Here is a 72,089-nt window from a genome sequence, read left to right as displayed (position 1 = left end):
GCTTCAAGGTAAAGAACTGATTGCAACAGGGAAGCTACTAACTAGACTGCATCTCAGCCCTGGTTACCATACGGTTCTAAAGCCTTTTGCTCATGGCTCAATTTCATGATTGTCCAATTTTGAAAGTTGAGATTTTCCTAGAACAAAGTTTGCCTTGACCTTTAGATTTTCTTTTCCTTTTCTACACAATATAAATTATGACTAGGTTTTATTTTTTTTTCCTGTGCTCAAATTAGATTATGTAATTAAACTAAAATCAGAATAATGAAGTAGGTGGTAGGACAATGCTGTCTGCCCATTTTATATAAACTCTTTTTTAGCAAGATGACTAATACATTAATAAATCCAGCAACCTTGGCTACTGTCACCATGACCTGGGCCCTCCTAGTCCACATCCTGCAGCAGGATCTCACACATCATCCAGAGTGGAACTTGTGACATGTTAGTGGAAAAATGTAAACCACAGTTTGATACGCACTTCTGGGGAGGAGACTGTTCTGCCAAAAACAATTTACTTTACAATATTTCATTTCGATTATCTGCAGCATGACAACTAAAATGTTTCTCTTCTCTTATTCTGATTTGCAGAGGAAGCACAGATCAGTCTACATGGGCACCTGAGCACAGTTGCCAAGACTTTTCCTTATAAAGAGGATTATTTCTACACAATAGGGAAAGCAAGCACATTTCCTGCCTCTGCCAAATTCTGTCTCTCTACTTTGGGGTGGGGAAACACCCCACTCAACGTTCCCAAATTAGATAACATTACATTATTAGAGAGGAGAAAATGATATTTTTAAATAAAACGCATTATAAGAAAACTATTTAAAATTTACCCCAGTAGTAATGTTCATTTTTATCCAAAGTTAAGTTAAAAAAAAATACTATACATTGTATCTTCTACCTACCTATTTATCTTGATAACTATGTTTCTGTTTAAGTGTTTAGGAAACCAATTAACTTATTTATACCATTTATAATAATTAAATATGCTTAACTTCTTAAAATTTTTAAGGAAAAAAGAAAACCTAGAAACATTTGGATCAATTAGATTAGCTAATTTTGTGTAAGGTCTTCTTTTGCAAAATAAAATAATACAATAATGACTTACATAAAATATATATACTCATGCAGTAATATTTACCAAAATTCCAGTCTCTATGTGCTTATAAGACTTTTGATACTTAACTTAGGGAGATGTGGATAAAGACCATATTTGTTTGGGTTCAAAATTATAAAGATCAGCAATATTTTTTAAAAAGTTTATTGGTTTATTTGAAAGTCAGAGTTACAGAGAGGGAGGGAGGGAGAGAGAGAGATCGATCATCCCTCTTTCGGTTCACTCCCGAGATGACCATAATGGCCACTATTGGACTGGTCAAAAGCCAGCATCCAGGAGCTTCTTCCGAGTCCCCCAGGTGGTGGCATGGGCCCAGACACTTGGGCCATCTTCTGCTGCTTTTCCAAAGTTGTTATCAGGAGCTACATAGGGAGTAGAGCAGCCAGGCCAGGAACCAGCTGCCCTTATGGAATGCCAGTATCCCAGGTGGTGGCTTCACCCTTTATGCCACAATACCTGCCGCAGAAATGCTTTGTCAATAATATCTCTAATTTGCAATTTTTTTTTCTGAAAAAAAAAAAAGAAAAAGAGCAATCTGAAACTATATGTAATAATATCATAAGTTCATTCAACACATAATGATTAAATGCTAAATTTGTACCAAGCAAATTTGTTCAATGATGATGATACAGTGCTAAACAAGAAAGTTCGCATGGTCAGATAACTTAGGACAAGTGGATATAATGAAATGTAAGGTATTACTATGGGCAGGCATTGGCTTTCCTATACATTCAGTGTTTTCTAAAGTGATTAAAAGTAACGGTATTCCTTTCCCCTTATCTTCACCTACACATTAAGTTGATCTTTGAAAACTGAAAGCAAACACAGAATTATTTTTTAAGATAGTGGCTTTTCTCATTATGCAGGCAAAACAGATAATATGTAGGTGTCTATCCACAGAGTTCTTATTCTTTTCTTTTGATATGATGTACTTCAGATAATACATATACACTTCCCATATATACATACGTATACAATTTCCAGAACCCATGGGTAAATACATCTATCTATCTATCTATCTATCTATCTACAATTCCCAAACATACATATACAATTTCTATAACCCATGGGCAAGCCAGGAAACAAGATATGTATAAAAGAGTTCCTATTTCTGTATTAGCCTGTTATTTTCATATAATTCACCGAAGACAGCACCACACTTATATCTCTAGCATCAAGGGATCATCTTTATTTTGCAAACATGCACAGTTTACATATTTGCTGTCATTTGAGTGACTTGTCTGACAAGAATGAGAAAAAAAAATCACATCCTTAATCTATGGTTCATTTTCCTAGTTACTTTGATTAAAATTTTCCTGTAGGCAAATAGCATATCTTATTCATCCCATTATAATAAAGGAATGCAATAGAAAAAATCACTCTAGTTGTTAAGCAATTCATGTGTGTTCAATTATCTGTTGTTGACTATGTAACTAAAGTTTGGGGAGATGAAAACAGGATTGTACCTTAATTGTAATTAATGTATCAGAGTGAAGAGCTATGAGTTCCAAAATATGAAAGCAATACCCTTGAGATTTAGTCTGGACATTAAGTCCTCCACAAATCATTCTTTGGCCTTCCTTTCTTTTTAACATTTTATTTCAGAATAATTTTAAATTTACAAAACAAAAATTATGGGGGCATGCACTGTGGCACAGCAAGTTAAAACCCTGGCCTGAAGTGCCGGCATCCCATATGGGTGCAGGTTCTAGTCCTGGCTGATCCTCTTCTGATCCAGCTCTCTGCTATGGCCTGGGAAGGCAGTAGAAAATGGCCTAAATCCTTCGACCCCTGCACCTATGTGGGAGACCCAGAAGAAGCTCCTGTCTCCTGGCTTTGGATCGGCACAGCTCCAGCCATTGAGGCCATTTGGAGAGTGAACCAGCAGATGGAAGACCTCTCTATGTGTCTCTACCTCTCTCTGTAACTCTGTCTTTCAAATAAATAAAATAAATCTTTTAAAAAAATTGTGAAGTAATGATAGAAAGAGTTCCCATATACCTTTCACCCCACTTCCCCTATTATTAACATCTCACATTAGAGTATTTGTCACAATGATTGAGCCATGCCCAGCTTCTTCTATTTTTTCTCTAAACTCCTTTTATCCCTGCCACCCCTTTTAGCCTCTAGTAATCAGCATTCTGTATTTAGATTGAGTTTGTTGTTGTTTGTCATTGTTAGCTCCCACGTATAAGGGAGAACATATTGTATTTGTCTTTCATTGGCTTATTTCATACAACATGACATCCTCAGGTCCATCCAGTTTGCTGCAAATGACAGGATTTTATTCTTATTTATCTGGATAGTATTCCATTGTGTATATATACCGCGTTTTCTTTATTCGTTCATCTGAGGAGAGACACCTTGATTGATTTTATATTTTGGCTGTTGTGAACAGTGCTGCTATAAACATGGTAGAGCAGGTCTCTCTTTACACATGCATTCGTGTCTTTGGGGTACATACCAGCTAGTGAGACTGCTGGATCCTACGGCCATTTTGACACGGCTTAAGTGATTTTATTTTTTCTATTTTGATTTGTATTTCCCTGGTGGCTCATGATAGTGGACATTTACTCACATAATTGTTTTTTTTTTCCCCTGTCTTTTGGTAACTGCTCATTTAGGTCTATCGCCCATTTCCTAACTGGATTTTATTGTTCTTGTTGAAATTTTGAGGTGTTGATATATTCTGGATTAATTGTTGAACAGAAAGGTAGTTTGCAAAAATTTTCTCCCATTCTGTCAGGTATCTCTTCATTCTACTAATTGTCTCCTTTTCTGTACAGAAGATTTTGAGTTTGATATAATCCCATTTGTACAGTTTCACCAGGGTTGCATATGCTTTTAGAGTCTTATCCAAGAAATCATCACCTACATCAGTGTCTTGAAGCGTTTCCCCCATTTTCTTCTAGCAATTTCGTAGTTTCAGATCTTACATGTTAGGTCATTGATCCATCTTGAGTTGGTTTTTATATGGTGAGAGGTAGGGTTCTGATTTCATCCTTCTACATATATGTATATATATATATACATATATGTAGCATATATATATGTATATATATATACATACACACACATATATATTGTATTTATGTATATAAACATATATATATATATATAGCCAGTTTTGTCAGCCCCATTATTGAAAAGACTTTCCTTTCTCCAACATATGTTCTTGACAATGTTTGTCAAAAAACAGTTACCCATATGTATGTGGATTAATTCCTTTGCTCTCTTTTTCTGTTCCACTGATCCATGATATGCTGGTTTTTATGCCAGTACCATGCTGTTTTAATTTCTAAGCATTACAGTATGCTTTCAAATCAGGTATTGTGATGTTTTCAGCTTGATTTTTTTTTCTTTTTTGTTCAAGATCACTTTGGGTATTGTGGGTAATTTGTTGTTCCATATGAATTTTAAGTTTGTTTTTTCTAATTCTGTAAAGAATGTCATTGATAGGGCCAGCGTTGCAGTGAAGCCAATAAAGCTGCCTCCTGTGAAGCCAGCATTCCAAATAGGTGCTGATTTGTGTCTTGACTACTCCACTTCTGATACAGTTCCCTGGTAATGGCTTGGGAAAAGCAGCAGGCCACTGCCACCCACATGGGAGACCTGATTGATGTTCCTGGCTCTTGGCTTCTACTTGGCCTAGTGCTGGCTGTTATGGCCATCTGGGAAGTGATCCATCAGATGGAGGGGCTCTCTCTCTATGTCTCTGCTTCTCTCTGTATAACTCTGACTTTGAAAAAAAGTAAATAAATCTTCAAAAAATAAATAAAATAATGTCACTGGTATTTGATAGAGATTGTATTGAATCTGGAGATCACTTTAGCTAATATAGATATTTTATTATATTAATTCTTTGAATATATGAGCAAACAATATTTTTCCATTTTGTTTGTCTTTGATGATTTTCCATCATTGTTTTATAATTTTAATTGTAGACATCTTTCATTTCTTTGGCTGAAATTATTCCTAAATATTTGATTTCTTGGCAGCTATTGTGAATGGGATTTCTTTCCTGGTTTTTCTTTCAGCAAGCTCATTATTGGTATATAAAAATGTTACTACTTTTTTCTATATTGATTTTGCACCATCTGGCTTTACTGAATTGTTTTATCAGTTCTAACAACTTTTTAGTGGAGTGGTTTTTTCTTGCACAATTTCATGCCATCTACAGACATGGATATTTTGACTTCGTCCTTTTCAATTTCAATGTCCTTTATTTTTTCTCTTCCCTTATTGCTCTTGCTAATATTTCCAATACTATGTTGAATAAGAATGGTGAGAATGGATATCCTTGTCTCATTCCAGATCTAAGGAGGCATGGCTTAAATCTTCCCCAATTTGGTACCATACTGAGTGTTGATTTATCATATATAGACTTTATAGTTTGGAGATATGTTCCTTTTATGCCTAATTTATTTTTATCATCAAAGAATATTGAATCTTATCTAATATTTTCTCTTCATATATTGAGATGATCATATAGTTTTATTCTTCATTCTGTTAATGTGATTTGTGACACTTATTGATTTACAAATGTTGAGCCATTCTTGCATCCCAGGGATAAATCCTCCTTGATTGTGCTATAATGTTTGATTCGACTTTTGCTAATCTTTGTTAAGAAACTCTGTATCTATGCTCATCAAAAAGTAGCATGACTTTGATATCCACAGGTCTTTTTTCAGCTATAATCTAAAAAATAAAACAAAGACAACAAATTGCATTTAATTAGTTAATAATAAATATAAAATCTTTGCTACCAATGATAAATCACACTTAAAAGAGAAAAAAATCATACTTAAAAGAGAAAACATGGAAAATATCTCTTAAATAGATCACACTTGATGGTATGTTTCTTCAAAATATTATATAACACTGTTCTCACTTCAAGCTCTAGAATATAATTGTGAGAAAGCAATATATGACTATATTAATATTTAATGAATAGCATTTCATGCTATTATTTCAGGAAATAAAGGTGGAGGTTAAAATCACATGGTCAGAAATGTAAGGATGGGCATCGTGGCAGTTCTTCTGATCCAGCTTTCTGCTAATGTGCCTGCATCCACAAATGATCTTGTTCCTTCCTAATTGCCATAAATCCATCTGCAAGGTGTTTCCAGTGCAAAACAAATCTTCCCAGGAAGACAAATCAATCAATAAACAAGCTTTTATTGGGATTTCGCTCCCGGGTGAGGTTCTCCAGTCCCACAGAGCGGGGGTTGGGGGGGCTGGGGAAGTCACGTGTCAAGAGATTGGGAGGGCTCCTTTTATAGATACAGGGTGTGGGGGTTAAAGGTCGAGGCAGGTCTGATCCTCATTGGTTGACCTTTAGGCACCCGCAGGGACCTTGACAAGGACTTTTCTTCCCCGGAAGTACAGGTAGGGACTCTCTATTCCCAGAAGTATAGGCCTTCTCTCCTTGCGGATCCCAAAGCTACCACTGTCCACACACCAAACTAGTAGCTTTTCCAACAGTGCTATCATCACCCTCCTTTGACATCTGTCTGCTATTCATCCTTCAAATAATGGCTCAAGTAATAGTTTCACAGGGAAATTTCCACTGACCTTCTGTTAAACATTAATCCCTCACTGTAAAAGTTTTCTAGCACTGCATATCTTTTCAGGGTTTGTTTCAGTTGATAGTTCCCAATGGTTTGTGCATTTATTGGATTAATATCTGTTTCTTGGAGATGGCATTGTGACCGAGGTGGTTAAGCTGCTGCCTACAATGCCAGCCATCTCTCTAATAGCGTTCTGGTTTGAGTCCTGGCTGTTCCATGTCTGATTCAGCTCCTTGTTAATGCACCTGGGAAGGCCCCTGAGGATGGCCTGGATGCTTGGGCCCCTGCTACCCATATGGCAGACCAGCAAATGGAGCATTTCTTTTCTTCCGTGTCTCTCCTACTCTGTAACTCTGCCATTAAAATAATAAATAAATAGATAATTTTAAACATCTGTTTCTCTCAATAAAGGAGACCATAAGAATGCAGGGACAATGTTGGGTTTTGTAACTAGTATGGAGCTTGTCATATAGTGGACACTCAACCAATATTTGTTTAGTGAATATACGCTTTGTATAGAAAGGAGAGTTTAGTCTGAAATACCTGACAGGTGAAACGGAGATGTTCATTTACTTTTTGAGCACACAGGTGAAGTGATGGAGAAATAACATATTCCTCTCTATAAGATTGCAAAGTTGCCGGCGCAGCGGCTCACTAGGCTAGTCCTCCGCCTTGCGGCGCCGGCACACCAGGTTCTAGTCCTGGTCGGGGCACCGGATTCTGTCCCGGTTGCCCCTCTTCCAGGCCAGCTCTCTGCTGTGGCCAGGGAGTGCAGTGGAGGATGGCCCAAGTCCTTGGGCCCTGCACCCCATGGGAGACCAGGAGAAGCACCTGGCTCCTGCCATCGGATCAGCGCGGTGCACCGGTCGCAGCGCGCCAACCGCGGCGGCCATTGGAAGGTGAACCAACGGCAAAAGGAAGACCTTTCTCTCTGTCTCTCTCTCTCTCACTGTCCACTCTGCCTGTCAAAAAAAAAAAAAGATTGCAAAGTTACTTATAGAAGAAAAAACAGAAAAGTGAAGGTCACATTGAGCAAGTAGCAACAGGCACCTGCAGCTTTAAGAGAATAATAGCCATCTAGAAGGAGGCCCGTTACATACAACTTTTCCTTTCTAATGTGTTCATCAAAATGTGTCTATAGTAACTTCCATTAATCTTTTACAGGGCGACTGAGTCATGAGATTTTCCCCCCAAATCCATCCCCCAAAATTCAGTCTTAATATTTCCAGCAATCTTTGACAGCACTTCTCTACAATAGTGTCTCTGTGTGTCATGGTTACCATGGTTAGGAAATGTTTCCTGACAATGGTCTTTCGAAGCAGCTATCAAATTCAGGTAAACAGCTGTTTTAGAGTTGATAAGACTGTGAAAGAGACATTGTTGCTGATGACTTCAACAGTCTCAGGAGACCCTGAATATAAAATTTTCAGAAATACAATTAAACATTCTGAGCAGATCAATCTATCAGGCAGATGTTAGCAATCCTATCCATGACAGGAAGAAAAAGTACACCCTCCTCTGAAAGCAAAGACATTTAAAATTCTGTTTAGATGTAATAAAAGTTGTTGGTACTATCAATAGGAACACGGAAAGTTCAATGGATAAAGAGGAAGGAGATGGGAGGAATGGGAAAGACAGAGGAGATGAAACCAAAACTATGAGGGAACAATGAATCAAATGAAAGGGGAAATATTAATCTCATTAAGAGATTTCATCTTTTGTAAAATAAATATGATCATGTCCCATCAGTGAAAGAATAAAATTGTCAAGCACTATAATTATACCCTGATTAAATCATCTGTACCATTGTCTCAAGCGCAAAATCAATGGCAAATTTCCAGTTGCTAAAGGATCAAATGGTTAAAAGATTTTTAAGAACTTTCCTGAATATATAACTCAATACATTAACAATGTTCCACTTTTTAAAAAGCTTTAACAGTCAATCTTTTTACTTTGAAGTTTATAATCTTAATTCATATACACATTTATAAATCAAATAACTCATAATGGCATCTCTCTTAAATTGAAGTCGTAAGATATCCTTTACATCTCTATGTATCTGTATACTAATTAAATTCCTTACACACTGAGACAGGGACACATGGTCTAGTGCTTATGATGCCTACATCCCCTAATGCACACCCTGGGAGGCAGCATGTGGTGACTCAAGTAACACTACATGGGAGACCTTGATTGAGATCCTGGTTCTCAGCTTCAGCTCCTGTCTCAGCCCAGCTTCAGTCCTGGCTATTGTTGGCAACTGGGAGTAAACCAACAGATGAAGTTCTCTCTATCTCCCCCCCTCCTTTCAAGTAAATCATTGATTAGATAAAAACTTCACAATGCCTTACAGTCGAATATGTTTACAGTTCCAAGTTGCTGTGTTTTTGCCCTTAGATACCTAAGACTGAAAAATATTGAGTCTTTTTAAATTATATATACTGTTAAGTACTGAATCGTGTTTTCCTTAAAACCATATGTTGAAGCCCTAAAACCAACTGTGACTGTTTGGAGATAGGGTCTTTAAGATTTAGTTATCTGAGAGTCCGAGTTACAGAGAAAGGGACACACACACACACACACACCCCGATCTTTCATCCGCTGGTCCACTCCATATGTAGCCAAAACAGGCCATTATCTGCTGCCTCTCTCAGACTACTATCAGAGAGCTAGATCTGAAGTGGAGCAGCCAGGACGTGGGCCAGCAGCCATGTGAGTATCAGTATCACAGGTACCATCTACTATCTGTATAAATTAGACAAGTGAAGGTGAATTTGGGGCTAATAATTATGTTTTGGTCACTGGATTTTTTCAAGTATTAAATGTGATAATGAGTATATAACACCTAGAGTAATGCATAGCTAAAAGTAGGAATTCAGTGTGTTAATTCTTTCTTAAGATTTTATTTATTTATTTATTTGATAGGTAGAGCCACCATCAGTGAGAGGGAGAGACTCCCTAAATGGCTACAATGGACGGAGCTGAGCTGATCCAAAGCCAGGAGCCAGGATCTTCCTCTGGGTCTTTCATGGGGGTGCAGGAGTCCAAGCATTTGGGTCATCCTCTACTGCTTTCCCAGGCCAGAGCAGAGAGCTGGATCTAAAGTGGAGCGACTGGGACTCAAACCAATGCCCATATAGGATGCTGGTGCTGCAAGCATAGGATTAACCTCCTGTGCCAAAGCACCAGTATGTGGGCAATCTCTCTTCTGCACTTCACACAGTGGACTGGGTGCAAGTTCGTGGGTATTTTTGATTATTTCATTTCTCATTTGATGATATTATCAATATTCTTTTCAAATTGACATGGCAGGTATAATCCCTTAAAGTGTTTACTAATTTTACAAGTCTAATAAGTATGATTTCATGTTGTCTTTCTACTTTTGCCACTTGTAATCCCATAAAGTAAGATTTTAAAGAATTAGAATTTATAAAATTAGTGTTAGAAGACAAATTTTTCATTGGAATTCCCTTTGTTCATACCCAATTCTGTTTTTCATGCATTCATGGAACAAATACATTCAGTGATCTGGATATATTTTCTGGAGATATATAAATATAAATATATAATATATTTTATACATAAATATAAATAAAACAGGCAAAATAGCTTCCTTTGTGGAGTTTAAATAGAAAGCATGGGTACATATGCAACTGCATCAATCAAAAAAAATCTCAAAACTAAAGGATGATTAACATGATGAGAAGAAAATTGATATAATGAATGAACGACATTAGAAAAAATATCAATGCAATTTTTTATTGTTAATGAAAATTTTTCCGTATTTTTATGGCTCTTAGAAATAAATGTTTTGAATTTATGTAATGGGTATCCAAATTAAGAATATATTGTAGGGGCCAGCGCCAGCATCCCATATGAATGCTGGGTTCCAGTCTCAGTTGCTCCTTTTCCAGTCCAGCTCTCTGCTGTGGCCCGGGAGGACAGTGGAGGATGGCCCAAGTGCTTGGGCCCTGCACCTGCATGGGAGACCAGGAGAAGCACCTGGCTCCTGGCTTTGGATCGGCGCAGCACAACGGCCGTAGCGGCCACTTGGGGGGTGAACCAATGGAAGGAAGACCTTTCTCTCTCTCTCACTGTCTAACTCTGCCGGTCAATTTTTTTTTTTTAAAAAGAATATAGTGCATACACTTATCTCTATATAATTCAAGGGATATCACCACTTCCATTGCCTTTCTGAGTAGGATAATGAGTATTTAAGGAAATTGGTAGTGATTTGGTAATTTTAATCTGCATGTATTTTCAGTATATTGTTTCCTCTGGCCTTAAATGTTGAAATAACATTTTAATGATCAATGAATTTCATACAGATATACAACCAGGTTTATAAGTTGTTGAGTTTGCAGATTCTATTTTCTGTGTTTATTGAGTCCATAAGAGACTTGGGTTTGTTGTTGCTTAGAAACAGATGTTCATTTAAGTTACTCACCTCTTAAGAGAGAGAAATCAATTTTTATAGTTATATACAAATGCCATGAAGGCTCTGGAACAGTTCATTTTCAAAAATAGCAGACTGTAAGTAGAGTAAGTGGCTTTTATAGTTCCTGTATTGATGTCTTAAAATACCACGAGAGTAATCCTTGTAATAGTGATTTCAGTCAGGTTGTTTTCTGAAATGTGTGTATCCAGGAAGTTTTATTCACTCATTAAAAAAAAATTTGTGTTTTTAGTATGTCACTAACACAAAAGTCATGAACTTTACATGTGCTATGAAGGTTTCAAGGAAAACAAATAGATAAGTAGTATGCTTATCTTCAAAAACTCATGATCAACAAGAATTGATGAGAGATCTCCATAAATCTATGGTTAAAGATGAATAGGAAATAATAGAAATGAAAGAAACACACTTGAGTGGCATAATAAATTAGAAAAATGAACACATGCTAGTGGACTCAAAGGTGATGATATAATATCAGTGTCATTTACCTTGGGTTATGACAGATTCACTATCAACAGTCAGAGATTATGAAGTACATTAAGTAAAATCAGGAGAGAAAATGATCATGTTCAGGAAGGAAAATTTGAGGCAGAATAATTAGTTCCTTTAGAGTTGAAATATAAAGTGATTTTTAAGGGTTTTTTTAAATATTTGTATATACTATCATCATTTAGGGAAAATGAGGAAACACTGTTTTCAAAGCATACAAGATGGAGTTAAAAATAAACCTTTGAAAAGCAATAGTTAACAACAGGTCAGGTCATAGCCAGTTTGAAAGCCTCTGAACTCATTTTTCTGCTCTCCATTCTCATTTCCTCTGGTTAATCACATATGCTGTGACCTACGAGATCACATGTCCAGCGTTATCATATGGAAGAAATTGGACACTGGCCATTAGAATAAACAAGTAGACCTAGTTCCTGAATGTCTATTATTCTGTGAGTAAGTGAGTGACATAGGAAACTTGATATTTAGTAAGACTTTGTGTCTTACATCTCAGGGGGAAATATTTCTCTAATCTTATATGTCCAAAGAGAACAGAACCATACGATCTTGTATCAAGTCTGTCATACAAGTCTCCACCAGTGGTTTGCTCTAAATGAAGTGATGAAATGTTAAAAATAAGACCGTGTCTCCTCAACAACTGCTTCATACTCGTTCTGTAGCCCCTTAAATGTTCTCTCCTTTCAACTGATGATACTCCTAATCTTTTGTTATAAACACAGAAATCATCAAAGGAAATTACTTATTTTTCTATCAGCAAGCCTATACACTTAGCTGTACCTGAATCAATTTTCTCCACATGCCAAACTTTTATAAATATCACTGCTTATAGCAAATGGAAATACCTTCATTTGTGTCCTGTGCCTCTCTGTCTCCCACTTCTTTGAGGACTTTCAATGCCTCTTTCTTCTGCCTTTTCAAAAAAAGATTTATTTATTCAAAAGACAGAGTCTCTCTCTCTCTCTCTCTCTCTCTCTCTCTCTCTCTCTCTCTCTCTCTCTCTCCCACACACACGTACACACACAGAGAGATCTATCTGCTGGCCCTCTCCTAAAATCCTCACAATAGGCAGGGTTTGGCCATGCCAAAGCCAGGAACCAGCACCCCATTTGGGTCTCCCACATGTGTGTCAGAGATCCAAGTAATTGAGTCATCTGCTGCTGCTTTCCCAGGTGCATTATCTGGGAGCTGGATCAGAAGCAGAGCAGCCAGAACTCAAACCCAGCTCTGACACGGGATGCAGGTGTCACAGGCAGCAGCTTGGCTCATTACACCACAAGGTCAGCCCTTCCTGTTTAAATCAATTCTATCCATAGTACCCATCAACCAATCTCTAATATGTCCCATTAAAATAGTTTCTTTTGATTCCACAAATCTTTCCACATACTTTCCTTTTTTCCATTTTTTTTGTACTCGCAAACTTATTGGGAAAAAAAGTTTAAATATGGCAGATTATTTTCTTTATCCCTGTTCACACTTCAATCCTCCAGATCAACCTCAGAATTGGTTTCCATATTGTCAAAGTTAGTGAGCAGTTTCCTGTCATTAGCATTCATTACAGTAGGTCCCTCTTTTCTTCACCTTCTTTTCCATATGCCCATGATATGCAGCCTTCTTTCTACCCACTCACCCCAAACCATCATTATTTTTCCCCTCTGGTACACTTTCTTAAATTTCTTGGCCACCTCCTTTTGTTGTGACCTCTTTGCTCAAGTCATACAGACAGATGGACAATGCAGTTTTGCAATTATAATTGCTCTCATAATAAATATGGTGTTAAAGTCCCTAAAATGTTAATGGAAATACATGATCAAGCTGACTTCCCAATGTACGAAAAGCTATCATTCATATGACTTTGAAAAAGCCTGATAAGTCCTTTACTTACGTGGTACAATATCTCAAATTATGTTTTTTTAACTTTTTATTTTTAGTTTTTCATTCAGTAAATCTGACACAGTACCCATCATGTGTGAAGAATTGTTATGACTGCTAAGGGTCAAACAGTAAGCAACATAAGATTTCAAGGGTTCCTAAATTCATGGAACAAGAGTCAAGTCTGAGAAGGAGGATTGGGGACTTTACATAGACTTAAGAGCATCTTAACAATGGCTTTAATGCAATTTTTGTCAATGGAGTTTCTAGATGTAATGGGATAATATACCATCTTCACCTAGGAATATATACAAAGTCCTATCCCACGTCATTGTACTTCAAGAAATTCTTACAATTAAAAGCAGAAGGGAAATACCTGTTTAAGACCTTCTCTTTCAGTTAGACTTGATAAGAATAAGACCTTATGGTTGCAAATACGAACCATCAAAGAGATAATTGATTCCATTAAAAACCATTTGGAGGGGGTTAATATTTAGTCTAGTGGTTAAGATGTCTGGATCCCAAGCTGGAGTTCCTGGTTTCAATTCCTGGTTCTGCCTCCAGACTACAGCTTCCTGCCCAAGCAGGCCATGGAAGGCAACAATAAATAGCCCAAGTAATTTGGCTTCTGATACCCATCTAGGAGACCTAACTTGGATTCCCAGCTTCTAGCTCTGAACCCGGTCCAGTCTTGACCATTTTTGCCATCTGGGAAATGAACCAATGGATGGGAGTTTTTTTTTCTCGCTCTCTGTCTCTGTCTCTGTCTATCTCTTTCTCAAATAATAAATCAATTAAAAAATCTGGAGCATGAAAATATGGCTCAACCTCCAAGATCATTCTCCAACATATTCCCCACTAAAAATAGAGATGAGTATTCTGGTGATAAGAAATTTAGAAACAACTCCCTGGAAATAAATGCCAGAACTCCAAATGACAGAGTGTTTCAGTGATGCTACAAGGCTGTGTTAGGAATGTGGTTTTGCCTGGTCTCTCAATATTTTAGAGAATCCCATTCATTACTCAGGTGTTATGGCACAAGTATAAATGGTGTGAGTTGTCCTAAATTAAAGGATATCACCAATTTCAACAAACTAATGTATTAATCAGTGTAAAATGTAAGAAACTTTTCTTAGTATAGACCTGTCTAAATCTCTTAACCTTTCTTTGCCTCTTTTCATTTCATTGCTAAAATATAGCTAAAAATATCATTCTAACTCATTACAGTTATGTTAGATTTATGTGATAGGAGTTATGTTTAGGAATTCTTGGTAAATTATAAAATCTATTAAAATATGATCTATAACTATGATAATAATAATATATCTTCCAGATTAAAATGTTTTATTAAATTAAATATTAAAATTATTTATTAAAAACTTTTTAATTTATATTTTATTTTTGTTTATTTGCATACTTAGAAGCTGCCTTAAACTGTCTGTTTTAAAACAAATGCTGAAAACTGAAATGTATCTGAACAGCTAATTTTTTTAAAAAGATTTTATTTATTTTGTTGGAGAGGTAGAGTTATAGACGGTGAGAGGGAGAAAGAGAGAGATAGGTCTTCCTTCCATTGGTTCACTCCCCAAATGGCTGCAACGGCCAGAGCCACGCAGATCCAAATCCGGGAGCCAGGCACTTCTTCCCAGTCTCCCACCTGGGTGCAGGGGCCCAAGAACTTGTTCTGTCTTCTACTGATTTTCCAGGCCGCAGCAGAGAGAACAGCTAATTTAAACTTGCATATATTATGAAAAGAGAAAGTTTATTCAATAAGCTATTTGATTGAGTTTTTGAATAGAAACTGTCAAGATATTTCAGTTACCCTTGTCTAAATGATGCAAGAACTCTCTACAAGATGTTTTCGTGAATATGACAAATAGCGGTTAATAAACACAACACCAAGCGAGATAACCGCTCCAATTTCAGCCTGTCAGGAACTAACTAATGACTGAGAGGAAATACATGACAGGAAACATCTGTTCCCTTCTCACTCCTGTGGAGAGATGAGAAGGATACACCTTTTGACAATAAATAAATAATAAAAAAATTCTAAAATGCATATTATTTACTTTCCAAGGTTATCTTATTGAAAAAGAGTAGACATTCAATTTAACATGAAAAGGATGTTCTGCAATAGTTAAAACACAGTAAAAAAAAAAAAAACTTCTCCATGTTTTATGAAATAGAATTTATGAAATTTCTGATAATCTGACTTTAAAGGCAAAGAAGAGGGTGGGCATTTGGCGCATGGTTAAGACTACATTTGAGAGGTCTTCATTCCATATATGAGTGTCAGGGGTTCAAGTCCTGGTTTCACTTATGATCCCAGCCTTATTTATGATCCCAGCTTCCTGCTAATACTGATCCTGAGAGGCATCAGTTAATGGCTCAAGTACTTGGGTCCCTGCTACCGGTGTGGGAGACTGGGTCTCCCATGTAGGTGCATGGGCACAAGTACTAGGGCTATCCTCTGCTGCTTTCCCAGGCACATTAGCAGGGAGCTGGATCAGAAGTGGAGCAGCTGAGACAAAACCAGTGCCTGTATGGGAAACCGGTGCTGCAGGCTGGGGCTTTTACCCGCAGTGCCACAGCACCAGCCCCCTGGGTAAGAGACTTAAAAATCCACTGTAAGTGGAAAAAATTGAGTATAAACTCCTCTAATAAAAATGATAATAAAATATTTATACTTAAAATTCCAGTTTTGAACTTAACAAAGTGTTTTATCAATTGAATGTGGGAAAACACTGAATTCTAAAATCTTTATTGACCAAACATATGATTCAGTAATTTCTTGAACCAAGTTGTGAGAAATGTAAATTCACGTTTGTCTCATTGACTTTGCAGACAAACTTTAGTTCTAGTGAAATGAAAGCATATGTGACACACTTATAATTATTCACCAACGACTTTCACACCTTGTATGTACTAGAATAAAATACTGCAGTGATTTTTTTTTATCTCTAGAGAAGAATCAGCTACTTGGTACCAAATGGAACATATTCGCACACCTTAATTATTATTCATAGTGGCATTTATCATATGCCACCTCATTATCTCCACAAGCAAATTACTAAAGGTTATATAAGTTTGGAGTTTTTTTGTAAATAAATTATTCAGCAATTATTTATATTGAGCACTTGTGGTTGCATAGGCAGAGTTCATGAAAACTGACTGAAAAGTTATTAATTTTTGGAGTTTCTACCTTATTTGGCTCTTTTATCTGAAAGGTTTATCTGAGAACAGTAAAATCTATTCATGCAGAGCCTTCTGTAACGTCGGAGTCAGCCACTACCACTTGCATTTTGGCAGAGATTCAAAGGCAGGCAGAAGAGTGGGAAAGTTCCAGAGGAAGAAACAGAGGCTTTATGTATACCCTGACTGTGAGCAGTTGCCATGGGGGAGCTTCACACAGACAAATTAAAAGGACATCGTGGTTGGCTAGGGGTGCCTGTTTGGCTTTCTCTGGTTAGCATTAAATTGGGAGTAGGGACAAAATTTGGGAAAACGGTCAGTTATTAATCAAGTCGTATTTTAAGGCAATTGTTACAGGGATTATTGTTTGATTTCCTAGATTGTTACCGAGAGAGTGATCTGACTTAATATATAGCAGGCCAGCTTCCTGGCTGGTTAAGGTAAGAATGGGTTGCTTTTCTGGTCTTGTTGTGAAATAGAATTATATTTTTGTATATGACTTGTTACCATTTGCATATTAGTCTCTCAGTACCCATGAATAATAATGATTTACTATGAAATTTTATTAATCAACTACAAGTTTCTTAAACTAATAGTATTTTTTATTCTTAGCTTTGCATTTATGCTGCATTTGCTTTGCAGACTTTAGCCTGAGCTTGCGTAAAGAGTTCAGTCCTTCCCAGATTTTCCTTAGGAAAAGAGAGAACAAAATACCTGTTTAAGTGTAATCTTCTAAAACCATCAATCATAATCACATGCCTCTTTGAGTTTTATATGATTGTTTCAGAACAAGAAAGGAATTCAAAAACAGGAAAAATTGCTTCAATAGAAGTGCAATCAAAATGCTAGGTAAAAAAAAAAATGACAGAAAATGATTTTTCCAAAATTCACTTTCTTATTTTGCTTTTGTCACAGTTAGGGAATACTGTGATGACATCAAATTTTCATTCTTTAAAATCCAAACCAGGGGCCAGCACTGTGGCCCAGCAACGTAAGCTGCCACTCATTTGAATCCTAGCTGTTCAGCTTCCGATCCTGTTCCCTGCTAATGCGCCTGGGAAAGCAGTGGAAGATAAACCAGGTTCATGGGCCATTGCTCCCCATGTGGGAGATCCAGATGAAGCTCCTGTCTCCTGGCTTTCGCCTGACTCACCCTAGCTATTGCGGCCTTTTGGGAGTACTAAACCAGCAGACTGGACGAACTTGCTCTCTCTCCCCCTCTCTCTGTTCCTTTCTTTAAAACCATGTCTTTCAAATAAATAAATATTCTTTCAAAAAATCAAATCCAGATGATTTCTATGATGTAGTTTGTGAGGGTCAGTAAGTTAATATGAAGTTCTTGGAGTTTAATTAAAACATAGACTTCAATTTTTGTTAACTGAATGTGATTAGAAAGAGAGGAGAGAGCTGTACTTTGGAAATTTATATTCATTAAATAAAAGTTAAAAAAAAAAGAAAGAGAGGAGAACATCTATGAAGGAAATATATCCAGCAATTAAATTGGATATTTTATATCTTTCTGGACTATTTCAGTTGGCTAGAGATATTATTTAATTATATGCTATATTTGAACTTTTGAAGTTAATGAACACTAAGGTTTCATAGTATGACAATACAGAAGGGAATGTCAACAGAACAGTAACCAAGCTAGCATTTTATAGTACTCAATTAATTTTTAAAATATTTTATTTACATATTTGGAAGGCCGAGTTACAGAGGGAGGGGTCTTCCATTTGCTGCTTCACTCCCCAGATTTCCACAACAGCCAGGGGTGGGCCATGAATTCAGGAGATCCCTACTCAATCTGGATTTCCCCTACCAGTGGCAGGGACCCTAGTACTTGATTTGTCAAATGTTACCCCCAGAAATGCGCACTACCAAGAAACTGGATCAGAACTGGAGTAGTTGGCACTCAAACTAGGCACTCCAAATCTGATGCAGGCATTGCAAATGGTGTCTTAACTGCTGCACCAAGAATCTGCCCTAAATGAAGGTCTTCAATATTGATATGTAGAAGGATCAAAGCCCAACAAGTGATTCCCAATATGTGCATGACACTGTATATATAAGAACCTCAGTAAGTTGTAAACACATAGTTGAAGTATTCTCTCCAAACCTACATTTTCCTTTACATTTATGGAGCCTCAGTAAGTTGTGAAGAAGTAGTTATTAAAGATACTGTCTCCAAACCTGAGAAGAGAGTACCCCAGACAGGAGAGCAAAAAATGGGCTCCTGTAACTTTACTTGAACACAACTCATGAGGCATCTGGAAATCCACCAAGACCCCTGTAACTAAGTCATAAAAGTCAATACATTTTCTTTTTTTTCAACTTACCCATTTTAGGTCAGGCATTCTGTTGCTTGTAGCAGAGAAAGCTCTAAAATATCTAAAATGAAGATATTGCCTACAACTGAGTTCTGATAAAGATAAACAAACTTGAAGATACAATCACTTAGACATTTAACTACTTTAATGATCATAGTGATGGAAAAGCTTGATGAAAATGACCTTTTTTTAGTGGAACTTGATTAATATTTGAGATTTATTTTCCAATATATCCTAACCAGAGTATTTGTTACTAGATTTAGGGATGAGTCTCATAACCTGAATCTCTTTTTCCCAAATAGGAAAACTTCTATCTAAATAGTTTTGAATTCTAATAGACTGGACATGTGTTTGCACATACACACACATACACACATACACATGGTTATTTGAAACATTTTCGGAGAACAGAATTAAGATATGTGTATTTTGGCACAAAAAGTTTTCAAATTCATGTCTCTTCAATGAAATTTTCAAAGAACTCTCATAAATAATTTATAGACCAGGTATCTATTTATAGGGGGCTATCTGACAGCAATTTACAGCTCTTTCTTGTCGTATAAGAAAAGGAATATCCCCATGGTTGTAACTTAATACCACTTTTCCCATAAAATCTTTGTTAATTCCTCCTTTCTCCTTACTCTCAATAGACTTTAATTGTGCTGGAGAGTGATAATTATTTTCCACATTTTCTTCCAAGATTCCCTTTTTCCCAGAGTCATGGTTGTGTAGTAACATAAGGATCAGTTTTCAAATATACTGGGAGATTATATTAGCTTGCTAAGGCTGCAATAACAAAATCCCACACATGGTGGCTTAAACAAAAGAAATTGATTTCTCACAGTGCTAGAGACGAGAAATCCAAGATCATGTTCAACAAATTTCATTTCTTCAGAGGCCTCAGACCTTGGCTTACAGATGGCCATCTTGGTGTTTTCCACATGGTCATTCCTCTGTGTTGTCTGTATCGTCATCCCCCACCTTTAAAGAACCCTAGTCATATCGGATTGCCACACCTCAAGGATCTCATTTAATTTAATGACCTCTTTAGAGACTCTATTTCCAAACCACTCATATTTTGTGATACTGAGAATTAGTGCTTTAACATACGAACCTTGTGGGTATACAATTTAACTCAGCAGAGCTGTTAATTCATGTTTCTCCCCTTCATCCTCATATTTTCCTAACAAAGGGAAAGCTCTGGGAAAACTATCCTCAAACATCAATGTACACATTATTAAATAAATATTTTTGAGCTTCTCATAATATTTTTTTAAAAAGATTTATTTATTTACTTGAAAGAGTTACACAGAGAGAAGGAGAGGCAGAGAGAGAGAGAGAGAGAGGTCTTCCATCCACTGGTTTACTCCCCAATGGCTGAAATGGCCGTTGCTGCGCCAATCCGAAGCCAGGAGCCAGGAGCTTCCTCCGGGTCTCCCACATGGTGCAGGAGCTCAAGGACTTGGACCATCCTCTACCACTTTCCCAGGTCACAGCAGAGAGCTGGATGTTTGGAAGTGGAGCAGCCAGGCTGGGACTCAAACCGACACCTGCATGGGATGCCGACACCACAGGCGGCGGTCCTACTGGCTACACCACAGCGCCGACCCCTGAGCCTCTTATAATCTTAAGCATGTTACTTTCGAATTAGATAATCAAGTTATCATCAGTAATCATAGGAGAAATTGAAATTCCTGAATGGATATATCTTACAAACCACAGTCCATTACCCATTATCAAAATCTTTTGCTTAGACTGAATTATGAATGTGCACCCTCATATTTTCCCTGCAGAACAAGTTGTCATACTGATCAATCAAATGTCCCTATAGGGAATTTTCTCTTCTGATATACCTCCTCCTCAAAGTTTACGTGTGCATATTTTCCACGGTCTTGTGCTTTTGTCTTGTTCTGCTTTGTGTGCAACCAGGGCATTATGTCATCTGATGTTCCATTTAGTGTTATGACATTTTTCTTTGCAATATGGACATGAAACTCCCTTGAACTTCCCTTTTGGAATTCTTTGTGCTGACAACCTCTCTGCTGCCCTATAATTTCTACTCTTCTCCTCAAGGGAAGAAAAATGTCCTTGGGTAATCAGTGGGAATCAGTGGAAAATCCCTTATTGCCATTTCTGTCAGTGAGAAAATTTAGAAACTACTAGGGAACAATGACAACAAAGTATGGGAGCACTTAATGTCTCCCTGAAGCTGTGCACTAAGATAAATGGATTCATTTCATGCTTAACTCATGGCAGCCTATCATTTGCCTGACTGACATAGGTCAGGCTATATTGCTAGAATTCTCAGTGGCATTTATAGGACAACACGTATCCAACAACCAAGAGTCTTTTCTAAAATATCTTGATGCCTTGGAAAAGGATAGGGATAAAAGGTGGAGGATTAGTAGAGATAAAATTACTCCCATAAATTATTTTTCTCTGAAATCAAGATTGCAAAACTCACCTGTTAGTCCTTTTTGCTCTGCCACTTACTGCCTGAACAAGTTTTATACCTCAGTTTCCTCAAATGAGGCATTAACATTCCTTAAACTGTGTCGTATACTTAACCAATGATGATAATGATCTTGAGCATATGAAAGTCTATTATAAATCCTGTGTACATTCCACATACTAGTGAAAATAATAATTATATTCTCTATTAAAATTCCCATTGTAAAGAATCTCCAAAAGCGTTGCAGTTATTGCAGCCAGAAACCACTAGAATGAATTTCAGCCTAAGGAAAGATCAGTCATTTAAGACAGGAAAGAGGTTGAAACGTCTTCTTTGTAATTGTCAGTTTTGTCAGCTCTACAATTTGTTAACATATCTGTCTTTTTACAGTTCCCCAACTTTTTATATAATAGCATAAATTTAAATAGCCAGCACTTTATATAAAAAATACATAAAAATAGTTCACTGGATGAATTTTTTTTACATATGTAATGGATATTTACCTATTTCTCTACTTCTTTTTCTTTCAAATTCTCAGATGGTGAGGGGAGAAAACCAAGACCTTGAAAATAACACCTTCAGGTAAATTAGCATATTCACTACTAGAAAAATAAGCAGCCAAACATCTGTTTGCAGATTTTGTTTTCCTTCCTATGCTTTTTGGAATCATATCTTTCATACTCACAAAAATAAAATAAAAATATATTCTCCTAAGTGGTGTAGGGGAGAAAGAAATATTTAAAAAGACAAATAAGCAGGAGAATAGTATGCACATTTATTTAATATATAAGTTTCACATGACATGAGACCCTTCAGAAATGGAGATCCAAAGAAACAGGGAAGCTCAAGTATTTTTATGGCCAGTCATGCAGATGTAGAGTTACAGGACAAGAGGGCATGATCTTGAAGAAACTGCAGGAATCTACGACAGACCTGTTTGTTCAGATTCTTCTTGGTGTCTGTGGTTTCCAGGGTAGGGTGTTTCTTTCCCTAGGTTGCAGGGTGGGTACCTCTGGCGTGATGGTTTTATGGTCTGCTTCAGAAGGAATGACAATTCTTTTATGCCTGTTGTAGGGGTTAAGCCCATGGAGAAGATGAGAGTGGCCTTCCCGTTTGCAGTTTCCTGGAATGCCAGTGTGCCATATTGTAGGGTAGATGTCCTAAACCCCATCAGCTAGCAAAATTGCAAATCAAAGACAAGTTGCAATGTCATACTACTCAAAAGGTGATCTAGTTAGATTACAATTTACATATGCTTTCACTGGTATCTATAACCTGTCAGAGTAAAGTCCTGGTTCTGAAAACTGCCACTCATTCTCTAGGATAAGCAGCAGTAAATTTAATTATGTACACTCAATCTGATGTATTAATAAAATACTAAATATGATTGAGAAAGGCCATAGTGACATTGTGTATGTGAACATGACAAATTAAAAATGATGTAATTTTTTCTTACAGTATAAAATTATTTCATCATAATTCTAGTTTCAAGTTCTGAATAAAACTAGTTAGGACATGGATTTGGTGCAGTAGGTTAGGATACTACATGGGGCACCCTCATCCCATGAGGGGTGCCTGAGTCCTAGTCCAGGATCTGCTTACAATTCCAGTGTACTGCTAATGCTCACCGTGGGAAGCCACAGGTGATAGCTTAAGAACTTGAGTCCAAGTCAGCCTTGAGTGGGAGACCTGGACTGTGTTTCTGGTTTCTGGCTTCAGCCTGGTTGTTGTGGGTATTTGTGTGAACCGTAACATGCAAAATTCTCTCTCTCTCTCTTTTAAAAATAAGTACAAGTAAATAAAGAGAGAAACTTTTAGAAAAAACTACAGAGAACAGACGATCAGAAAATTCAATTTAAAAAAGAACTCAGGAATTTGGCAATTTTGGCATATTTCCATAGTCCATCCTCCTAGACTATGAAGTACCCCTTTTCTCTGACATTAAGCTTGAAATATTTCATCTTGCCTCTTTTTCTATGTTTATCTTGATTCCTTTTCCATGTAGAACATGGAAGGAATCAGAAGAATGCTTTTTCATAGAACATCTCCTGGCCGGCATCCATCTGTTTCTATATATTCTTTATTTCCTTGTAAGGAATGGAAGGAGAGGCCAGCACCCCTATCTAAGGACAGTCTCTCCCCTTGTTAATGTTCAGCATTTTCATCTGCTAAACGGTGTTATTCCAATCATTTCTCTCCCTCTCCCTTCCACCATCAAGTTTTCTAACTCTACTACTTCATTCCTATCAAAACACAAATATAAACATTCTGTAGTATATCCAAAATAACTTATTTTGATATGCTCTACTTTCCTCTTGAGCTCCTACCTCACTTCACTTATCCTTTCTCCAGCAAAGCTCCTTGGTTGTGTTGCTTCTTTGCTCTCTCCACTGCCATTCCATTAGTTGTCTCAATACTCTGTGATAAAGCTTGAATCCTCATCCCTCCATTGAAACACCTCTTTACACCATTTGGCATATTTATTCTTAACCATCCAGTCAGAATAAAATTTTGAGCAGCTACTATGTGCCACATGTGCCACTTTTCTACAAGGATTGTGAGTAGGAATCTCAGAACAACAGTATTTTTCTTTCTTTTTGTCCTGGGAGTAAAGTTTTAAACTCTTGGGAGGTGTACAGGTAGAAAAGTTTTGGTATATTTTCAGCAAAATTGCACAGCAAGCAAATCTTGTGCACCTTAACTTCCTGCTTACCAGAGGAAATAGGAAGTATGGTTGCTCTGAAATGGACCCACAGATTCAAGACCAGTGAGGATACTCAAATATGCAATACTTCCCTTGGCCCAGGAAGTCAGGTTTCCTGCCTCTAAAGAGAGTCACACATTCTGAATCTCTTTAAGTTACACAGACATCAAAGATACAACAAATCTTTGTCATTGCCCTAACCTCCAAGTTCACATATTTTAATGCTTAATGGCTTCTGGGTATTTAATGCTTTGTGTTATATTTGTATAACATTTCTTTTACCATTTCCCTTTATAGGCACCTTGTCTATATAGACTTCAGGAGATTCTCTGATTTTTTCTTTTTTTTTTTTTTTGCTTTCCTCCTTTTTAGTTATCTTTAATTATTTTTCTTGGAAATGCATTTTAATAGTTTTCAGTAACCAATTCAGATAAGGAAAGGGATTAAGCAGTTGACTTTGGGACCCGGGATGTTACCACTGAAATAGACTCATTTTATTTTTCAAAGACTTATTTTGTTAGAGTCTGTAAGATGAAATAAAAAGGGACAGTCTTTTCCCTTGTGATCATCAGAATAATAGCTTTTTCCTACATGCTAAATAACAAAACAAAACAAAACAAATTAGGACATTACCTTTCTAATTTTTGTTAACAAATGACTGAGTCCTAAATCGCAAATTAACCTTCTATATAGTAAAACACAGTGATAACTTTTGAACTCCAGTTTGCGGTTCCAGTGCTGGCAATATGATCAGCTATATTCACAATTCCTAACATAGACCTTCTCTTCCATTTTAGTCAAGTAGTGAAGTCAATTTAGCAATAATAGTCTGTCCATCTGAATACCTCAAAGCTTTGCCTGGAGAACATAATTTTTATTTTTACAACATTCCAAATAAAGACCATTTCATTAGGGCAACTACTTGTCTCTGCTCCCTGGGAAAGATTGTGAAGTGGAAGTTTCTCTGCAGAAAAAAATGACCCTAACACAAAACATAAAATAGGATAAGACATTGCATGAAATGATCAAGAAGTACTTTCACTAGAATTCCAAAAATTATTATTTTTTTATTTTTTAAATTTTTTGACAGGCAGAGTGGACAGTGAGAGAGAGACAGAAAGAAAGGTCTTCCTTTGCCGTTGGTTCACCCTCCAATGGCTGCTGTGGCTGGTGAGCTGCGGCCGGCGCAACGCGCTGATCTGAAGCCAGAAGCCAGGTGCTTCTCCTGGTCTCCCATGGGGTGCAGGGCCCAAGCACTTGGGCCATCCTCCACTGCCCTCACGGGCCATAGCAGAGAGCTGGCCTGGAAGAGGGGCAACTGGGACAGAATCCGGCGGCCCAACCGGACTAGAACCTAGTGTGCCGGAGCCGCTAGGTGGAGGATTAGCCTGTTGAGCCATGGCGCCGGCCCCAAAAAATTTTTTAAAACTTAAATAGAGCTCCTTCCATTGTACAGCTTAACTTTACAGAGTTACAGCAATGATAACAAAACTTCCAGTGATGAATTTTTCTATAGCTTTGATGACTTTTGGCAGGATTATCAATACTTTTCAAAGCTAGTCCTTTAAAAAATACTTCTTCAAATGGAAGTACGTTAAGCATTTAATATAAAGCAGACCTTAAGAATGTTTAAACAGGTTTTCTCCTCCACAGAGTAGTAACAGACCTGAATTTTCCTAATTTACTTCTAACAGTTTATTCTGGCAACAAGGAAATTTAAAACAGCAGATGGTTACTTGCATATCATAGATAAGTGGGGGAAAGCTAGTAGCACCAACTGGGATTGCAGTTCTGGGAAAACTTGCACATTTCGGCAAAGGCCATAGAGATGGAATGTTTATGAGCAATAGGCAGAGGGAAAGTGAACAGGAGGCAAAGGCCTTAATACAAAATAGGAAAGGTTAATGTGGCAGGGGGTGTGGGCCTGTTACTCTGCATTGGATAATGTTGTTGCTGTATAATGTGAATGACAGAAGAAGAGTGCCTTCTGGACACAAAGTTCCTAACAGAGCTGGTAGAGACTCCTCGCTTGTGCACCACTGAGAACACTGCATTCACAAGACGGCTCCCCTCTGCATACACAATCAAGCTCTTCCTCAGTCTAACTTGCCTTTCTTCTCTGTTCATCTTAGTGGATTTCTTTTCCTATCTTCTCATGAATCTACAGCAATGATGCACACTTCTTAATAAATAAATCGCCACTATAATGGATGGCCTATTGTGCTAATTTGCCCAGAGCTCACTGAGTGACCTAATGTACAATAAGTTTTGGGGAAAAAAAAAGTTTAGAGAAGCTGGAAAGTCCATTCTATTTCATTGCAATCCAGAGTAACCTATAGCTTGTTTGATTCTCGGTGCCCATTTTGTTATTTAATCTCCATGTTTTCTCAGCTCCAAATGGGAATCATAATAGTATCTGACTCAGAGATTTGTTGTGTGGATTGAATGAGTCAACATAAAACACTGAACAGCAAACCCTCTGTTGATGGCTCAGTGCTATTTTTATTTATTAACAATGGGCTCAAATTATCTACAGTGCAAAGAACACAGAGCAGTTGCTGCAGATCCTCCTCTCATGTAAAAAGCTCCAATTTTCTCCTATCCTCCTTGTGAAGTAGATGACTTTTAAAATAATAAAGTATACATAGCTGACATTTAGAGTTCACCACGTTCCAGACACCATCCTAAGTGCTGTACATGTGTTAACACATTTAATTCTCACAATGATCAAATGATGAAGATATTAATGTTATCCATGTCTACCATGTGCAAGAACAGAAACACAGAGAAGTGAAAACTGTTGCATGCCAGCAACATAGCTTACAGCTGTAGGAATCCCGCTTTGCACCAAGGCTGACTGGTTCCAGGGCCCTTTCCCACTTCTCTGCAGGACCAGGTATGTTTGTTCTCATGTTATCTGGTCTCAAAGCCTCAGGATTTTCATCCCAGTCCTTGATTCAACTGACCTTCTCACCTGTGCTTTGACTGGATTACTTCCCATGACCTCTTGCCCTGTGATTCTTTCTTTCTTTTCCAGTATCTTCAATAGACTTTTCAGCAGCTTTTCAAACAACCAACTTTCCTGTTGTTCTGAAATTAACAAGTGTAGCTATTTGATTAAAGGGTTTGTATAGGGTGTGTGTGTGTGTGCAGCAGGTTGGGCTACCTGTTGGGGTGCCTACCTCCCAAGTTTGAATTGAATTCTGCCTCTGCCTTTGCATCTGATCCAGCTTCTTGCCAATGGGCACTTTGGGAGGAAGTGTATGGAAGCCCAAGTGCTGGGTCTCTGCCACCCACATAGGAGATCCCAATGGAGTCCCTGGGTCCTTGCTTCTGCCTGGTAAGGCACTGACTGTTGCAGGCATTTGGAAAATGAGCCAGAAGATGGAAGATCAGTCTCTTTCTGTTTCTTTTTGTTATTCTTTCAAACAAAACAAATAAGTAAACATTTATTTAAGCAAAGTGTTTATGTCTTAGGAATATTACATTTTCCCCTGTTTTCCACATTGAACTTCACAAGGTCCATGCCAGCGATCAGCAACTGTAGCTCTACCTTCCACACCTACTCCCACCATGATTACTCTCTGGAAGTTACTGTGGCCCAGGCAAATGTAAAGCCTTGCGTTGGTTTTTCTCTCATGAAAATGCCTTTGAGCATGGGGTCTACAAAAGTAGTTATTCTAGGCGATGACAAAGTTAAGAGTTACAGAAGAGACTATAAAAGACTTCTTTGAAGAAATTAGTATTTGTTTTATTCCCATTTGTTTTTTTGCATGAGCTATTCTTCACTACTTAGGATTTAAATGGTTTATTTTTAATATAAATCTTACCAGTATTTAATTCTCTATAGTTGAGGATTTGTGGTTTTTGTTTTCCATTCTTTTGATGGTTTTATAGCATTGTTCTTTTACCCCAAATTTTAACAATCTTACCAAAAAATCTTTGAAAATTAAGTAGATATTTAGCATAACAATATCCATGACCCAGATTTTTAAAGTAATTGACATTTGAGAACTAGTGGGACAGGCTTTCATTAAACTAAAATAATTGCCTACAGAATTTTCAGATAATTGCTAATTTAAAATATCTACAGTTTGAACTGTGTTTTTTTTTTTTTTTATAAAAGAATCACACATACACACACACTCACACACTTAACTCCCCAAGGATTTAGACTCTGAGCTGAATTCATAAATTATGAAAGGATCTTTCTCAATTGGATTGACATTTGTACAATGTCACTTCCTGACTGATTTTTAGACCCAGCTTCTTAAGGGTATTTTTATATCCCTCATAGCACTTAGCACAATGTCTCATATAGAACAAGGCATAAATGCTTATTTGTTGGATGACTGCATGACTCCATGGTGGAGTCAAGAGGAATGAGAGTATTTTAAGTCTTTCTTGTGGGGATAATGCTGTGGCGCAGCTGGTAAAGTGCCATCTGCAGTGCCAGTATTCCATGTGAACGCTGGTTCAAGTCCTGGCTGCACCACTTCTGATCCAACTCTTTGCTATGGCCTGGGAAAGCAGTGAAAGATGGCTCAAGTGCTTAGGAGTTCCTGGCTCCTGACTTCAGACTGGTTCAGCTCTGGCTGTTGTGACCAGCTGGGGAGTGAACCAGCGGTTGGAAGCTCTCCCTGTCTCTCTCTCTCTCTCTCTCCCTCTGTAACTCTGCCTTTCAAATAAATAAATAAATCTTTTCTTTAAAAAAAAGTCTCTCTTGCTTCTCAACCCCATTTTTCATGTAAGAACTATGTAATAGTTGGATCAGAATCCTGGAAATCAACCAAAATTAGTGGGAAAAGAAAGTCTTTATATATACAGATGGTAACATCACCTCCTTCTGAAACCACATTGTTGACCTCTTAATTAAGTCTCTCCTTGACATCCTCAAAACTCAAAAGCCCTCTACTGTGTCTCCCTTCCTTTCCTCAAAACATCTATGTTCTATTCTTTAACAATAGAGTCCAGCCATAAAAGGTTACTAAACACTTTTTAAGTTGTTTTTACAGTATTCACAGTATTCACCCAAATCATTTTCAGCTAGACTGAAGTCGACCAGCTCAGCTGTGCGTGCACATAAAGGATTATGAACCAAACCTGCAAGCATACAGCCCTCCCCTCCCCCATGGAATGAAAATTGAAGAATGTGTGGAAACAGAAGAGCTAGGTGGATTTAGGGAGCAAGGAGTCAGATAAATTACATCTCTTCCTCACAATGATCCATGTATAGTCCTTCTGTGGACCTTACCAATCAGAAATTGCCACATTGATATGACCATTCCTGGTTTCTCTTTCCTAATCCCATAAAGCTGTCCCCAGACCCTCAATCAATTTGGTCTTCACCTTTGTCTCCATGCTGCCCAGGCCTCCAGATAAAGCCTTTCTCTTCTGGAAATAATAACACAGATTGGTTTTTGTGTGCATCCGGCAGCAAACCTATCTTGTTTGGTAACAATTTCTTGGTTGGCTGGCACCGCGGCTCAGGCCGGCGCTGTGGCTCACTAGGCTAATCCTCTGCCTGCGGCGCCAGCACCCCAGGTTCTAGTCCCTGTTGGGGCGCCAGATTCTGTCCCGGTTGCTCCTCTTCCAGTCCAGCTCTCTGCTGTGGCCCAGGAGGGCAGTGGAGGATGGCCCAAGTCCTTGGGCCCTGCACCTGCATGGGAGACCAGGAGGAAGCACCTGGCTTCTGGCTTCGGATCGGCACAGTGCTCCGGCTGTGGCGGCCATTATGGGAGTGAACCAACAGAAGGAAGACCTTTCTCTCTGTCTCTCTCTCACTGTCTAACTCTGCCTGTCCAAAGTGGGGTGGGGGGAAACAATTTCTTGGTAACTCAGATTGGACATACTATCCTCTAACTGCCCATTGCAACATACTCGTGTGGTAGAGTGACAGATATTACTGCCGGTCTATGTGGCCACCAAGATAGTCAAGTGATTCAGTTGATAAGATGCTCTCCATGTCACAGCAATACAAGCCTCTTGGTGCTTTTTCCCTCCTTTTGCCTATGGAACAAGACATTCCTGGAGAGGTAATCTTTCTTTTTTTAATATTTATTTATTTGAAAGGCAGAGTTACAGAGGGACAGAGAGAGAGAGAGAGCAAGAGAGAGAGGTCTTCCATCCACTGGCCATCTTCTGCTGCCTTGCCATGCCATAGTAGGAAGCTGGATCAAAAGAGGAGCAGCCGGGTCTTGAACAGGCACCTATTGCAGGCTGCGGCTTTTACCTGCTAAGCCCCAGCACCGGCCCAGAGGAGTAATCTTAAAAGCAGTTTTACCTCCTTCTTTGCTTCTCTGATTTCCACCTCTGTTAGAGTTCTGGTTTTGTTCCTCTGGAAGTGGAATGAACATCCAGTCTGGATAATTAGAGGTAGAACTGGATTTCATTGCAGAGATACTCCTAGCAGTCTGAACCTGTTAAGCTGCACTCTTGTATCTTTTGTTCGTCCAGCATCACATATGATTTATGTCGTCTATGTTATATTTACCACTTTTGTGAAGGGAGGAAAGTTTTCTGGTGGGTAAATGGCTAAAACAACTAAAATCCTTAAGTTGGGATCTTATGAACATGCCTTGTCTCTGGAGGAAAAAGGCATTGTTTCTTCTGACTTCTTCGGGTTGTGTTAAGTGACTAAACCCTTGTGAAAGTGATAGAGCTTGTACCTTGGATGTACAGTGATCTTGAATAAATTCACAAATCAAAGTACTGCACTCCTAGGTCAGAAGGAACTGCTTATGAGTTGACTAGGATGGAAAAAATAATGGGTTGTTCCTCCATTGCTCTGAACAGCTACATGCCTTGTTGGGCATGTGAGACAAACCTTAACAATATGGAGGAGACCTGGCTCCTTGATAATCCTTGACTAGCAATCTCCACAACAGTCTATTGGACCTGATATTCGGGCTTCTGTTTTTTATCCCCTGTATCTTCAAATTATAGGAAATGCTGGAAGCATCCTAGCTGATAGCACTTCAGTTTGCATCCTGAAAATCTACACAATGGTCATTTATGAATTTATGGAGAGGAAGAAGAAAATATTTTTATATAGCATAGTTTGCTGCATTATTCTTTTATTAAAATTATTTATATGTTTGAAAGTCAGAGTTACAGAGAGAGAGGGAGAAAGATCAAGCAAGCAAGTGTGTGTGTGTGTGTGTGTGTGTGAAAGAGATAGAGAAAGAGAGAGAGAGAGAGAGAGAGAGAGAGAGAGAGAGAGAGAATGAATCTTCCATCCACTGGTTCATTTCCCAAATGGCCACAATGATCAGAGTTGGCCCAGGCTGAAGCCAGGAGCCCAGAGCTTCATCAGGGTTGCCCACATGCGTGACAGGGACCCAAATACTTGGGTCATTTTGCACTTTTTTTTTTTCCAGGCCATTAGCAGGATTGGAAGTAGAGCAGCTGGGACAGGAACTGGCACCCATACGGGATTCTGGTGTCCCAGGAAGTGACTTTGCCCTCTATGCCACAACACTTGCCCCCACTGTTATTCTTTAAGGCAGAAGGTATTTGGTCTGAAAATAGTTCTCTAAATTATAATACAATCCCACAATTATAATTATTCTTTAGATAAAAGGAAAATGGGGTGAAATTTGTATGTAAATTTTGTATCACTGTATCAAAAAAGGAACTTACAAAAGAAATGTAATATTATGATTGAGAAAACAAAAGTCTCAGAAAAAAGAAGTGTTGCCTGACTCTAAGTGGAAAGATGAGTGAATAACGGATTTGACAATCCTCTTAATTGTCCCAACTGCCCCAAACCCTCACTTTGCCCTCATGCCAATCTTCTGCCTTATGAGGGTGATGTGACAGAGGCATACTTGTTTCAGAAAAATGCAGGATAGAGACCCGTGAGTGCTATACTCAGGGGGGAACCACAGGAATAATTCCCTGTATCTCAACCTGTAAGGGAGGAACTTTATCCAACCCAGGTGAGGCAATTTCAGCTTGGACAATTACCTACTCACAAGATTTGATGACCAAAAACATTCCTAAGAATTGATATAGATCCATCCCCATTGTCAACTTTAGATTGATGTAATTGGAAAAAGTAGCATCCCTTCCTATTGAGATGATCCAAAGAGTTTAAACTGCTTGTTAGCTTCATTTTATCCAGACTTGAAATTGACATGTAGCAGTCTCACTTGTAAAATAGAATAGTAATACTTAATTCAAGAACTGTTGAATTGCCTAAATTAATCTTATATGTACGTACCCAGCATATAAAGACAGAATGTATTCAAAAATTGCTCTTTCATTTTTTTTTGAGGCAAGACAAAGTGATTAGGAATAAAAATGAATACACATACAGGCATAAATACACATGCAATAACAGATTATGAAGTTCTCTCTGGTGGTCTTATATAAGAAAGAGGCAGCACAGTGTAAAAATAAAGAATCAAAAAGCTAACTCTCCTAGATCTAAAACAAAATACTAATGTATGCATTTTTAGAATGGTTTAAAAGGACCCATGAAAAAATCTTTCACTTTAAGTGATATTTAACATTTATTAAGTGCACTTAGTGTTCTGATGGCTGTTTGATTGTTTTCTAAAGTACATTTTAAGAGAGTTTTTTCTTTGTTTTAAAAAAGACAGAGATGTACACAGAGAGAAATAGAGACATTCAGAGGTCTTCCATGTGGATTCACTCCCCCAAATTCCCACAACAGCTAAGGCTAGGCCAGGCCAAGTCAGGAGCCTGGAACTCCATCCTATTTCTCCCATGTGGATGACAAGGACTCAAGTACAGGGTCCATCACCTGTTGTTTTCAGAATGTACTTTAGTCATAAGCTAGAATCAAGAACAGAGTTGCAACTCCAACCTATTGTACTCCGATAATATGGTAAGGGCATCCCAATAGCATCTTTAACATTGCACCAAACACCTATACCTAAAATATATTTATAAACATAATCCTTATAAAAACACTGTAATATCTGTGATTATTTTCCCATCTCATAAACTAATGAAATTTATCTGCATCATGGTAGTTAAGATTGGAGATACTGCAACCTGACTGCTTTGATTTAAAGTCTGAATCTACCACTTACTAGATGAATGACCTATGAAAAATTACCTATCCTTTACACTGGGATCTCACTCACAGAGATCTTTCATTTAGGTGTTTTTTTTTTTTTTTTCCAGAGTGTCTTGGCTTTCCATGCCTAAAATACTCTCTTGGGCTCTTCAGCCATATCCAAATACTTAAGGACTGATTCTGAGCCCAGAGTGCTATTTAGGACATCTGCCATTCTATGAGTCTGCTGTGTATCCCGCTTCCCATGATGGATCGTTCTCTCCCTTTTTTGTTCTATCAGTTAGTATTAGCAGACACTTGTCTTGTTTGTGTGATCCCTTTGACTCTTAGACCTATCAGTATGATCAATTGTGAACTGAAAGTGATCAAATGGACTAGTGAGATGCATTGGCACATGCCACCTTGATGGGATTGTATTGGAATCCCCTGGCACGTTTCTAACTCCACCATTTTGGGAAAGTCCAATTGAGCATGTCCCAAATTGTACATCTCCTCCCTCTCTTATTCCCACTGTTATATTTAACAGGGATCACTTTTCAGTTACAATTTAAACACCTAAGAATAATTGTGTGTTAATTACAGAGTTCAACCACTAGTACTAGAACAAAAAAAAAAATACTAAAATGGATAAAGTATTACATTGTACATTGGGGCCATCAAAGAAGGAGGTACCTTTCTCTGAAGGGAGGAGAGAACTTCCACTTTGACTATGACCTTGTCTAAATATGATATAAGAGTCGCTGAACTCAAAAGGCTTCCATAGCTTTGGCAACTCATGACAAGAGCCTAGGGAGATTACTGATGCCATAAACAAGAGTGTCAAATTGTTAAGTCAACAACAGGAGTCACTGTGTACTTACTTCTCATGTGGGATCTCTGTCCTTAATGTGTTGTCCAATGTGAAGTAATGCTATAACTAGTACTGAAACAGTATTTTACACTTTGTGTTTCTGTGTGGATGCAAACTGATGCAATCTTTACTTAGTATATACTAAATCAATCTTCTGTATATAAAAATAATTGAAAATGAATCTTGATGTGAATGGAATGCGAGAGGGAGCGGGAGATGAAGGGGTGTGAGTGGGAGGGAAATTATGGGGGGGCCATTGTAATCCATAAACTGTACTTTGGAAATTTATATTTACTAAATAAAAAAAAGAAAAATTACCCATCCTTTCTGAATCTCAATTTTCTTACCTATGAAATGGGTGTAATAATTGTACTTATTTGTCTCGATTGCAATGAGAACAAATTGAGTTAAAATCTGCCATGTATATAAAACCCTTAAAGCAATACTGGTACTAATTAGAGACACATATGTGTAATACCAGAAATCATATTATTAGCCACAAATGAGACAAATATCAGCTACCATAGTTCTAAAGTCTGGTATTGTAACATGTCTCTTACAATCCAGTTTTATGCCTGGCACTGAATCCTTTATTTGGATTTCGGCCTTCAATTCTTATAACAAATTTAGAAGGTAGATTTAATTACACTTAATTTTAAATAAACATAAAATAAGCAAGGCCATTTGAAAATAAGTTTTATGTATCTCTTCTCAAACCCTGCTAAAATTAGAGGAATAAAAAGAGGCTAATATCTAAAGAAAAAATGTTAATTTTTTTCTCCTTTACCTGACTGCTGTACTTTCATGTCCATCTTATATTACCTAGGTTCAGTAAGAATCCTTATAAATTGTTTTTTCCAGAATCTCCTACCTTAATTATTTGATCATTCTCAATACCTGACAAAATTCCTTATTCCCCAGTATCCTCCAACCGATTCAAGATCACTGTAGCCTTGCATTATCAAGAATTCTCTCCCCTCCCTAGTCCAACTGTTTCTTCTTAGTAATTTTCCATCCACTTACTCTCACTCTGTTCCCATATTAGCATGTTGTATTCAGAATTGAGTCTAGTTCTGTACTGATGTCTCATTTCCCTTATTGCAATAGTTCAACATAAAATCTGTTTTACTCATGGATCTATGGTGTAGCTCTGGTTTTCTTTGTAAATTCCTTACCTAACTCTTGTTCTGTTGGTCTGAAATGCTAGCTTCTCTTAGGACTTTCACAACTAGTTGCCTCAATCCCAACATTGGCACCAGCAGCAAGTATGCTCACGCTTTTTAAAGATATGTATAGAATTTCTCAAATATCACAAAACTAACTAATGATAGAACTAGTTTTGAGTCAACTCTTCTAATGCCAATTTTAACATTCTTCAATGAATTCATGTAGAATAAATACACAAAGAATTTTTAAAAAGCACAAGTATTTTTGTTTTGTTTTGTTTTGTTTTTGTTTTTTTTTTTTTTGACAGGCAGAGTGGACAGTGAGAGAGAGACAGAGAGAAAGGTCTTCCTTTTGCCGTTGGTTCACCCTCCAATGGCCGCCGCGGTAGGCGCGCTGCGGCCGGTGCACCGCGCTGATCCGATGGCAGGAGCCAGGTGCTTCTCCTGGTCTCCCATGGGGTGCAGGGCCCAAGCACTTGGGCCATCCTCCACTGCACTCCCTGGCCACAGCAGAGAGCTGGCCTGGAAGAGGGGCAACCGGGACAGGATCGGTGCCCCGACCGGGACTAGAACCCGGTGTGCCGGCGCCGCAAGGCGGAGGATTAGCCTAGTGAGCCGCGGCGCCGGCCAAAAAGCACAAGTATTTGGAAGTCAATATAATGCTAGGTTTTCAAAAGTATAAATGTCAATGGTTTGAGAGAAGAGCATATAGAGTTCATGAAAATGATCATATACTGTAAAATCTGGGAAGACTATATTTATCAATGTGAAAAGAGTCTATCTGATGGGATATCTACAATGTGTACAGCACAATGTACCAGGCACTCTTCCCTTCCTCTTTCTCTTTCATGTAGTAAAGACACCACTCTCTTTGCTGTCTGGTTCCCAATGATCCCAGCTAGAAAAATATTACTATCTCATACCTGTAGCAACCACCGCAGGTCCAAGGGGTGGGTACTTAATTTTAAATAAACATAATAAAGACCAACTAGGGACTGACATCTGTAGCACGTAGCTGGTAAAGCTGATGCCTGTGTTGCCAGCATCCCATTTGGTCACTGGTTCATGTCCTAGCTGCTTTCTTTCAGATCTAGCTCCAACTATAATCTCTTTTCGTTTCCTGATGCTTTACATATGACTTTTTGTCCACTTCTTACCTTACTGCTAAATATTAGAGAGCATCTCTTGATCTCTGATGTTCTAATATTTCCTAAGGAAGTATATTGGCATGTATCTTTCTTACCTTAATTCGTTGTGCTGTCTTCGAACACTTTTTATTTTTCAGGTTCCCTTCTCTGGATGCAGCTTTCAAATATTTCACATTTTATTTTGATTCATTTAATAAGTATGTACTTAGCACACTTACCAATACTACTCAAAGTTAATTGATTCAGCAGCAAAGTTTCTGTACCTATAAATAGTTTAGGGACATCAATGTCCTGGGAAAATCAGTGGAAGATGTGCCAAGTGTTTGGGCCCCTTTCACCCACATGAGAGTCTGAGGTGAAGCTCCTATTTTCTGGCTTTGGCCTAGCTCAACCTTGGCCATTGTGGTAATTTGGGGGGTGAACCAGCAGATGGAGACCAATCTCTCTCTCTCTCTTCCCATGTGTGTATGTGTGTGTGAGTGTGTCTCTGTCTCTCCATTTCTGTGACTCCTACGTTCAAACAAACAAATAAATCTTAAAAAGAAGAGACCAATCAGACACTTTTCCTTATATTTATAGAGCTGGACATGTGGCAGAAACATCTTTTCTTTTGAAGTCATAGAACTGCTAGGTTAAGCTTACAGAGTTTCTAGGAACCATGTGTTTCACTCTATGGAGCGAAGTATGAGTAAGAAAATATGATGAGTCTAGCATTCCTGTAATATTTTGAATGCCACATTCCAAGCTTGTCTTTTGAATTTTGAAAATGTCTTTTCAATAACTTGGTTATTTGAGATAATAAAATCATTTTAGCTTAAGTCAGGTAGGTCGAGTTTCTGTCTCAGAATTTTAGTTTTCCAATTTAGAAATAGTAAGTGGTAAGACTCCTACCTTACACTGTATGAAAAATCAGTTCAAAATGGATCAAGGATCTAAATCTATAACCTGGTATCATCATATTATCAGAGAAGAACATTGGGGAAACTCTGCTAGACATCGGCATAGGCAAATACTAATTGGAAAAGACCCCAGAAGCACAGTCAAACAAAAATAGACAAACAGGGTTACAACATGCTAAGAAGCTTCTGCCCGGCAATGGAAAAACTTAACAAAATCAAGAGTCAATAGAATGGGAGAAGATATTTACAAACTATGCAACTGATAAAGGATTAATATCCAGAATCTATAAATAGTTCAAGAAACTCAACAAAAACAAAGCAAACAATCCAGTTAGAAATGGGCAAAGGAATTGAACAGGTATTTTTCAAGAGAGGAAAATCAAATTGCCAACAGACACTTGAAAAAAAAATTCTTAGGAACAGTAGCCATCAGAGCAATGCAAATAAAGAGCACAATAAGGTTCCACCCCTCCTCAGTTAGAATGGCTCTCTCACAGAAATGGAAAAACAATAAATGTTGTCAAGGATATGGGGAAAAAGTTTCTCTAATCCACTGTTGGTGGGAATGCAAGCCAATACAGCCATTCTGGAACACAGTATGGAGATTTCCCAGAAAGTTGAAAATAGATCTACCATATCACCCAGACATCCCACTCCTGGAAATTTACTCAAAGGAAATGAAATCAACATATGAAAAAGTTATCTGTACTTCCATGTTTATCATAGCTCAATTTACAATAGCTGATATATGGATTCAACCCAGATGCCCATCAACCAAGGACTGGATTAAGAAAATGTGGTACATATACACTAAGGAATGTTACTCAGCCATAAAAATAAATGAAATCGTGCCTTGTGCAACAAAATGGATGCAGCTGGAAAGCATTATACTTAGTGAAATAAGTGAGTTGCAAAAGACAAATATCATATGTTTTCCCTGATCTGTGGTAACTAATAGAGTACAAAAAAGTAACATATAATTATTTGCATTGCAATTTGCATAGCATTATTCCTGTGCATAAAACTGTTGAGAGGAAATGATTTAAAGTCTAAATGAACTTAATTATCATCTTATAACCGCATAGGAAATATTTTGATGTTACATTGTCATTGGTTGTATTTCACTGAAAGAAATTATGAATGACTAATTGACCAAAAAACTATACTTGGATGAAATGGCTATTTATGCATTTAATTATTAGTTATAGCTATTGTCTATATCCCCAATAAACTAGAGTTCTTTTGCTTTTTACTTATTAAATTTGTTATTTGATGAAGTATTAAGCCTTTTTACTATAATATAAATTTAAACTGTCATCTCAAAAACTAATAAAAAAAAGACAAAGAAAGGTAGAAAAAAGAGGGTATGAGGGAGGGAGAGATGTAGGAGGGGTATATCATTATATTCTTAGGCCTATATCTATAAATCATATTAAATCTGTTAAAAATTAATTAAAATAAAAATATAAAAAGAAATAACATGAGGCATTTGAAAAGTTATAGGGCACAGGGTGAATGTGGAATAGATTGTGATTGTAAACAGCAATTATTATTGCTGTTTCACTTATTATATTTAGTATAATATAGGTATATATAATATATATTATATATATACTATATATAATATAGTATAAGTGAAACAGTTCACATGGTAAATTTACTTGAAGTGATGAAAATTATTTTTAACAAGTCTTTTTTCTATGGCAGTGAGAAGATGACATAGGATGAGCAAGAGCTCAGCAGTGGGAAACAAAACCCTATATGCTATTTCAAGAGTTCATTTACAATGAATAATTGTTCTGTAGAAAAATAAGGGAAGGTAAATGCTTTTACTATAATTGTGTTTTTTATTCCTTTTTAAAATGGATTTGTTCAAACTATCAGTGTTTAAAGGCCAATGTTCAAAATATCTTTTTCACAAAATAAGTGAGACAATTTTTTTAAGTATCACAAAAAATCTAACTACAGCTGAATTGAGCATTATTCATTTATCAAGCATTAGACATAGCATTAAGCTATCACTTTAATGCAATCCTGTAAGTTTTTTTTTTTTAACTAGGCCCATTTTTCAGACAAAGAGACCAAAGTTTAGAGAGGTTAATGACTAACTCATGATTACATAGTCAGTAAATAGAAATTGAGATTCACACCAAAGTCTATGTAACTCTAAAATTATTCTTTCACAGTGTCTTACTGTCAAATTGAAATTCATATCCAGTTGCCTAGCTCTAGCTACTGTGAAGTCTCAAAAGAATATTTAAATTTATAATTCTCAAGTAGAATTTTTATAGATAAGAACCGTTATGTTCTGTTTCAATTTAAATGCTGTATCCAAGGTGTTCAAGAGAAGGCCATGGCCTCTACTTCTTTCTACCATTATACTGAGTATACTGCTCATAAATAATTCACTCAATGAATTTTTTTTACTATTATGATCATGTTAATATAATTCTTTCTACATGGATTTCAAACTGCAACACTTAAGTCTGATTTTTCTTATTGAATGAAAATATTTTTGGGTTAACTACTCTCATAATTAATTTACATATAATTGGGTTTTATTTCCGACTATAGGGAAAGTGTAATTTTTCTCTTTAAATTATAGTTTCAGTAAGGAGTGCAAAGAGTAGACACAAAAATAGATGTCAACATCTCTCCTATTATGAAGAAAGTAGCTGAGGCCACCTACAAAAGACTTAGGGGTTCTCTAGATTTACAATGCCTCACACATTAGTCATTAGTCATATGGTGACTACTTAAGATTGAATATGAATTAATTAAATTAAATTAAAAATTCAGTTCTCCAGTTGTACTAGCCACATCATAAGTGTATAACAGTTACAGATAACTACTGTTTTCATATAGAAGAGTTCCTTTATTATAGATAATTCTACACAGACAGCATTGATCTAGAGTCAAGGTGAACACTCTTAATGGAGAAGCCAAAATTTTCTCCTTCAGATTTAACCCATAATATACTTATTCTTAAAAGAAATCTCTAAGATAATGTGATTGGACATTAGATGCCAGTGATGAAGAATTTTGTGGAAAGAATTATCATCATAGGTATGTTATATTCATCCCTCCCTTTTCCTCTAAAGTAAGAAAACTCTTTCAGAGGATAACTCTAAAAGTATGTATCAAGTTCCCAAAGTTAACCAGACACCGGTATGAAAAGTCACTCCCAGAAAAGCTATCAGATAAAAGACCAACTCAATGGGCCAAAGAAGCAATATATATGTACATAGTTTAACAATAACCAGATCCATACCCCCAAAAAAGTACTTAAAAAAACCTTGATTTGTAGCACTTGTCAGTTTCCATGATGTAAATGTTGCCACTGTGGTCAATTACATGTTACCACCAAGAAGTCATTGAATCCCAGGGTTGGGAATATATGCTTTCAACTCTTGAGAACCCTGTAGTAAGCTGCATTTCCATAGTTACCAGTGCCTTTTATCAGTTATAGCCCCAGTACTAAGGGCCGTTAGAGGAAACCATGAAATACACACACACACACACAAGCAAGTACCCATCACAAAAAAACAAAAAGTAAGTTAGAGCAATTCATCATGTCAGAGGTTTTTCATTCCCATCCCATTTCTCCACTTTTCTGTACTTGACATGGAAGACACCAGAAATGTGATGTAAGGGATAGGAAACTGGCAGAGCAGTTAAGATGCCACTTGGGATGCCTGTTTCCATATAAGAGTTCCTTAGTTGGGATTCCTGCTTCTCCTCTGATTCCAGCTTCCTGCTAATACATACCCTAGAAAGCAGTGAATGATGGCCCGAGTATTTGGGTTGCTGCTACCTATGTGGGAGATTTGCTTGAGTTCCAGAATATCTGTTTCCACCTGTGCAAGCCCTGGCTACTGGAGGCATTTGGGGAATCAACCAGCAGATCGATGTTCTTTCTCTCTCTCTCTTTCTCCCTTTTAAATAATTTTTTATCTTTTTTTTTGAAGATTTATGTTATGTATTTGAAAGAGTTACAGAGAGAGGTAGAGACACAGAGAGAGAGGTCTTTCCCATCTGCTGGTTCACTCCCCAGATGGCTGCAGCGGCCGGAGCTAAGCCAATCCAAAGCCAAAAGCCTGGAGCTTCCCACGTAGGTGTAGGGGCCCAAGGACTTGGGCCATCTTCCACTGCTATTCCAGGCCATAGCAGAGAGCTGGATCAGACGAGGATCAGCTGGGACTAGAACCGGTGCCCATATGGGATGCCGGCGCTTCAGGCGAGGGCTTTAACCCACTGCGCCACAGCACTGGCCCCTTAAATATATTTTTTTTAAATGTGAATTAAGCAATGAAAGTATAAAGTAAAATGTGGAGTTAAAAGTGCTATAATGGGAAGTAAGTTTCTCAAGAAAAGGAAAACAAATCAAGTCAATCATACTTTTCCCCTGCTGCAGCATGTGACACTTCTGAATTGATGTGGTTAAATCTAAATTAGATAATGGTCTGCATCTTTATAGAGAAAAAACTAGGATTTTTGGTGATTTGACAGTTTTCTAAAAAACATGTAATATTAACTCCATTAGGAAAAGTGAAAATTCTTCAGATGAAATCTCCAAAGTTTCTGAAAGAAGTGAAAAACAATCAGTTGCTTTCTGTTTGTACCCATGTAATCCACCTAGTTTAAAGAATTAATTCTACAAATATGGGAAGTCAAGCAAGAATAAAGAATAAATGCATAGAAAAAATATCACTGTAATAGAATGTGTAAGGTCAAAAGGGTGGAACGGCTGAATTCTCTTGGATTGAATAAGTGCATCATAAATCTTTAAAGAGAGAAAAATGCTTACTGTAGAATCTCAAATTGAAATTTCCTGTATAGCATTACAAAATATTTTATATTTAATGAGGAAAAAAAGAAGCTTGCAGACAGCACTTGAAGCATCCACAGCAGGTATATGATTGACATTAATATATCGAGAATAAACTGTTGACTGATGTAGGTACTAATAGCATCTGACTTTCAGCACTGGCCTTGATTACACAGGAGATGGAGTAGTCATTACAATTGAGAGGACATGTTGAATAAATCATTGTCAGTTTTTATAATGTTTCAAGCCCATTCTTTGTTGATAGCCTCTGCACTGATATGGTTAAGTCCTTGTTGCGGTATTTCTTATGTATGACCACATTACTTTTATATCCTTCATTGTGGATTAAGATGTTGCAGAACATTCATTCCTGTACCCCAAAGCAGATTCACTCCCTCTACCTGCCTTTTCTAGCACCAATATGCTTTTTACAAAAATGCATAAATGAGCAGTGACAGCGGCCAATTCTTCAAATTTCCAGATTAGCAACTGTAGCACGCTAAAGAAAGGTGCACGTGAATAGCAGGAGGTAGAATATGGCCCAGAGTCCAGCACAGGATAGATTCCTTTCTGAACATTCCCTCCATTTCCCTTACCTGAATACATGCATTAGAATGTAACAAAACCCTTTACAAACTTCTCTTCAGCAACCAAACTTACTGCTGCCACAAGTGCAAAAGGGTAGGACATGAACCTGTGTGTCACAAAGCTCTTTAGCCATTTCAATAGGTGACAGTACACAAAAGAAAAGTTCTGTCAGCCTTACACATTCTACTACAATGAATTCTACAGTTTTGTCATTAACTGTTAGGGAATTTTACTTGAATATTGAATACATATGATGTTTATATTAAAAAAGACCCTTAAAAAGGAAATTAGAGTTGCAGTAAATTTCAACACTGCACAAATAATAAGGCATTTAATTGTGCAGTAGAAATTCTCCTACATTTGCTTTATCAATTTGCTATAGAAAGAATAGATTTTTTCCAATGTGCAGTGTTGACTCACTTCATAGTGTTAGAGTTGGGACTAGGGTTTCAATTTCTTAAATATCATCATTCGTTTGATAGTCTCAGACTGCATACGATTTCAAGCAGAGTTCAGCTACTATTTCAAAGGTAATGTAAAGAAACTATGAAAAAGGATTTCTTCCCCAGGATTTGGTGTTTTTCAAATTACACCTTGACCTTGCAATTTGAGTATCCAGCCATTGTGTTTCTTAATGGGATAAAATCCCATTTTGAATAACTTATTGGTGCTGAAATTGTTCACTAGCTGTGGTCTGACCCAGTTAATTTACAAATGCAGATTGCCTAGGACCTAATAAAGCAGCATTTACAGAGTTTGATGGTAAATACATTAAGCAGAACTCCATCTGAAGTATTCTTAGTAAATGATACTGACATTTTCCATATCACATCAGTTTCACTCAACCAATAAAATTTTAAATTTTTAACAAAGCTCTTAGGGTTTACATATTTATATTTATACATTGATACATGGAGTATTGATTTACTGCACATTAGTGAAATTGGTAAAGTTAGAGACAATTATTCCTAAGATCTCACCATTGAAATTTGTATGTTACCTTGTCTTTCATAAGAGATGAAAATTGTTGACTAAAATGAAAATCAGCTATTCATATTTTGAAGATATTAGTACTGGTACAATTTTGGGCACAGCATTTTAAAATATAACTTGTATTGTTCCAGTATGTAAAACAATAAGAAATATCACTGTGATAAATAAAAGTAATTATCATATCTTATCCAGCCTTTAATGGGCTTGCTCTACTGTTACATTTTGTCAGAATTAATCAGTCTCTCTCACCCTTCAATGAAGGTGACTCTTCAGTAAATAGTTGAACAGTCTTCCCCAGCTTTCTTTCGTTTGACTGTCTCAATCTCTCTAACTACGATCTCCTAGGAGTTGGAATCATGACGTCCTTTTTTTTTTTTTTTGGTATCCCAGTCTTGCTTAGGATAAAAAAAAATTGTGGTTTAACACATATCTACATATTTTACATTGATAATTTGTGTGAAGTCAATAGAAAAATAGCAGTTCAAACTGCCCATGGGATTAATAATAGATCTATGGACTTCTGTCATCTTTGGATGTGTCTACAAAAAAACAGCATGTTGTTTGTGTCATTTAACAGGAAAATTGCTTAACTAACTCCTTTATTCAAAAACATTTCTTTGCTATGCCTTATGTGAATGTAATTGTATACAATTTTATATGCACATCGGTTTGCTCACAAAAATGTATGAGACAAAGGCTTTGCTCTTGAGGATATAATGAATAGCATGATTTTCTTTAATGTAAAAATGATTATAACATGCAAGTTATTATCATACTAGGAGCACACAATAGTATTAGATGCACTTTAAGGAAAGAAAAATTTGCAGAATTCTGTGTTTATTTCTTTAATTCAAAGGAGGAGAAATGAGGAAGATTTCCTCTCTCAAAACTTCTTTAAAAGATTTTTTTTTTATTTGAAAGATAGAGTTAGAAAGAGAGAGAGAGAGAGAGAACGAGCGTGAAATCTTCTGTCCCTGTTCACTCCCCAGATGGCCACAATATCCAGAGCTGGGCCAGTTAGAAGCCAAGAGCTTCTTCTGGGTGTCTCAAGTGCTTGCAAGGGTCCAACTACTTGGGCCATCTTCTATTGCTTTCCCAGGCACAATAGCAGGGAGCTGAATTGGAAGTGGAGCAGCTGGGCTCAAACCTACACTCATATGGGATGCCGGCATCAAAGACAGGGATTTTACTCATTCTGTCAAAATGCTGGCCCCACAAAATTTTTAGATTGGAGAATTTCATTTCTTTCATGACATCAAATGTCTATAAAATTTTATTAAAATACAGCAGAGGGAGAGAGTGGGAGTGAGCAAGGAAGGGAATATCATTATGTTCTTAGAATTGTATCTAGAAATCATATTGAATTTGTTAAAAACTAAAAACATAAAATTATATCATATAGTATTTTAAAAGCATTATCTTTTTATTTTTATAATTTTATTTATTTGAGCAGTAGAAGGAGAAAGAGATAGAAGAAGAGAAAGTGAGAGAGAGAAAGAGACTGGGAGAGAGGAGAGAACTCTCATCTGGTGATTCACTCCCCAAATGCCTGCAAAAGTCCAATAAATGAAACTTGAAGCCAGAAACTCAATTCAAATCTCTCACATGAGTGCCAGGGACCCAACGACTTGAGCCATTATCACTATCTCCCAGGGTCCACATTTGCAGAAAGATGCAATCAAGAGTTGGAGCCAGGGATTGAAACTAAGTACTCCAGTGTGGGACAAGCATGTCCTAACCATCCTCTTAATCACTAAACCAAGCATTTGCCTCCAGAATGATCTTTTTATAATATATATCAGAACCATTACACTTTGAAATGTAGGATGTTTAAATTTTTATAATAAGAAGAATTACAAGAGCTACATTATTACTAAACACTATAATGTCGCTATTTTAGCAAAAACATCCCAAACAGGGGTAATTAAATAGATATCAAAAAGGCCACCCATATGAAAAGAATCTTAAATACCTTTGGAATTAAGGTAATTTATGCTTATAATTAAATGAAGAAATAATTAACCTACCTCTAAGTTATAGAATGAAGACTACAAATGCATGTTCTAGAAAGCAGTGATCTCAGAAAGCATTTATATTTAAATATGAAAAACATGATGAAAACACTGCATTTTTGAAACACAGTCTTCTTTCTGACACAGAAGTTATAGTTAATTTAACACTTTCTAAATATAAAATTCATCATTTATACTTTCATAATTATATACTTAAAAGGAAAAAGAACACACATTCCTAAGATACTATGTTTTTTTCTCCCACAAATATCTTGATTAAAAATATGTAGAAATTTAACCTTAGCTCTATTTTTCTTCTGTTTCTTAGAATATAATCTGTTATCCTAGTATGTGCTCTTCCATTGTGCTTGCCTTCCCACTTCCTTCCCTGACTCCTCCAACCTTATTATTTATATCTGTTGGTTTTACATTTTACAATGTAGTTTATATTCTGCTAATTTAAAGCATCCATTGTTTTTAGATTTGGAAGTTTGAAATATTTTACCATTGCATCAATATCACCTATACAAACCCAGTCATGTGCTGAAAAATGGTTCTTCAAATGAACAACAAGCCCTGATTTGTAGTGTTTGCCAATTTCTCTATAGTAACTATATCCCCTCTTGGTTTATTTCAAACTATCAATCCAGCTGTCAAAATTTCTGAATATGTAAGAGTCAACTTTCATAAGCTAGTAGAGACTTATTCAGGCATGTGACAGGTATCTACCTATCTTCATCTTGAATATCTTCAGTGACCTGCAATTATTTCAAGAAATACTAAGTATCGATGGAGAGCTCCAGTTATGGAAGGAAGGAAGGAAGGAAGGAAGGAAGGAAGGAAGGAAGGAAGGAAGGAAGGAAGGAAGGAAAAAAAATGAAGAAAGATATCCTTTATATTTCTTTTCTGCAATTTATCCCTGGCTCCATATTAATCACAATTCAAAAGCTATACAGTATAGAAATATTTGCCTTGTATCATTGAAGAGTTACAGACAGACAAAAGGGGGTGGAGAGAGAGAGAGAGAGAGACAAGAGAGAGAGATTTCCATTCACTGATTCATTCTTCAGATGGCCACAATGGCCAGGGCTGGGCCAGACAGCAGCCAAGAGCTTCATGCACATTTCCCACATGGGTGACAGGGGCCTGAACGCTTGGGCCATCTTCCACTGCTTTTTCTAGGCAGTTAGGAGGGAGCATTATAGGAAGCAGAGCAGCTGGGACAGGAATGTGTGCCCTTGTGGAATGCCAACATCACAGGTAGTGACTTACCAGCTACCCCACAACACTGGCCCAATCATTGAAAGACTTTAAGGAAACTACAGTGAGTACTTTCTTTCCCAGATTGAGGACAACTATTTTTTCCAACTGTTTCTCATATCCTGTGGTTTCTATAGTTCTTAAAACTAATTATATTCCTGGGGGTCTATGATAATTAACATTCAATAGGACCAGAAATGAACACTTAGCTCTAGATGTGGTCTGGGCAGAGCCAAGCGCCAGAGAATTATTACTTAAATTTCCTTAGCCACTGTAATTTTGCTAATGCAGTTTGTGGATTCATTGGATATTTCTGGCTGCCACATCATACAGTTGGCTTGTATGGAACTGTAATGTCAATTTTATCCACCCATGTGTCTTCCACCTAAAATGCAGTGAAGCCGGTTTTCCATCATCCTGCACTTGCCCAATTAATTTCTGAACCTAGGTGTAGGAATTTACTTTTATACCTTGCGTATGTAATACTACTAATTGTTTCATTTCAAATAACAAATACAAATGAATTCATAATCTATAAAACTCTCATTGTTTTCGAGATATTTTCAGATGTAAAGTATACATTCTCTCTCTCCTCTTTTTTTTTAAAGATTTATTTTATTTATTCAAGAGGTAGAGTTGCAAACAATGAGAAGGAGAGACAAAGAGAAAGGTCTTCCTTCTGTTGGTTGACTCCCCAAATGGCTGCAACGTCCGGAGCTGCACAGATCCAAAGCCAGAAGCCAGGTGCTTCTTCCTGGTCTCCCATAGGGGTGCAGGGGCCCAAGCACTTGGGCCATTTTCTACTGCATTCCCAGGCCGCAGCAGAGAGCTGGAGTGGAGGAGGAGCATCCAGGACTAGAGCCAACACCCATATGGGATGCCAGTGCCGCAGGCAGAGGATTAACCTACTGCGCCACGGCGCCAGACCCCCTCTCTTTTTATCCAAAGAAAAATAATTTAAAATGGTATGGATGACTAACATAAATAGAGAGTCTTTCTAAGAGGAATAGTATATGGAAAAGCCTGAGGTTTACATCTTTTTATTTGTTTATTTTTGTAACATGCTCTTTTTCCTTGTCAGGATCCATCATTCTGAAATGATAAAATGTAGGCCAGAAAATTTGTTTTATAAAAAACCATCTGCAGGAACTCGATTCCAAATTCTCTTTGGTATCCAAAATCTATTTTTCAATTAGATCAAGGGATGACAACTCCACCTTTAGAATCCAACATCCTGTTCCAAATCCGTCAGACCTCAACCTAAGACTTCAAAGTAACTAGACAGAATGCAAGTTTCTCCCTGAGCTACCCAAAATTTTTTCATGAATCAGCAATCAGGGAAGTAGTTGAGCTTTTTATAGATTTGACAGATTCAATTTACCTCAGATAAGAATTTCTTGGAAGGTAGTACCTCTCCCATTATAAGTTTTAGGTAATGACTCAATCTACTTCAAGAGAAGATAGAAGTTCCTTTGTGTATGTCTCCTTCTCATGGCAACAATGCTGTTTTCTATGTGCCTACTTGCACTTTCTATTTACTTTGCACTTGTTATGAAACGACATATTTGCATCAGCTTACCTTATCAGAGACTGAGATGTGTTATTAGCTTATCTCCTCTTCTTGTTTCTTAAAGTTACTATCTATTTTATGTCTCTCAAAGAGCTAAAATGACTTGCTTGGTTTCGTTAATATGTTCTCATATGTGTCTACAATGAAAATTTTCTAAGTGGCCCAACTACAATGTTTATATAATGACTCATTCTACTTCAGGAGAATAATGTGATAATAAGATTAAATAATAAATTTTTGCAACTATTAATATTTCTTCATTGAAAAAATACAGAGCAAAATTTTCTCCTCTTTTCCAAATAAACCAGGTGATAGCCAAATTTTTCATCTTTCATTCTAATATTTTCCCAGAAACCTTTTATTTAAGGAATACAAACTTCATGCATTTTATAAATTCAACTTTAGGGGGCCAGCACCATGGCTCACTTGGTTAATCCTCCACCTGCGGCACCAGCATCCCATATGGGTGCCGGGTTCTAGTCCCAGTTGCTCCTCTTCCAGTCCAGCTCTCTGCTGTGGCCCGGGAGGGCAGTGGAGGATGGCCCAAGTGCTTGGGCCCTGAACCCACATGGGAGACCAGGAGGAAGCATCTGGCTCCTGGCTTCAGATCGGCACAGCTCCGGCCGTGGCGGCCATTAGGGGAGTGAACCAATGGAAGGAAGACCTTCCTCTCTGTCTCTCTCTCTCTCTCTGTCTATAACTCTACTTGTCAAATAAAAATTAAAAAAACAATAAATTCAACTTTAGGAGCAGTGATTCTTCCCACCATATACTTGCCCTCCCACCCATACCCATACACTCTTCCTCCTCCCTCTCCTACTAATTCATGTTTGAACAACCTCATTCTTTATCTCCAATATAACTTGCTCCTTCTTGCTTCTTAGCTTTCCTGGTTGCATTTGTAATATCTCTTGTTATGCCTTATTTTATCTATTCATAAGTTTCACATCAAACACAGGCTCCGAACAAGTCTCTTTTGGAACCACCAAGACTTGGGCACAGGGCAGAGCTGTGACATAGCAGGTAAGCCTCTGCCTGCAGAGCCAGCATCCCTTATGGGTGCAGTTCCAGTCCCAACTGCACCTCTTCCCATCCAGTTCTCTGCTATAGCCTGGGAAAGCAGCGGAAGATGACCCAAGTCCTTGGGCCACTGCACCCATGTGAGAGACTCAGTAGAATCTCCAGGCTTCTGGCTTTGGATTAGCTCAGTTCTGCTCATTGCGGCCTTTTGGGGAGTGAACCAGTGGATGGAAGACCCCCATCACCACCACCACCACTCTGCAACTCTACCTTTCAAATTAAAAAAAAAAAATCTTTAAAAAAATAAAAAAAAAATGATAGCCCTTAAAGGACTGTTAGGACCTTGAGATCAAGTTATTTTTTAAATCAATGGTCCAGTGCCTAATAATGCTGAGTGAATATTTACTGACTGAAGTGAACACTTCTCCCACAGCAGGAAGTGAGAGGTAGACTATTTGCATCTCTTTTAGACTCAGTCCTTGACTTCCTATAGGCCCCCATGTTTGACAAGTTCTTGGTTCATTGACTAAAATTTGTATAAATATGATCAGAAAAGTTAGTATTAAAAAATAATAAAACAAAACCTTAGGGTAGGCATTTGGCTAAGAGGTTAGGATGCTCACTTCCTGGGTGGGATTCCCTGAGATCAATTTCCAGCTCCAGCTCCTGATTGCAATTTCCTGCTAAGATAGGTCTTGGGACATAGCAGTGACTGTCCAAGCTACTGAGTTCCCACCTCCCATGTAGAACACATGAATTCAGTTCCTAGCTCTCGGCTGTCAGGGCCTAACCCTGGACGTTGTAGGTATTTTAGGAATAAATGATCAGGTGGAAAACCAACACAACCCCTCCCTCTCTTTGCCTTTCAAATGAATAAAATAAAATTTAAAAAAAGTTTAAAAATATAAACAAGCCCTTTTACTTCTATAAAAACCATTGTAGGGCAGATCTTCCTTCCCCTTTGCTTACACATTGAATGCCCTCCAATGGACTCTTTCCAGCTTCAGTCTTGGCCTATGGTGTGGACTCCTTTAAAAATGTGATGAATATGAACTATTTGGAGCATGGTTACAATCACATTCCACCTCAACTCAAAAAATTTAAAGAGTTCTCTGTAATGCTCACAGTAAAATGTCATCATTTGAGCCTGGCATTTGATGTTGCTTGTAAACTGATCCATGGTCCATTTTAGCTTCTCTTAACTATTCTGCATTCGAGAAAATATCAAGAAAAACAAAACTATTAACCTGGCATTTTCTTATACAACCTATTATGTATGCACTCTAAGGTTCCCTCCAGAATGCCTTTCACCCTTATCACTATCCTTTGGTTATTTCTTTAAAGGTTTTTTAAAGGATAGTCTATCTCTCTCTCTCTCTTCCTCTCTCTCTCTCTCTCTCTCTCTCTCTCTATATATATATATATATATATATATATATATATAAATGAAAGCCAAAAATAGCATCATGCATTGATATGCTTGGACACATGCATTCTGTAAAGAAGGTGTTAAACCTATCCACCGCCTCCAAAATTTTCCTTGTGTACCTTTGAGAGTCTTTGGTTTTATTTTTTGTGTGGGTGTGTTAAGAACACTTAACATATGATCTACTTCCTTTAAAAATAAAGCACCACAAGGTCCAGTGCTGTGGTGTAGCTGCCAAAGCCATCCCCTGCAGCACCAGCATCCCATATGGTTGAGTCCTGGCCATTCTACTTCCAATCCAGCTTCCTGCTAATGCCCCTGGGAAAGTAGCAGACAATGGTCCAAGTGCTTGAGACCCTGTAACCATGTGGGAGACTGGAAGAAGCTCCTGGCTCCTGGCTTTGGATTAGCCCAGCTCTGGCCATTGAGGTCATTTGAGGGAGTAAATGAGTGGATAGAAGATTTCTCTCTCTCTCTCTCTCTGTGTGTGTGTGTGTGCGTGTGTGTGTAAGTTTGCCTTTCAAATAAGTAAATAAATAAATCTTTGCAAAAGAAAATAAAGTACACAACACTAAGCTGTTAACCGTAAGGATTATGTTGTATGACAGATTGGTAGAACTTAGTTGAAATGCATAACAGAAATTTTACATCTATTGAGCAACAACTCTCTATTTCCCCATCCCCAAATCCAGCAACCACCATTCTATTCTCTACTTCTGTGAACCTATCTTAAACATCTCAGTTATCATATATTTGTCCTCCTGTGTCCGTCTCATTCCACTTAGCATAATGTCCTTTAAGTTCTTCCATGTGGATGCAAATGATAACATTCCCTTCTTTTAAAAACTGAGTAATATTCCATTATAAGCATCTGCCACATTTTCTTTATCTAGTTTGTCAATGGACATTTGAGTTTTTTTCTGTAGTTTGATTACTGTGAATAAGTACTGCAATAAATGTGAGGTTGTAGATATTTCTTTAAATTCTAATTTCAATTTTTTTGGATGTATGGTCAAAAGCAGATCTTCTAGATCATATGGTAGTTCCATTTTAAATTTTAAACTTTTTGAAGGACATTTATACTGCCTTCCATAATGACTGTATCATTTTCTATTCCCACCAACAGTTGACAAGGGTTCCAAGGTCTCCACATGTCACTAGTACTTGTTATCTTATTATTATTGTTATTTAATGGTCAATATCCTATTAAATGTGACTTGATATTTTGTAGTGGTTTCAATTTGTATTTCCCTGCTGATTAGTGAAACTGAACGCATTTTCATATATCTGAGAGTTATATGTGTTTTTTGAGAAATGTCTTTTCAAGTTCTTGCCATTTAAAGATTCAGTTGTGTTCTTGCTACTGAATTGTAGGAATTTCTTGTAGGTTTTGGATGTTAATCCCGTGTGAGATGGGTCTTTTCCAAATTTTTTCTTCCATTCCATTGATTGTTTCTCCACTTTGATGGTTATACATCTTTGCTGTACAGAAGTTTTTTCGTTTGATGTTTGTCCTGGTCTGTTTTCCCTTTGTTGCTTGTGCTTCTGATGTCATATCAAAGACATAACAGCCAAGATGAATGTCGGGAAAGTTTCCCACTGTGTTTTCTTCAAGAACTTTTATAGTTTCAGGTTTTATGCTTACATCTTTAATCGATTTTGAGTTGTTTTTGTGTATGGTATAAGACAGGGGTCTAATTTCATTTGTTGTAAATGGATATAAAGTTTTTCTTAACATCATTTAATGAAGAGTCTATTCTTTCCCCATTGTGTGTTCTTGACACCCTTCTCAAAGATTGGTCAGCTGTATGTACAAGAATCATTTCTGGGTTCTGTAATGTGTTCCATTAGTATACATTCCAGGCAAGACTTTTGCAGTCATTCCAGGTGCAGTGGCTTTCCTTGCCTTTACTATTTTTGCAATTTTTTATATCTATTATGATTGTATCTTCATTTGATATGCAAAATATTTCTAGGAATTCAAAATTGATTTGAGCATTTTAAATCAAGCTGATTTTTCTCAAATAAAGATTGTTAGAAAAATATTATTATTGCATATCCCATTACTCTGATGAAGAAAAGTGAAACCCAGATGGCATTGTTCTACAACCATGAATTTATTATCCTGTTTCTTCATTACAAAATTTCTTGCATAGAAGTTTCTGTCAAGCTTAACAGTTTTTCAAATTCAGCTCTTTCTCAAATTGTACCAGCATTTCTATGCAGTGCTCTGATTGTGTTTTCACTTCAAACAGAAAGGTAATAGCAATATTTTCTCATTTGCTTTGTGTCCAGTGAGTACAGTTTTACCTATGTGATAATGGGCTTGTAGCATTTATCTTCCAAAGTCTCTCTCTGAAGTTAACAGACTTACTGTTTTTTTTGTTTGTTTGTTTGTTTTTTTTTTTACGTTTTATTTGCCTAAGCTAAAAATTGAAAAAAACTCACTCAAGAGAAACTCACAAAGTACTTACCAAACTTATGAATCAGATAAATTCAATGCCAAGCAGGAAATCACTGTCTGCCTATGAAAAGTTATTCCATTCTCTGCATCTACATGAGACACTATGGGTCCACGCTGTGGTGTAGCAGGTTAAGCTGCCGTCTGCAGTGCAGGCATCCGATATGGGCACCAGTTTGAGTCCTGGCTGCTCCATTTCTGATCCAGCTCCCTGCTAATGCACTTGGGAAAGCAGTTGAAGATGGCTTTTGGCCTGGCTAAGCCTTGGTTGTTGCAGGTATTTTGGGGAGTGGAACAGTAGATGGAAGATCTCTCTCTTTTCTTCTTCTTTTTTTCCTCTTTTTTCCTTTTTTTTTCTCTCTTACTGCCTTTCAAGTAAATGAAAATAAATTGAAAAAAATTAGAAAAGAGGAGTGATGCTGGTCAGACTTTTATTTTCAAATTAATTTGAATGGATATTATAAAGAAATGAATAATCCTATCACATCATTATTTTAAAAAATCACATCTAGTAGTAATCCACAGATTAGATTATTATATTCTGTTTTGTGGTCTATTTGCAGGTTTGCATTTCATCCTTTTCTACTTGATTTGGAGCTTGGTTGGGTACAATCCAAGTTATATACATTTCTTTAGCACTGAAATAACCTAATACATTGCCTTATTGATCAGAGTAGGTGCGGAAAGAGTTTGTTGAATCAAATCTATTTGATTAGATCTAATTATGGGATAGTCATTTTGAAAAAGGAGGGTGTTCATTTTTTGTTACTGTTTTGCAACTACACACTGTATATTCATGAATATGTCTAAATAATTTAAATTTAGAAATACTTACTTCAAGCCGGCGCTGCGGCTCACTAGGCTAATCCTCCGCCTTGCGGCGCCGGCACACCAGGTTCTAGTCCCGGTCGGGGCACCGATTCTGTCCCGGTTGCCCCTCTTCCAGGCCAGCTCTCTGCTGGGGCCAGGGAGTGCAGTGGAGGATGGCCCAAGTGCTTGGGCCCTGCACCCCATGGGAGACCAGGAGAAGCACCTGGCTCCTGCCATCGGATCAGCGTGGTACGCCGGTCGCAGTGAGCCAGCCGCGGCGGCCATTGGAGGGTGAACCAACGGCAGAAAGGAAGACCTTTCTCTCTCTCTCTCTCTCTCTCACTGTCCACTCTGCCTGTCAAAAAAAATAAAAAAATAAAAAAAATACTTACTTCAATCCACATCACAAAAATTCCTCTACCAATATTCTACCCTTCTGATGAAAAATAGCAAGTATGATTGCTTTCCAGAATTATTCTCAGAGAAACAAAATAAGAAATATCTAGCACCTGTTGCCTCTAGGCAAATGTTAATTAAATATTTCTATGTTCAGAAAAACTACACATCTAAATAGTAAAAGTATCAAATCATTGTTTGGCAATATTTTCTTACTTATTCTTCGTGATGTACAGATATTTGTGTAAAATAAGTCAATCATAATTCAGCTACTATATCATAAAACACTCGTATCTTTTGATCAAATAGGTCACTGTTTTCTAGCATTTTCAGTGACTGTAGAGCTGCTAAAGTATAATTGTTTAAAAGATATATTTTCTACAAGACAGTAATCAATTTTATCTTTCCTTATTGGATTATTTTATTTTTTTTTTAACTTTTATTTAATGAATATAAATTTCCAGTGTACAGCTTATGGATTACAATGGCTTCCCCCCCCCCCCATAACTTCCCTCCCACCCGCAACCCTCCCCTCTCCCGCTCCCTCTCCCCTTCCATTTGCATCAAGATTCATTTTCAATTCTCTTTATATACAGAAGATCAATTTAGTATAAAGATTTCAACAGTTTGCACCCACATAGAAACACAAAGTGAAACATACTGTTTGAGTACTAGTTATAGCATTAAATCACAATGTACAGCACATTAAGGACAGAGATCCCACATGAGGAGCAAGTGCACAGTGGCTCCTGTTGTTGACCCAACAAATTGACACTCTATGGCGCCAGTAACCATCCTAGGCTGTCGTCATGAGTTGCCAAGGCTATGGAAGCCTTCCAAGTTTGCCGACTCTGATCATATTTAGACAAGGTCATAAAAGACAGAGTGAGGATAGTAACCAATGATCCTAAGAGTGGCATTTACCAGGTTTGAACAATTATACAGCATGAAGTGGGGAAGAGGACCATCAGTACACACATGTTGGGAGTAGAGCCATTGGTGGTAGAGGTTATGATTACAAAGGAATGAGGCCCAAGTGCACTAGACAGGGCCTAGAACAAAGGACAGAGTCATTATTAGAGGAGCTAAGAAAGGTGCTGTCTAAGCTACAATTAAGTTTTCTGATTGAGAGGCAAATAGAACCTGATAGAAGGGGCTTGATAATAATCTGGTGGGCTTCAGGCCTTGTAAATTCAGAGGCCAAGACCTATCTATCTCTTCACATGGGGTATATCCTAAGGGAGGTGTGAACCTCCTAGGGGAAGGCACTCTGTTGACTTTCATTACTTGGCTGGCCTGGGAGGAGAGCTGGCCAGGTAAATGCAGGGGGCATCTCTAACAAGAAATTTACAGTTCTGCCTGCAATGTTGCTGACCCTACTTGACCATCCCCTCAGCTGCAGTGGTCACTTTGGAAGTTGGGCTGAGTGAAGGGCTTTTCAGCTTAGAGCCAATAAGATCTGTGGCTCTGACCTGGGCATCCTTCGACTCCAGGGCAGGTCCATTTCCAGTGATGCAACTCTTGGCAGAGCTGCCAGGGCTCTTCACAAGCTGACTTCTGCTGAAGCCCAGGCTTACCACATTGAAAGCCACTGCAGTGGACTGGCCTGTTGGGTCTCCTTGAGGGCAGATCACTGTACAGATCAGCCATTAATAGGCCTGCCACCCATTGCTTCTGATGCCGAGCTTTCTTTTCCTCCTGGTTTGTGTTAAAGCAGACCAGAGGATGCAAGTCAAGGGAGTGCCCGTTTCCCATCTCTAATCTTCGGTGGCCTGAACTACAAGTCTATAGTCACAGGCATGTTCTGTAGTAGTTTTTCTAAGGTAGACAATGCCCATGAGGAAAATTATATTCTCACTTTAAAACTTTCTTTCCCTTTGGTCTGAAAGGGAGGTTTTTTTCTACTTACTGTATACTTCGCTGATGGCGAAGTGAATCTAGCTATGAGATTATTATTTGAGTTCTTATTTTGGCTATGCTATTGCAGAAAAATGTTAGCCATCTCTTTTATAAGGTCTAAAGATTAAATTGTGCATCCTACAGATTCCTTCATAATAGAGTTAGTTTCCTACCTTGAAGAGAATAGAGAAATGAAAGAACAAGTTGGGCTTAGAATAGAGAAATGAGGGAGCAAGTCCTAGATCGCTTGCTGACAATTTAAAATTATAAACTCATCAACCAACAAGAGGCACTTGCTTACTTCACAGTATTTTTGAAAGCACCTGTAGGATTTTACAAGTATTTAACCCTTTAAGCCTCTGGGGCTTTCTCATTAAGATAACTATCATGTCTCCAAAATATCTGGTTGAAATAAGATTTCTTAAAATCATGACATAACATAGACCAAATTTGATCATTGTTACAAGGTGATTATTTAAATTTTTGAAAAAAGCACATATTTAAATAACCCATAGCTCTTAATAAAAATTCAGCTGTTTTTGAACAATTAGAATTTAACAGACATCAAGAGAACATAATAGATTACTTTAACACATTGCTTTAACAGAGCATCAGAGTTTAATTCTATGTCAAAGAGAAATTGAGCTTCCTGTGATCTTTTGCTGTGAGGTTTCCTTCCTTTACCTTCTTTCATACTGGTGACCATGTTTCTGTGTTTCTGTGTGTAAGACATCTTTAAGCATCTTTTGCAGGGCAGGATGAGTGGCAACAAATTCTTTCAGTTTCTGTTTGCTATGAAAAGTCTTAATTTCACCTTCATTCACAAATGAGAGCTTTGCAGGATATAATATTCTGGGCTGGCAGTTTTTCTCTCTTAGTACCTGGGCTATGTCTCGCCATTCCCTTCTAGCTTGTAGGGTTTCTGATGAGAAGTCTGCTGTGAGTCTAATTGGAGATCCTCTAAGAGTGATCTGACGTTTCTCTCTTGCACCTTTTAGGATCTTTTCTTTCTGTTTCACTGTGGTGAGTTTGATTACAACATGTCGTGGTGAGGATCTCTTTTGGTCATGTTTATTAGGGGTTCTATAAGCTTCCTGTACTAAGATGCCTCTGTCCTTCTCCAAACCTGGGAAATTTTCTGCTAGTATGTCACTGAAAATGCCTTCTAATCCTTTCTCCCTCTCCATGCCTTCAGGAACTCCTAGAACCCGAATGTTGGGTTTTTTAATAGTATCCTGTAGATTCCCGACAATATTTTTTAGATTTCTAATTTCTTCTTCTTTTCTTTGGTTTGCCTGTTTCCTTTCCTGTTCTCTGTCTTCTAAGTCTGATATTCTCTCTTCTGCTTCGCCCATTCTGTTTTTAAGGCTCTCTAATGTGTTTGTCATTTGATCTATTGAACTCTTCATTTCATTATGATTTCTAGTCACTATCAGAGTTTCTTGTTCCACTAGTTGTTTCATTTCATTTTGATTCCTCCTTAATATTTCACTTTCACGAGAGAGATTTTCTATCTTGTCCATGAAGGATTTCTGTAGTTCAAGAATTTGTTTTTGAGAACTTCTTAATGTTCTTATCAATTTTTTGAGATCCGCTTCTTGCATTTCTTCGATCTCATCATCTTCATAGTCTTGAATTGGGGTGTCTTTTTCATTTGGGGGTATCATAGTGTCTTCCTTGTTCTTGTTAGCTTGGTTTTTGCGTTTGTTGTTTGGCATGTTGGAGATATTTGGTTTCTTCACTGTGGTGTTTTTTCTTGTTACACTATGGCTCTATATTAAGTGGACTGTCTGCTTTCAGTGGAGCCTTAGAGGCTTGAGATGAGTGTGGACTGAGAGCTGTGTTTGGTTCCTCAGGGTTGAGGGTGTGTCAAGGATGACACTCCCAGGTTAGGTGTGGTAAATCTCTTTCTTTTTTTGATTTAAAAGGGAAGTAATTCCGCACAGCTGAACGTAATTGGAGGTAGTTAGCAGGCAAATGATATACCCACAGGAGCCAGAGATGGGAAGCTCTTTCCCAAGGACCACACAGGGAATCTCTGCTGCCCTCAGTGTGGGCTCCAATTCTCCTGCAGTCTCCCACTGGGTTGCCAAGTTAGATGCTAATCTCCTGTTATTTCACCCCTCCCCACAGAGTCAGGTTTTTCTGCTAGGCTCAGGGCTGGTGCAGACCTGAGGTCGCCCTGCTTATGACGTATGTCCAAAATGGCGCCTGCTCTGTCTTGCTCGCCTTTGAGAGGTGAGCGGAGAGAGAGAAACTTGTGTCCGTATCAGTCACTTTTTTTATTTTTTTCTCTCTCTTCTAGTTAGCCTGGTGAACTTTTCCCCACGGAGTTTCAAGCCTCGTTCCCTCTAGCCTCCTCTTTCCGCTTGCCTGCTGGTATCTCGGGCTATGGAGGTTCGGCTCACCTCGCGTTCCAGCGCTGGTGCGTTGAGTCTGCTGCTGGTGTCCCGAACTTGGGCTCCCACGCTCTCCACGCAGGTCCACTGTGAATCACTAGTTCCGGAAGAGTTTCCTCTGCTGTTTCTTCCCCTACTCTTCCTTGACCCTGCAGTATCTCCACTTATATTAAACTTTCTCTCCCCCCGGACTAAGTGTGCTTCCTGCCTATTCCGCCATCTTCACAGTCTCCGGATTATTTTAATTTTTACCGCTCTACTTTTGCTAAATTATCTTCCACTCTAACAGAGATGTAAATTGATTGAATCTATAGAATGTTAAAGTTACATACCCTGATAGAATCAGATATAACCCAGAGGGTCAACTAAAAGAGGTTACCAATTTTCTCCTTTAATTTCTAAGTCTTGGTCTAATTCAGTAATGTAATTCTGATATCTAATCATCTTCAAGATTAACTGTAGCCAATTTTAATTTATTATGGAAGGGTTATTCAACAGTAGGATTAATTTTTAATAGTAGAAATTTTGATGTGCAATATACTGGTTTACAGTAGATATAAATAAATTCCAGAGTCTAAATTTTGGAAGAAACTCTTAGGAATTTCTTATTCTATATAGCTTTTCTGTGCCCAATAGCGGGGGGGGGGGAGCTCCAACTGAAAAGGAAACAAAGTTGCTAAGCCTTCGCTAAGCCTTTGCTTGAGTTTGCCGCACTTCCGCATCCCAGTGACTCAGCGTTTTCAACAATCCAAGATGGCCCCCGGGGGAGGTACCTAGCCTGACAGGAGATTTCCATATTCCTGAACAGTATGAGTCCTCGGCTGTGAGGGTGTGCCCGGCTCGTGTCCTGCCTTACCTTTCAGCTGGTTGGCTCGGTTCCCTTGTGTCCTGGACAGCCCCCTTTCTGTTTCTATAAAAGCTTTTCCTCCTCCCAATAAAGTTGAGAACCCGGCTGTGCCCTGGACGTTGACTGATCTCCCGGCTCTGGTGTGGTTCCTTTGCCACCGACACTCATCATCCCACTCGGCCCCCAGCTCTCCAGGCTGGCCCTGAGGAGCTCTATCAGACCTGCTGCCCCATGATGAGCAGCACCCAATCCTTGTAAGTTAAAAATTATACCTTTCTTTATCTGCTTCTCTAGCCTCTAAAGATTAGCGATCTTCTTTAAACCACAGGCCCAATCCCTGAACTAACTTAAAAGTTTTTTTCAGTTTCCAAGATCAAGAAACTTTGCACTTCCTCTATAATTTCCACATCCAAAAGTCCTTTTAGTTCTATCTTTTGTGAGCCAGGTAAATTTCTTTGCTGTCAAATAGAGCCAAGAGTGAGAATGGTAGGCAGGTTCAAATATATTTTCTCAGATAGTTTATGTCAGTAGGTCTCTTATTCCCTAGTGAAATTAAGAATTAGTTCCACTTCATTGGGGTGATGGCAGAATGGACTTAGTCCTTAGATTTAAATGTTGGTCAGAGACAGAGAATGATAAAACTTCAAAAAATAGAAAGCTCACCTTTCCAGTTTGAGTCAGAGTGAGCGTTTGCACAGGGCTATATTTTCAAAGAATAAGCTTCTAGGAATATGGCTATGAGATGACATTGCTAGAAATGATTACCTATAGTATCCTATAAATAATGACTTAAAAATTACCTATCAAGTAATTCATCAAGCATGTAAATATAATTTGTAGCTCCTTGGAGTATGGTAAAGATTATACTTTGTTTATAGAAATCAAACATTCTGTTAAATGCCACTGGATTCAGAACAGGATTAAAGTAGGTAAGACTGAAGGCAAGGTGGCTGGCTACTTCAGTAGTCTAACTAAGATATGGCAATAGCATAGAACTAGGGCACTGGGATAGGAAAGGAAAGAAGAGGTAGTTAAAAAGCATCATTTGGTAGCTTTGGGATCCGCAAGGAGGGAAGGCCTACACTTCCGGGGAAGAAAAGTCCTTGTCAAGGTCCTCGCGGGGGCCTAAAGGTCAACCAGTGAGGATCAGACCCGCCACAACCTTTAACCCCCATGCCCCGAATCTATAAAAGGAGCCCTCTCAATCTCTGATGCGCGACTTCTGGCCCGTGCTCTGTTGCTCTGTTAGGACCAGTGAACCTCGCCTGGGAGCGGAATCCTAATAAAAGCCTGTGAATTAATTGATTCATCTGCCTGGGAAGATTTGTTACGCGCCAGACACCTTGCATAATTAACATAATTTGTTTTGTGATTTAGGTGTGAGAGAGAAATTAGTTTAACTTAACTCACAAATGTCAGGATTCAGTATTTCTATAGTTAGAGGCTTCATTAATTGAAGTTTTACATATGGATAATATATATGAGAAACAGGAGAGGTTGTGAAATTTGGCATTAATCGTGGTGAGTGTGAGGTACTATTAAGGATTCTGGGAGAAAAATCATCTAACACAGAGACACACATTTGAACATATTGTGCCTATAAACCTCGGTTAAAATGGTGAGTGATGCTACTGTGAAAGAGGGTGTGTGATGGAAAAGAAAGGATGGATTATTCCGAGACAAAACCATGGTGGAAGAACCAAAACCAAAAGTGAAAGGAAGAATACGGAGACCATTGGGAAGAAAGATAAACCCAGTGGACAAATATCTTAGAAGAGACAAGAGAATATGCAGAGATATACAGCTTGATTTGGAGAGGATGATAACCTCGCATTTTGCTCCTGGAAGACCAAAGTAAGAGCATGTGCAAATGTAAATAACTTTGTACAAAATGGAAAGGGAATTGAGATATCTAATGTCTGGTGACCTCAATTTTGTTTAAAATTGCAAATACCAAATCAGGCTTAATTACAAGGAATGTGTTCCTAGGTTTACACAGCACATTGATTTAACTATGCCTCACTATAACCTATTATGTATTTTCTGAGCAAATAGAAGAGAGAGATCCAAGGTTTCCAGCATAAAGTAATGATAAAGAGAAAAATACTGATTGCCTGCAACTAAAAGTGTATAATGCATAAATGTATTGAAATGCTAAACTGTAAACCAACAACATGCATAATCATTCTTGGCATATGAAAATGATACTGATTTTTGTGCATTGATTTTGTATATTGCACTGTGTTGATGTCTCATCAATTTTAATAGTCTCTTAGTGAAGTCTTTTACTTCCCTAAATGTAGAATCAAATTATTTTATTTGAAAATGATATTGAGTATATTTGAGTATATATATATATATATATATATAGTGTAAATACATGTATATTCTAACAGGAGAACTCAGCAAAGTTGCAGGGATACAAAATCAACATAGAGAAATTAGCAGCATTTTTTAATACACAAACAGTGATCATTCTGAGAAAGTACTTAAAAAGAACAATCCCATTCACAATTGCCACAAAAAATAAATACCTTGGAATAATTTTTTTTTATTTGACAGGTAGAGTTATAGACATGGAGAGAGAGAGACAGAGAGAAAGGTCTTCCTCCCATTGGTTCACTCCCCAAATGGCTCCTATGGCCGGTGTGCTGTGCCGATCTGAAGCCAGGAGCCAGGTGTTTCTTTCTGGTCTCACACACAGGTGCAGGGGCCCAAGCACTTGGGCCATCCTCCACTGCCCTCCCGGACCACAGCAGAGAGCTGGAATGGAAGAGGAGCAGCTGGGACTAGAACCCGGCACCCATATGGGATGCCAGTGCCACAGGTGGAGGTTTAAATGAGCCATGGCGCCGGCCCCACCTTGGAATAAATTTAACCAAGGATGTGAATGATCTCTACAATTAAGATTATAAAACATTAATTAAAAAATGGAGTAAGAAACACACCAAAATGGAAAGACTCCCATGTTTGTGGCTTAGAATTAATGTTATCAAAATATCAATATCAGCAAAAACAAATTACAGATTTAATGCAATCTTCATGAAAATATGGATACTGTTATTCTTCACAGAATTGGAAAAAAATTCTAAAATTCATAGGAAAACATAAAAAGACCCCGTGAAGTCCATACATTCTCAAACAAAAATGAAGCCACAGATAATATTGTACCAGATTTCAAAACATACTACAGGGCTATTAAAACCTAAACAATATGGTACTGGCATAAAAATAGTTCTGTATACTAATGGGATAGAATAAGAAACAATCCACATTCCTGAAACCAATATATCTTTGCTAAAAATATTCCAGGAAAAAGATGGTCTCTTGAATAAAATTAGATTTCCACATACAGAAATTGGAAACAAAGTTCTTATCTAACAATCCTTATAAAATTAACTCAAAATAAGTAAATATAAGACCTGAAACTATCAAACCACTAAAGGAAAACATAGAACAAAGTACTCTCAGACATCGGCATGAGCAACAGCTTTTTGAATGAGACTCCAAAATTGCAGAGAATAAAAGCAAAAATAGACAAATATATTAAACTAAGAAACTTATGCACAGCAAAGAAAGCTATTAACAGAATGAAGAAACAACCAACAGTATAGGAGAAATTATTTTCAAACTATGCACCTGATAAAAGAGCAATGGCCAGAGTATATAAGAATGTTAAGAAATGCAATAGCAAAACAAAAACTACAGTTAAGAAATTGGCAAAGGACTTGAACAAACCTGTTTCTAAAGAAGAAATATAAATGCTCTGAATTACTAACCAGCAAGAAAGTGCACATTAAAAGCACAATGAGCTATAATCTCACTCCTGTTAGAATGGTTATTATCAGAAAGTAAAACAAACAAACAAACAAAAAACAAATACTGGGAGAAGAAAAAAGGAACATATACCCACTGTTGGTATAAATGCAACTTAGTGCAACCACTATGGAAAACAATATCAAAGTTCCATATGGTCATATCTTTTTTTTTTCTTTTTTCTTTCTTTTCTTTCTTTTTTTTTTTTTTTTTTGACAGGCAGAGTTAGACAGTGAGAGAAAGAGACAGAGAGAAAGGTCATGGAAGAGGAGCAACCAGGACAGAATCCGGCGCCCTGACCGGGACTAGAACCCGAGGTGCCGGCACTACAGGCAGAGGATTAGTCAAGTGAGTTGCAGCACTGGCCAGAGGCCATATTCTCTTGAATGATTTATTCATTTGAAAGGCAGAGAGAAAGGGGGAGGGGGAGAGAGAGAAAGAGAGAGAGACAGAGAATCTTCTATCTCCTAGTTCACTCCTGAAATGGCCACAATAGCCAAGTCTGGCTAGGTCAAAGCCAAGAGCCTGAAACTCAATCCAGTTCTCCCATATGGACCATCATCTGCTCCTTTCCCAGACACATTAGCAGGGAGATGAATCAGAAGTGGAACAGAAGCCGGTGCTGCGGCTCACTAGGCTAATCCTCCGCCTTGTGGCACCGGCACACCGGGTTCTAGTCCCAGTCGGGGCACTGATTCTGTCCCGGTTGCCCCTCTTCCAGGCCAGCTCTCTGCTGTGGCCAGGGAGTGCAGTGGAGGATGGCCCAAGTCCTTGGGCCCTGCACCCCATGGCAGACCAGGAGAAACACCTGGCTCCTGCCATCGGATCAGCGTGGTGCGCCGGCCGCAGCGTGCCAGCCGTGGCGGCCATTGGAGGATGAACCAATGGCAAAGGAAGACCTTTCTCTCTGTCTCTCTCTCACTGTCCACTCTGCCTGTCAAAAAATAAATAAATAAATAAAAATAAAAAAAGAAGTGGAACAGAGAGGATTTGAACCAGCGCTCCTATATGGGATGCTCACATCATAAGCAGTGGCTTGACTCGCCATGCCACAACACTCGCTGCTTCAGGTCAGCTTTTATTGACTATTGTATGTACTAGGTTTGGGAAGATACTGGAAATAGAAAAAGAAGCAAAAGTAAGCTCTTCACTTTAAGGAGCTTCACTGTCTAAAGACAGACCTAGGTATTTAAACAAATTATACTGCTTGGTAAGAGGTATGAATAAAATATCATGGGAATATAGAATACTTTAAGCACATTCCAGCTGAAATTGAAGTTTAAAGAAATTCATTGTATTTTCAAGTTAATATTATTTTTAGAGGATTATGTTTGAAACTTTTTTTCTTTCTTTGGAGTATTCTGTTTTGAGACAAACACTTCAGTGAAGCATTTCATCAGACCAATTCTGATCCACTGACATGAAACTGCCACCCACAGCCATGCTCATCAACTGATTCTTTTACATGTATTTTTGTGTGCACTTGGGCTCAGAAAGGGCATAACTCAGAATGCTGATTAACACTGAAGTTCACATGATCCTGGGATTTATTTCCCCACATATTATTGTTCAGCACAAAAGAAAAGCAAATGAACTCTTTGCTTTGTGGATGAGAAAGCAGGTCTAGGCTTGTTGACATCTGTCTGTGGCTCCTTTCCAAAGGCTTATTTTCAAAAGCTAGATTTCCATCCTTTTGTGGAGTTGAAAAATCAAATACAGAAAGCTATAGGAAACTTCCTTTGTGGAAGAAGTCATGTGTGCAGAGTTTTCATTCACTACACACTGGCTATGTTAGAAAATCTAACTATCAAGAGCCTTGCCTTATGACTGAATTTGCCTACAAGTGATTAAGGCTAATTGCTGCAACACTAATTCTACCCTGTTACATCTTGCTAAGAATCTTTTGCAGTCCCATTATGTTTATTGCAATTTTCAAGCTGGGCCTATTAAGATTTTTTTTTTTTCACTGAAACCTGTCTCTTTATTACCTTTTATGATCACGAGGGCTACATAATAAAAACTCTTACATTACTCCTATTTGCAATCCTGTTGCTTACAAGGTAGTCAAAAAGTTACTCAATTTTATTAATACTTTAAAAATCCATATAAAAAATTCAGTATACATATTTTTCATGCTAGTGGCTCTACTACAATATTCTCCTCAGTTTCTATGGAAAGGCTTTTCATCCACAGAACTAGAAAATTAAGAGTTTCTGTAGTTAAGTAAGTTCCTTTCATGTTTTAAGTGCTAGAATGATTTACAGCTCCCTATTGAGATGAAGGTGCTCAAATGATTCCCCACCTGTCTTTCTTTTCAAGTTTAAAATGAAGTAAGTGAATTTGCCTTTGGTGTTTTATAACGCCAATGAACATTAAAGAGGTTTTGAACAAATGGAATTGCCCAGGCAGTCATCAGGGAGGAGCATCATTTTCTCTGGGTTTCTATCCGATGGAAACTATCTCGCTGATCCAGGCCAGAGTCCCTGGGTATTTAGTTTCCTTGACACTCGAGGATGTCACTGGCACCATTCTTGGGAAACTTGCCTACTTGGGCTTACCTTGAAGATCATTTCTCTTCCACTTCTCCCCATGAAGAAGCTTTACTACCGGGATCTGAGATTACAACTGTGTGGCACGTTTGTTTTCCTTCAAGCCATAACTCCCACTTACTGACATAAATCTCTTAGTAAATTTCATATTAACCATGAAACTTTCACACGAGTGCTTCGAAGCCATGTCATTTTGCACTAGCATTCCTGCCCACCATCACCTGTGTCACATTCAAATTCCCTCAAGGGAAGTTCCCTCAAGGATCAACTCTAGGTTGAAGGATGACCAGTGCTACTTCAGCTTCTTCGAAGCTCAATGGCGTTTAATGAAGCAAAGCTGAAGTTGCTCATAACATAAGACTTTCAAAGCCCAAGACTTAATTCACCAAGCAGGGACAAGGCATAACTAATATAAAAATAATAGTTCTTTTCAATTCTGGGATGTTACTAGCTGTCACAAATAAAGCAGGCTTGGGCCTGTATCTTGCAAGAACGACAGACCTTGAAACAAACACATGCTGCTTCATGAATATGTTGCTGAATCTTGAGAATTTTTTTCAAGGTAGACATTATTTAGAAAGAATTAGATGGTGTTTTCTTGAAAGGTTTAGCTATTTATAGTCATGTAATGTTAAAATTTCCTTTTCATAATGAGGACTATAATAAGTATTTCTGAAAAGGTACAAGCCTCTCTAAACAATTAGATTTAAAACAGGTTTTTTGTTTTGTTTTTGTTTTTGACAGGCAGAGTGGACAGTGAGAGAGAGAAAGGTCTTCCTTTGCCGTTGGTTCACCCTCCAATGGCCGCCGCGGCCAGCGCGCTGCGGCCAGCAAACCGCGCCGATCCAATGGCAGGAGCCAGGTGCCTATCCTAGTCTCCCATGGGGTGCAGGGCCCAAGGACCTGGGCCATCCTCCACTGCATTCCCTGGCCACAGCAGAGAGCTGGCCTGGAAGAGGGGCAACCGGGACAGGATCGGTGCCCCGACCGGGACTAGAACCCGTTGTGCCGGTGCCGCAAGGTGGAGGATTAGCCTGTTGAGCCGCGGCGCCGGCCTAAAACAGGTTTTTAAAAATTAAGTAGAATTGGCCGGCGCTGCAGCTCACTAGGCTAATCCTCCACCTGTGGCGCTGGCACCCCGGGTTCTAGTCCCTGTTGGGGCGTCGGATTCTGTCCCGGTTGCTCCTTTTCCAGTCCAGCTCTCTGCTGTGGCCCAGGAAGGCAGAGGAGGATGGCCCAAATGCTTGGGCCCTGCACCTGCATGGGAGACCAGAAGGAAGCACCTGGCTCCTGCCTTCGGATCAGCGGGGCGCACCGGCATAGCAGCCATTTTTTGGGGGGTGACCAATGGAAGGAAGACCTTTCTCTCTGTCTCTCTCACTGTCTAACTCTGCCTGTCAAAAAAAAATGCTATAACTAGTAATGAAACAGTATTTTTACACTTTGTGTTTCTGCATGGGTACAAACTGATGTGATCTTTACTAATTATATACTGAATCGATCTTCTGTATATAAAGATAATTGGAAATGAAAAAAAAAAAAAAACCCTGGTGTTAAATTGGAAATGGCATAGAAAATTAATTAATTTTTTAAAAAAATATTATGTAGGATCTCTGTCTTTAATGTGCTGTACACTCTTATTTAATGCTATAACTAGTACTCCAACAGTATTTTTTTTTTTCACTATGTGTTGCTATATGGCGGCAAACTGTTGAAATTGTTACCTAATATATACTAAACTGATCTTCTGTATATAAAGAGAATTGAAAATGAATCATGATGTGATTGGAAGGGGAGAGGGAGCAGGAAAGGGGAGGGTTGCGGGTGGGAGGGAAGTTTTGGGAGGGGGAAGCCATTGTAACCCATAAGCTGTACTTTGGAAATTTATATTCATTAAATAAAAGTTTAATTTTAAAAAAAAAGTAGAATCTTCTTAAAGCTCTCAAGTGCTGCCACTCTGATTTTCTCCCAGCATAATCAAATGTAACTTCCCACGCTCACATTTTATAGTCTATTTTTCTTTTTGTTTTCTTCTTAGCTTTCATTTTATTCTTTGCAATTAACTATTTTTATGTCTTTTTTACCTATACACCTTAACTTTTTATATTAGTAATCATTTAGCTAGGTCTTTATAAAATTCAGTCTTTCAACTGTTCATTCATTTATAGTTTTATATGAAAAGTAGAGAGAAAGACAGGGTCAAAAGGAATCTCATATCTGCTTGTTATTTCTCCCAAATGCCTGCAATAGCCAGGACAAGGGCTGGCCAATGCTGGGAGTCATGAAATCCATCTGGGTCTCCCACATGGGTGACTTGAACCAGCTACCTGCTGCTTCCCAGGGTGTGCATTATCACAGAGCTAGAATCAGAAACAGGGCTGATATTTGAACCCAGGCCCTCTAATGTGGCATGTGGGTGTCCCAAGCGATTTCATAACCATTAACCAAACACCTGTGCAAGTATTTTGGATCTTTGAATAAGTAATTTTGCTATGTTTTGTTATTAAAAAACTGTATTCTACAATTTAGTGAATTGTTTTATATGCAATTATATACTAAGTAAATTACAGAATCTTTTCAATGTTCTGGTAAATTTTTGAATAAAAGTAAAGATAGACTGCTTTGGTAATCTGTTTTCAAAGTAAATCCTTTTTGGAATGTCATATGTTTGCAATTAAAAGGCTATTTCTTAATCCAAATATGTGTTAAACACACAGATGAAACCCTAAATTGTATTGGATATATTGCTAAATCATGGTTCTTAACAAGTGTGCTTCGGAAAAAAAAAAAAAAAAAGGTTTCAATGTAAAAGGTGCATGGCATACCCTAAATGGGTGTGCTAGTGTGCTCTTCAGATTTATAGTTGACAGACATGAAAATAGCACAGATGAATGAAATTTCATTGTGACACCAATTGACTTGTGTTTACTTTTTGTAAAGTAATTTCAGCACACTGAGTCTAAGTATGGCATTTTAATTCATGCTGACAGTGTTAACGTAATCCGAGCTTATATGAATGTTTCATGGGGATTTTTATCCCAGGGTAGCCATTTAGCAAGCTGAACGTGGTTACGGGTTATTATCATGAGGGAATCAAGAAATATTTGCTTAGAACTTGTTTTCTTCCCTGGACTAGAGAATGTATTTTTGCTTGTAAAAATGTCCTTAATCCTTGCAACTATTCAGCTGAATGATGGTTCTTCTCATGTTGCAATATGAGGTTTCTATCTTATTAAACAGAGGGCAGGGATATTTCCATTTTCAAACTAACCTAGGTGTACAGCCTTTATCTATTGAGATAGAACACATGTCCAGTTAAGGAGACTGTAAGAATTCTGAATATATTTTTTTATTTAATGAATGCATTTTTACATGGATACAATTTTAGGAATATAATGGTTCTTCCCCCCAATCCTCCTCCATCTCCCATCCCACCTTCCTCTCCCTCTCCCATCTCCTTCTTAATTACGGTTCGTTTTTAGTATGACTATATACAGAGGACCAACTCCATGCTAATCGTAGACTTCAACAATTTGCACCCACGCACACACACAGCATATAGAGTACAGTTTAGGGAGAGAATTTGCAGTCAAATCTCACATTACAATTCAATAGGGACAGAGGTCCTACCTGGGGAGCAAATGCAGTGACTACTGTTGTTCCTTAAACAATTAACACTCCTTTTTTATTATATCAATGATCATCTGAGGCTCTTCCCATGGGCTTCCAAGGCTATGGAAGCCTTTTGTGACCATAGACTCAATCGGTATTTGGACATGGCCATAAGCAAAGTGGATGTTCTCTTCTCCCATGAATATAAATTATTACATGTGATTTTATTCACTTCAAGCCCTTTTTGTATGTAGTGAGGTATTAATAGTTGTGCTCAAATATACCAATTTTATTTATATAAAGTATAATTGAAAACACCAAATATGTATTTGTAAGCTTTCTCACACAAGGTAAATGGAGCTATAGCAATAATTTAGTTAATCTCTTACATGGAAAATTCAATATGGAAAGATTAAACTAAAGAGAGATCTTGATCCTTCTGTTTTATTGAAAATTTTGTATCTCTATTGATTGAAGTAACATGGTTAATGCTGAATGTTCAATTTTGCTTTGTACAGGGATAGAGAATAACAGGGTCATAGAGTTCTAATTTATCATTTGATGATTTGTAAGCAATTATCAAATATATCAGGCCTAAATTTTAACATCAACTCACTTTACATGTGCTTAGTTTAATCCTAAGTATGATATAAAATTTCTTTTCTTTTCTTTTCTTTTTTCTTTTTCTTTTTTTTTTTTTTGACAGGCAGAGTGAACAGTGAGAGAGAGAGAGCCAGAGAGAAAGGTCTTCCTTTTCTGTTGATTTACCTTGCAATGGCCGCTGCCGCTGGCACACCACGGCACCGCGGCCGGCACACCACGCTGATCCGAAGTCAGGAGCCAGGTGCTTCTCCTGGTCTCCCATGGGGTGCAGGGCCCAAGCACTTGGGCCATCCTCCACTGCACTCCCGGGCCAGAGCAGAGAGCTGGCCTGGAAGAGGGGCAACTGGGACAGAATCCGGCGCCCCGACTCGGACTAGAACCCGGTGTGCCAGTGCCGCAGGTGGAAGATTAGCCTATTGAGCCCTCTTACCAATAAGATTACATAATCTAAATGTGCTTATTTGTCAGATATTAAAAACTGACCTATATATTTTTAGAAATATAGCAATCCTTATCTAAGAAAACTCTGGTTCTTGTCTAAATACTACTTACCTTGAATAATCCCTAATGCCTACCTGAAAAAGAAATGAATGGGTGTGTATTAAATTAATGTTTAGGTTTTGCTTAATAGGAAAGCCATGGATAAAGAGGTGTGGTTTTATATTTATCATCAAATTGAATGTATTTTAGCCATATATATATCTATAGTCAAGCATCATATACCTATACTTTACATAAGTTATTTTAAGGCCAATGTTCATATCTTTTATATTTGCTATTATTTTAATTGGATGTAATAGTGAACTGTTAAACCTGAACTGCCAGATATGGAATATCTAGTTAACAGTAGTCTCTAATTTTTTCCTAAATGATTTGCCTATCATAATATTATGGAACACATTTATCAAATGTCTACTACCATTCAACATCTTTGAAATTTTTCCTGTCAGTCTGCATAAAAAAGGGTGATTTTTAAGCTAAAAGTACATATATCATCCAAATAATTCAAACATTATCAATAGAAAGTAAAAGGATGTCAACCCTCTGCCACTACCCTGATTTCACTTGAAGATTAAGCACTGTTTAATTTCTTATGTGTTCTTCAAGAATAATATAATCCAAATTTAAAAGAATGTATATAAATAGGTGTAAAATGATTCATTTCAGATCATTATATGAAATCTATCGGTATTGGTAATAAAAATATCTCTCACCCTTTGCATGAAAGCTGTAAGCTGTATAACATTTCATTGGACATTATTAATCATTATTTATCATTAACCAGTTATTTATGTATTTGTCATTAATGTTGTATTTTATTTGCTTTAATTAAAATGTTGCAGTGAATAACTTGGAATATATACTTTGGTATATTTTTGTGAGCCTATCCAAGTTCACTCTGAGAAAGGTGAAGTGCTGGAACATAGAGTGTGAGTTATACATTTTGATAAATACAGTCAAAATCATTCAAAATAATTACCTCCACTTACATGTCCATTTATATCATATGGTGATGCTTGTTTCCCTGTTTTCTCATCAACACTGGATATTACCCAACTTTTCATATCATTCTGGCAAAAAAATACAGAATCAAATTTTTAATATTTATTTATTTATTTGAAAGTCAGTGTTATAGATAGAAGGAGAGAGACAGAGATCCTTTATCTACTGGTTCACTCCCCAGATGGCTA

Source organism: Lepus europaeus, chromosome 10 (genome assembly GCF_033115175.1).
Source record: "Lepus europaeus isolate LE1 chromosome 10, mLepTim1.pri, whole genome shotgun sequence".
Lineage (NCBI taxonomy): Eukaryota > Metazoa > Chordata > Mammalia > Lagomorpha > Leporidae > Lepus > Lepus europaeus.
The sequence above is the reverse complement of the archived record's forward strand: the minus strand, read 5'-3'. Positions refer to the sequence as shown.